Source organism: Cibotium barometz, chromosome 29 (assembly GCF_041138505.1).
Source record: "Cibotium barometz isolate CiBa-2024 chromosome 29, ASM4113850v1, whole genome shotgun sequence".
In the NCBI taxonomy this organism is placed as follows: Eukaryota; Viridiplantae; Streptophyta; class Polypodiopsida; order Cyatheales; family Cibotiaceae; genus Cibotium; species Cibotium barometz.
This window is the reverse complement of record NC_141074.1, coordinates 42482706-42554794: the sequence shown is the minus strand read 5'-3', so window position 1 is coordinate 42554794 and position 72089 is coordinate 42482706. Positions and strand designations below refer to the sequence as shown.

Here is a 72089-nt window from a genome sequence, read left to right as displayed (position 1 = left end):
GCCTACCGGAAAAATATGTGGATATTGTCGCTGTAGGATTCTGGATGCATTTTTACAATTTTTTGCATTGTCCATGACGACTTGGACTACATTTTTGGCACCCACTTCCTCTATCACAGAGCTAATAACTTGAGCAATGTAAGCCCCAGTTTTGATTGAACCAGCTGAATCCACGGCACGGATGAAAGTCTCACCTCTAGGTGAAATAACCATTACATTAATTAGTGGTTTTCTTTGCACATTAGACCATCCATCACTTACTATACTACATCCAGAAAGCTCTATATTGCTAAGAATTATTCTTTGTACACGTTCTTTTACCTGCGCATAACATTTCTCTAATAGATCATTTCGCATAGCATGGTACGTAGGCGGTGAAAACCCTGGTCCAAACTCACCAATTTTCTTCCATGCTCTCTTCCAATGCTCACTGTCCACCATCATCATAGCACTCCCAGAAAAGTAAATCGCTTCAGCAAGGACGAGTTGTGCATCATCGAGTCGACCTTGACGTAGGCTTTCTTGCAATGAAGTTTGACGCATGGGTATATTTCCTACGTCAAAGTTTTGCTTGCAAGAAGATGCACTGGGTAGATTACTTTCTGGCTGCATATTGCCGTTCGGGGTACAAGTAGGCGATGTAGCGGGAGTTTGATGATTAGAACAACAGTGTTCTTGCTGCCTTGATACATTAACGGTAGGAGTGTCATGTTTTCTTGAATCTTTCTTTTGAATTTCTTCTCTTATGCGTTTGGCCACTATAGGTGCAGAGGGGTGGGTACATGACTTTTTCTTCGGTCCGCCTAAAAAGTGTTCTCTTAGTCGAGGCGCCCCACCTGATTTTACTGCATGGCATAGCTTACACTCCCAATCTATGAATCGATCACCAACGTTAATTGCATATTGCCACTCTATCCCAGGTGCCTTTTTTTTCCTGCTATTTGAAATTTGGACTCTATTGGAGGTACCACTGGATCCAACATTGTCCTCCATCTCAACAAATAACCTATTCAACCAAGCATATAACAATGAATACACAAATGAAAAAACAACAAATCACTCACGTATAACAAAACATACATCTGCAGACAAAGTACTTCGAAACTATCTTGACAAATACAAAAGATCATCACATAACTCAAAACTATTTCAAACTACTTCGAAACTATCATGCACATTGCACCCCCAATGAAGGATGCCTTTTGTACCCATTTAAGGATACTTTACACAATCAAAGATCTATGCTTGCCCAATACTCTAGTATAGGACAATAGACCTTCTCTAACATTCACAAAAAAAATCAAAGATCTATGCTTGCCCAATACTCTAGTATAGGACAATAGACCCTTGTCTACTCTAAACTATATCAAGTATCAAGAACCAATACAAGCCCCTAAGCAGGACTCTTGGCTCCATCAAACCATTCATAAAGCAGAATGAGGTAGATTACGTACGTGGCTCAAATGCAAAGCTGAATGACTCCAAATTTGTCCCTAAATCTCCGCAAGTATTAGCTACGAACCACACCCTGCCCCCAGTTCAAAGAACTAAGGACGAGTGGCCCAATAGCCTTAGGAGTGCCTACAAGGAAAGACGACAGCCCCTAAAATAAGGACGTTCTTCCCAAGAGGACACTTCTAGCAACTCGAGAGCTCTACAAGTACTTTGAGGAGAGATATCACGCCCCCAAAACAAGGACTATCTTCCCAAAAGTTGTACGACGGGTGTCGGGCAGTGTTTATATACAGAATAATACCCCGCCGGTGTTCTTTCTTTTTCCCGGCGGGCCCGCCGGGCTTTTGCTTTTCCCGGCGGGCCCGCCGGGAAAACCTCATACCCCGGCGGGCCCGCCGGGAATGGTAGAAGCCCGGAGGTGTTACTGGAATAGTGGGTTCCGGCAGGTCATTTCTCAGGTCATGTGAATATACAATGTGATCACAAGTTTTAATATGTTAACAATAGGTTTTGTTAACGTGATCACGAAATTGTGAAGACGTTAATGAAATCCCTGTACAGAACAGATATGAAGAGTTTTGATGTACCTCGTAAAGTCTTGCGACACTTTCCTATAATTCCTCGCATCAAACACATGTTCAAGTCCATTGATTGATGAGTTGGAGGAACTATGGAGAGGTGTTGCGGTGGTGGACATTAGTAGGCCTCCCTCCTCTCGACACTTCGACTTAAAAGCAGTGTTGATGTGGACAATGCATGACTTTCCAGGATACAGCGATTGTTCTGGTAAGAATTCTAATTACCTCCCTACTCTATTACTATTGGCTATATATATTAATTAGACGGTTCGACTTTATTATTCTAACTTTTATTTATATTTTAACAGGTTTGAAAACATCGGGTAAACATGCATGTCCTGTTTGTGGCCCTTCGTTAGTACATGAGTATGCTGATGGTTTGTGTAAGACTATATTCGATAATCATCATCGATTTCTCCCCTCAGATCATCCTAAATATGTTGCTAGTAAGAGTAACATTCCTCCACAAACACTTCGTGCAAAAGATTGGAAGCGTATTTGGGAGTCTACAACTATTCTTCCTCCAGATGGCATGAACAGGTATAGTGATGTTTTTTCAATCTTATTTTGTGTAGTCTCTAATTGGATTAAAGGTCACATAGAGCAATCCCTTGTGCAGGTACTCCATTTTTTTCCGGCTGCCATATTGGACCCATCTTAAGATCAACCATCTTCTTGATCCCATGCACATCTTCAAGAATGTGGGATCTGGTATTTGGGAACATATTACTGGTAAACGAGACAATGTTAGCGTACGTGAGGACTTGCGGGTCGTAGGACGTATGCGTCAAGCTTGGCCACGAGAGGTGGGTGGGCACGTTCGTCTTCCGCCTGCACCATGGATTATATCAAAGAAAGAGGAAAAGCAGGTAAAGCAGGCCATCACCACTTTGCGTACTCCCACTGGATGCATGAGATCATTGAAGGGAGCCTTTACAACCACTAAGAAAAGAGGCGTTGAGCAACTATATGGGTTGAAGTCCCACGATTGGCACAAGATGCTTCAAGTAAGTGTTTTCCAAGTCTTGTACGTACGTTGAAATTAAATTTTGTAATGCCATAAACCATAAATGTGCTCTTATGTGCGCAGTTCATACTACCTACTAGCATCGACCATTGTGCGAATAAGAGTTTGAAAAAATGTATTTATAAGATGGGCGAGCTTGTGAGGTATGTAAAACCAATGCTCAGATCACCCTTCATTATACCTTGCAAAATGAACGTGCATGAGGTATAACGTACTATTTATTTATTTTTCAGATATGTTAGTTCCAAAGCAATTAATCCAGCCACGTTGGATGATGCGCGTGTTATGGCAGTGGAGGTGGTTTGTTTGGTAGAGGAGACTTTTCCGCGAACCATTCTCACAAGGCAACTACATCTCATTGTGCATTTAGTGGACGAAATTGCTTTATGTGGTACTGTGCATGCACGTTGGATGTTCTTCCTAGAGCGCTTCATGAAGACCTTAAAAGACTTTGTGAGGCAAAGTGCAAGGCCTGAAGGAAGCATGGCCGAGGGTTGGTTGATACAAGAGTCTCTTGTATATATTTCAGAATTTCTTGGTCAGGTGGACAGCTCTTTGCCACGACTATGGAGCAATGAAGAGGACTTGAGGATGACCTCTATTGTGCCTCAAGGAAAAGGACAGAGTAAAGTAATTGACAGAACATTGATTGATGATCTCAATTTCACTTGTATCCTTAATAGTGATGTGATGAGCAGATGGGTTACAAGATATGAGGATGCAAAGACAAAAAGGCAAGCAGAAAGAGCTCTCTTTCGGAGGCAACATGGCTCTCGGAAGGCGTACCCTAAGCATCTAGCAACACTTCCGAATGATATCCATGTTGATTGGTTGCATGAGGAAATGGAGAGAGCAGAGAGCGACGAGGGGCTGCATATCACGGCGGAAGAATGGGAGTATGCACGAGGATGCATGTCAAAGGTACATAGAACTAATGTTTTGCATTAGTTGTAAGTGATTTGCTTTTAATATTTATTCACATTGCTTACACAAATATTGCTTCTATTTTGGTCCAGTGCACTATGTTCAATGCTATATGGTGTGAAGGCAAGCATTTTCGAACACAAAGAATTGATGAAAAGAGAAATACACAAGATTGCGGTGTCATTAGTAGCTTTGAGGGAGCTAATGGAAAAATGGATGATTGTTGTGGCATAATCCAAGACATATTTAGGCTTGACTTTCGTCGCTTCTTTGTGTATGTTTTGGATGTCAAATGGCAAATGAACGTGGTGGAAAAAGGGCCTGATGCAACGATAAAACGCCATGCAAGTGGATATGTAACTATTGACTCTACAAAGTTCTGGCAAACAAAGAAAGATAGGCTCGTATTGCCACAACAATGCGAGCAGGTATGCATTTTTTTACTAATGTGTTTCATGTACATATATGTCTAAGCTCGCATACCCCTTCACTTTTGATATGCTAATTAATTACTGTACTGTGTGTATTTGAGTAGGTTATCTATCTACCAATGGTGCATGACATCAAATGGTGGTACGTCATCCCTATTGCACCACGTTCCAAAGTGATGTATAATACATTCACTGATATGGAGCATATGGAGGATGTAACAAGCCGCAATGAAGATGATGACGTCGAACATGCCATTGAAGATGTTGTGATCGATGATCAAGAAATAAGAGATGATCATGATAATGAGGATGAGCATGCCATTTCTCATGATCATGAGAATGACCCTACCATTGAGGATGATGGTGATGTTGATGAGGATGATCAGGACATCGATACCATTATCAATGGAGTACAGAATATCGATAGTGGAATAAATTTAATCGTAGCCTTACCAATTGATCAAATGGATATTGATGTTGATCGTTTGGCAAGGATGGATCTTATTGAAGATGAGATCGAACCCTAACCAATCCGTCACTGTATGTTCTAAATTGATGACATTTCTATCATCTCATATGCATGATTTATTTTTGAATATATTTCATTGTTGTAAATGCATGTAGTGGGATTGTGTAATGATGTATACTGTAATGTACTATGAGATGGTTTAAGGAAAATAGTTTTTAATTTTGTAAAGGAATTCAGTTTTTCTTCAGCATGCGTGTATTAATCCGTGTATAGAAGCGTGTATTTATCCGTGTATAATTGCGAGTATTAATCCGTGAATATTACCGTGTATAGATGCGTGTATTACTGCGTGTATATAAACGCTTTTATACACGCGTTGATAAATGCAAATATACACGCGAACTTAAATGCTAAAATACACGCGCCCGATTCTATTCAAATACAAGCGCGACCATACACGCGTTCGTAATTTATCGCGTGTACGAAACGCGTGTATGGCAGCATTGTCTTGTAGTGGAGGAGATAGTTTGTAATGAAGAGATTTTAGTGAGCACATATATATGGGGATGGGCCAAGGCACATGGGGATTAGGGGCATTTGCACACATGTTATGTAGGGCATATGGGGGCCTTGGGACTTTTAAAGGCACTAGCCCTAGGATATTGTACCTTTTTTGTTATCTTTTCTGACATATGACCATTAGGTTATCTTCTTCCCTAGAGTAAGCTTCCATGGTGAGCACTCCCTCGTGAGAAGCTAGGATGGTGACCTGCACCTTTGTTGTCCACTCCAAGTATTGAGTGGACGCACCAAGTTTGCTAGATGTATAGCCACCATGACAGGCCGCTGATGTTTAATCCAACGAAAATGAACTGCAGTGAAAATACAGAAATGTCCATATGTGCATTGGTGCTTTCGTTGGTATGCTCATCTACATACGCATCTGAAATAACGTCGAAAAGGATGTTTGAAAAAGCATCGAAAAGGACATCTATATAAGCGTTGAGAATGACGTCTATATAAACGTCTATAACAATGTCGAAATAGTCATCTATATTAACGTCCAAATTGTTGATCATGATTTCGACGTTGTTTTAGACGTTTTTTCAAATGGATATTCCTATAGAGAGGGATGCAAGATTATTATTTTTTGCATAATGGTGCATCTCGGTGTAAATGTGTACCTGGATGCACCATTATGCCAAATATATAGAGACCTTGCTTCAGCAACTCAATTGAAGAATTACACACAATTAAAAAACATACATTGATACAAAAATATGAATAGCTGCCAGCCAGATATCAATACTTATATGAAAAATGTTATATACAAAAATGTTGCCGCATCTGCGAACGAATTATACAACGCAAGGTCGAGTTCAACTACACAAGATAAAAAAAGAATTCTACATCAAGTCCAAAGTGGGAGGGATTTCTCATGCCCTCACATTTCCACTATTTTCAGACCGGCCATGCCCTTTGTTTCCTAGGACTCCATTTGTGGGTACTTTTTCCTTAAATGTAATAAAACTAGTACAAGTGAAAAGAAGAATTAAAAATCCCAAATGTAATAGGTTTATAAATACACTAAAGAGGTTATGGGTTTAGGAATATATTTACCTTGCCAAGCAGGGACTCTAGTTAATACAATGCATCCTTTTTCTTACACCCTTCTAACGAGAGCTTCCAAACCCCCCTGTAATACGAAATCATATTCCTCTTGCATATGGGGTCAATCCACTGCTTGCTACACGCATATAATAATTTTACATTGTTATACAAAAAGCTTCATTCCTATAGCATAGAGATAACATACTTACAAAGATCATAGGAATATCTAATCCTCCTTCTTTTGTAACATCTCGTTGAAGGTTGTTGGCCATTTGTCAATGTAACCCTGATAAAACATAATGCAATCTTGAAAAAACATAACGCATAAAACATTATGTACATGCATTTGGATTCTAATTACTAAACATGATGTCCTTCTCATCTTGATCTTCATTATTCCCAATAATTAAGCTTAATGCATAAGCATAAAGATTATGCATAGAACATAAACCCCAAACATTATGCATATAGCATAAAACATAATGCATATGTAAGAAGGTTTATGCCTTATGCATCATGAAAAAGGCAAGAGGACTTGTGCATAAGCCCTCTTGCATTATGCATAATTCATAATTCATAATGCATAAAGCATAAGCATAACCACTATGCATAATGCATAGAGCATAAGCATAAGCACTATGCATATGGAAAGATCGAGAGCTCCATCTCATCTGACCATAGGTACTTTAGGATGCTAACTCCCATGTTACTTGATATGCATCAAGAGTAAGAGGGAAAGTTCGAAAGAATCCATCTTATGCATAAGACTAGGTTTATGCATACATTACTGCATAGAAGACATAAATCCATACACAAAGAAATCCCCCACACCCCATTAGGACATTTTGGAGGTCATTCGTAGGGCTTTTAGTAGAGAGAGAAAAAAGAGTGCATCCAATATCAAGAAGAAGGCAACATTACATTGAAAAATAGGTTTTTTTTTTCTAAATCCAAAAACTCCTTTTTCACCTCAAAATGTACTCTACTTACACGTGATAGTCACTTTTCATACCTGAATGCATAAAACACTACACTTTTGTAGGGAGGGAAACTTCTATTCGAATCCATGTATTAAATACACATCTTTGCAAAGGAGGGAAGATTTTCTCCCTCTCAAACTTTCTCTTGGGCTTAAACAATATCTCACGCTCTTTTCATTTCCTCTACCTTCTGCTGCACTCCATTTTCTGAAGCTTCAGGCTTTTGTGCTCCATTTCTTCTTGAAAAGATGGGTAGCAAATCTCGTTTTATATCGTCCTGATTTTGCCCCACTAATGCCATCATAGATGATTCAATTCCTGGGGCAAGGAGACCAAGATCATCAGTGTTTACTATACTCGTATCTAACTCTCTCAATGCACAAAATCAGTGGACTAAAGTGCTAATCACCAAGGGCACATGGGTCCTTATGCAGTTAAGGAAGAGAAGAAAGACAAGCAACAAGAATACATTTAGGGCGTCATGGAAAGGAAGAGTAAAAGACTTCAAGATAGAGATTGGAAGGACAACCATCAAGGAAGTCCTAGTGCAGCATATATATATATGCATAATGAGCTTGTGCTTGAGATCCAGATGACATAAAATTGTCCTCGTATAAACCAAACTATAAGTTAATCTATCGTTTGCCAATCTTTCATTTTCTCATAATGGTCTAATGAACTGTGTAAACTATCCACGTCTATTGCAGATGTGTACCCCTCACCATATGAGAAGTGGGAGCCAGTTCAGTGCATCATTGGAATTATGAATGTGGTTCACGCACACATTGGTTAGCTACAATATGAGGGAAGGAGCAACAAAAGCCTTGTAGATGCTGGAATCTTTTTCTATGATCATTTCTACCATCATCTGCTAAACAAGAAACACAATCATGGCTACTTGGAAGAGCTACCTTTGCAAGTTGAGTGGAACTACATGGATTGGCCTATCCCAGACCCGTGAGTTATGGAGTCAGCAAAGAGCAAGCTCTTCAAGGATGTGCAACGCTCTCTACGAGGGAGCATTCCAACTCATGTAGTAAAAAATAATGTTTACCTGCCAATTACTGTGTTCATGGAACTTTTTAGCTTATTTCAGGTGAAGATAGCGAGAACCATGCTTGTCTGCAAAGATTTGGACACATTCCTCTTAGCAAGACTTCTTGATGAGGGATGGCCGAGTAAAGTTTTTGAGGATATCCATTGTAACATTGCACTGGAGACAGTAGTTGCAAAGTACATGATTGCAACTCAAACTTTTATCTTGTCCTTCTGGTATAGCATGTCCTGTTACATCAATGGAGAGTTGGTACCAATGGATCAGGAAGCTGCAAGTGCAATGGACGACAAAGTCATAGACATCGAAGTGATTGATGAAGCTTCAACACTGGTGATAATTATTTCTATACGAGGAAAATGTAATTTACAATAGCTAAGGAAGGATATTGTCGAAGAATCCTTGCAAGACACACTAATTTCATTCACAATGGAAGAAAGCTCCTCCTTAGAAGGGAGCGACTAATACAATGTAAAGAATTGGGCAACACAATCGAGATCATTCCTACTTGACTCACTCCAATGTACTCTTCTGATGACAAAATTAATCAAGTCTATCTTGTTAATGCCACTCCTACTTGACATTAAAAATTTGAATGTACTCTTTTAACATAATTAATCAAGAGACTTTTGTTCGATGCAGTACTTTAAAAAAACAAGACAATGTATACTATTTTCCAAGACACATTACTTGAGTGAGAATAGAACAATTGAAGCATTACATTACATAATCTTGTAAAGAGTCTTTTGATTTGTACAATCCATCTAAATATGGAATCAACTGTTCTTCCAAATAAACATCATCTGCATTACCTTCAAAAGAAAGGGGTGATATCCATGTTCCAATGGGATTGTACATAGCCTTCTCACGGGTATCATTAATTAATAATGTATTTGTGGGATTATATGAGTGTTGGATATCCACATAGTGCTTCATAAGTCTCGGCCCCCCAGGTTTGTTGTGGGATGAAAAACACCTGGGTCAATGTAATAGTGCCTTTGGTCATATACAAAATACAATTTTGTTTCCTCAATCTTAGATTCTCTCAAAACTAGCGTGACAAGAGGCCTCAAATTATGCATCATCATTGAGGACCGAATGGCCAATCTAAAGTGCTTAGTTACAAAGTTGATAAATTAATACAGTTTGGGCCTTAGCATGACATGAATTTCCCCGACCTTGTAATTCCCTGTAGCACTTGGCCCAAAGCTCTTGGGCTGTCTTTTGGGAAGCAATCCATTAACATCCAAGATGATAAGCCTCCTCAGCATCTGGAACCATTATTGACATGGTTCTAATCAGTCTAAATATAATTGAAACTTATACTCATTTTTAAGGGACAAAAACATCTAATAGAAACAATTCTTAAAATTGAGTTCGTTACATTAGGCTTGGGATATTCATCAAGCTTGGGATCCTCACTAGCCTTGGCATCCTCATCACTCTTAGGTTCTTCATTGTTTGCCTCCCTACTAGCATCTGCAGTCTGCTTCATGTCTGTCTTCTCTTCAGGCTTTGGCTCTGCATCATAGATGCCATGGACATTCTCAGGGCTAGATCTAGAAAAGGCAACCAGATAAAGAGTATGAACCAGTAGAAGATAGGTAGAACCAGAGTGTAGGAGCTTCAGGTGTAACATCTGAGGTGGACATGGAGCAGGACTTGGAGCAAGAAGCAGTCGGCTGGTTCCAGAAAGGACTGTCGGTTGACATTAGCAGGACAAGAGATGAGTAGGCTAGTTGCAGAAGGTGTCGGCTGCCCATAGCCATGGTCGGCTGAACCAGTACATAGAGGCAGCAGCAGGTGCTAGGGTGTGTGTGGACTGGAAAGCAGTCGGGCAGCAGCATGCGCAGGAGTGATCCAGTCGACTGTGTTTAAAAGAGCATTAATAAATTTATGAACTGGCCGACCAGCAGTCGGCCAGTTCCCCATGCATTTAAAGGGGCTATAAATAGCCCAAGTGCTCCTTGTTTTTAATCATTCAGCCCACTAGGGGTTTGAGTCAGTAGGAGTCCTAGTTTGGGACTGAATTTTGGGGTGTTATCACCTTTTCAAGAAGGCAACCAAGGGCTGCAGACATGTACCTTTTTGTACCATAGATTATACTGAATTTCCAGCACTTCTCTCGCTCTCTACTTTCTCTCTATATCTGCGTTTTTGCATTAGATGGTGCGTTTTTGCATCAGATGTGGTTTCCAAGAGTGTTTATGGCTGAAAGAAGACTACCTAGAGCTTCCGCGTGTTACATTGGTATCAGAGCATCAGGCTCAGCAAAGCTAAAAACTGAATCAGTCCCAGATGATGGTGTACAGGTCCAAGGTACAGGAAAGTACACGGATTCGAAGCCCAAGGCAAGAACACAGATCGGGAAGAACTCCCAGGAGGTTTGTTGGTGGTGTTCCACAGTGCCAGATGGGGATGGCAGTTCCGTGAACCATATAGGTTCTCAGGTAACGGTCCCAAGGGAGGTTGATCCTCCAAGGGTGATGTGAGAGTGCCAGACTCAGTTCCAGGAATGAAGACCAAGCCTGTGTTCAGAGTCAGGGCAGGAATGGATTGTGGACTAGAGGAAGACCAGATGCATAGATCTTCATCAGAGACAGAGTGGTTTGGAGAACAGGCCGGGTTTTTAAAGAAAAAGGTTTGCGAGGAATGGATGATGACAGATGGACTTCGGGACAGGATTGGGATGATGACAGTCATCCAAGAGCAGGTTGGATTCCCGTCATCAAGTTTAGCAGAGGGGTATGTCATGTGCATCATAGATGCCATGGACATTCTCAAGGTTAGATCCAGAAAAGGCAACCAGATAAAGAGTATGAACCAGGAGAAGATAGGTAGAACCAGAGTGTAGGAGCTTCAGGTGTAACATCTGAGGTGGACATGGAGCAGGACTTGGAGCAAGAAGCAGTCGGTTGGTTCCAGAAAGGACTGTCGGCTGACATCAGCAGGACAAGAGCTGAGTAGGCTGGTTGTAGAAGGTGTCGGCTGCCCATAGCCATGGTCGGCTGAACCAGTACATAGAGGCAGCAGGCAGGCGCTAGGGTGTGTGTGGACTGGAAAGCAGTCGGGCAGCAGCATGCGCAGGAGTGATCCAGTCGACTGTGTTTAAAAGAGCATTAAAAAATTTATGAACGGGCCGACCAGCAGTCGGCCAGTTCCCCATGCATTTAAAGGGGCTATAAATAGCCCAAGTGCTCCTTGTTTTTAATCATTCAGCCCACTAGGGGTTTGAGTCAATAGGAGTCCTAGTTTGGGACTGAATTTTGGGGTGTTATCACCTTTTCAAGAAGGCAGCCAAGGGCTGCAGACATGTACCTTTTTGTACCATAGATTGTGGAGGTAGCAGACAGCATTCAAGTCAGCCGACCAGCCTTTAAAGCACGGCACCGCGGTGGCCGGAGAGGGTGTTCGGGCACGGCACCGCGGGGGCCGGAGGCATGAGGGCATGGCTCCGGCGAGGGCCGGGGAGGGTGTTCGGGCACGGCACCGCGGGGGCCGGGGGCGTGAGGGCACGACTCCGGGGGGTGTTCGGGCAGGCACGGCACCGCGGGGGCCAGGGAGGGTGTTCGGGCTCACCGGGGTAATGGCACGGCACGGCTCCGTGGGGGCCGGGGGAGGGTGTTCAGGGCACGGCACCGCGGGGGCCGAGGGAGGGTGTTCAGTCACGGCACCGCGGGGGCCGGGGGGCGTGAGGGCACGGCTCCGCGGGGGGCCGGCCGGGGGGTGTTCGGGCACGGGGAACGGCCGGGGAGGGTGTTTGGGCACGGCTCCGGGGGGCTGCCGCGGGGGGTGTTCGGGCACGGCTCCCCGGGGGGCCGGCCGGGGGGGCGTGAGGGCACGGCTCTGGGGCCGGCCGGGGGGGTGTCTAAAGGTGATTCTCAGCTTGGCTGGCCTCCTTCCTTTTGCGCTGAGCAAAAGGAGCCTTTCTCCTCACTTTTAGAGCTGCGATTCACTTTTGGCATATGCCTTTCTGCTGATATAAATGACCTTGGCCAGTTTTGGTGTGTGATTTCCTTTGTAGGCTAGATCTAGCTCTAACACGCACCCCCAGCCCTTATGCTCTCTCTCTCTCTCTCTCTCTCTATCATATGCCTTAGGGACATGGGCTGCCCTAGTGGCCTTTAGGTTTCCATACTTAGGAAATTGTAGAAGAGTTAATCCACAGCAAGCTGCGAGGAGTTAATCCACAGCAATCCACAGCTGGCTGGTATTAAACTTATCTATCCTTCACTAGCTACTTGTAGCCATACCATCTCGCTGTACTTGTGCTCATATCAGAGCCTTATAATATCTTTAGGACTACCTCTCACTAAATAGCTTAGGTGTCACGTGCACACCATTCAGGTGTACAGTGACATGGCATCATTTTAGCATCATAAGTATCATCAGGATTTATCAGATATCAGATATCTTAGCAGTCCATCTTGCATTTGCAAGTCATACATGTTGCCCATGAACTCTCTGGGAAAGAATGACATCCATCATCAAAGGAGGACATAAGTTTTGGGCTTCAACTTGATGCAGGGGGTTTCTCTTCCACAGAAGACGGAAGTTTGCTCCAACATTGCCTTAGGAGGTTCAGAGCTTCAGGAACGACAGAGATGGTAGATGAAAGGTTTCCAGAGACAGGTCAGCGGTGACTCAGGTATTTCCAGGCAGTTTAGTAGCATTTGCCATTCAGTTCCCGCAGTACATAGAGTCTTGGCTCGAAGGATTTCACTCTTGCAGACGACCTCAGTCCGAGTAGCATAAGACAAAAGGGGGCAGTGGTTCGGAGGAGAAGGATCACAGAGGAGTCGAAGGTTGCCAGGTATATCACCCAGCAACATTTTAGCAGCGGGGAATGTCACGTGCACACCATTCAGGTGTACAGTGACATGGCATCATTTTAGCATCATAAGTATCATCAGGATTTATCAGGCATTATTCAGGCATTTAAATGAATGTTTTCAGCATGTACCACATGGTATGAGTTGGATTCAGCATGGTAGCATCACATTAGCCATATAGACCAGCATTTAGGGCTTGTGGAGGCAGCCGACAGCTTGTTTACATCAGCCGACAGGATGCTACTTCAGCCGACCAGCATTTATGCTATTTTTGGCATAATATATTCAGTCATGGGCTTTTGCATCTGGCCGATTGCAGCCAGGCTGGCCGACCAGCCCCCCTCACCCATATATATAGAGACCTCAGCATTCAGTTCAGCACATCATCATCATCTGTCATCAGCGCATCTCAACGCATCTCAGATAGCAGCATTCAGCAGGGTGTTCTCCAACGCATCTCCTCCAGGAAGCTTTGGGAGCAGCATATCCAACCAATGCATCAGCACATTCAGCAACGCATCATCATCATTTCAATACTTCATCTTCAGCAAACGCATCTATTCTCCTCAGCGTTTCCTTCCCAGGTAACAGGAGCACATCTGCGTTTCATCATCAGGTCAGCATAGCATCTGTTCCAAAGCATCCCTTCAGCATTTCCTTCCCAGGAGACAAGGGAAAGATAGTGGACAACAGTTCATTCATCATATCAGAATATTCAGCATATAGGCAGCATATTCAGCAGTATAGATCCATTTGGATCTCATTGTAACCGCATTCATCATATAATATAGCTGCATTGTATTGACACATATTTGTCTATCTCTTAAACATCATTAAGTACAGTTTAGTTAGACTAAGGTTGTGATTACTACGGTCGAAGACCTTTACATGTCACATTAGGAGCTTCTGGTGTCCATCCATGGTTCTTCTGGTAATTGTCCTTAATGTATGTATTAAATTTGATTAATACAGGTTGGTGACATCTTTTATACAGGATGAAGGGCCAGCACACATGGAACTGAGAGAGAGCATGTACACATGGTGCATCTTGCACAATTGGAACCTAGAGCAGCTATAGTGCTGGAGCGCGAGGAAGAAGACCATGTACTTCTTGGACATGGTAAACATGAAGTCTATGTACATCATGTACATGATGAGCATCAGGCTCAACCATGGCAGCTGGGGATCTAAAGAGTTGCGTTTTTTTTAGAATACATGCTTGTTATTTTTAGAGCATATTGTAAACAAAAGCGAGAGTAGCAGGGGAACATAAAAGGGGCAGTCCACGCATCACTTGAGCATAACCTGGGGGTAGAGTAGCTTTTGGCTGGCCTATGTACACCTTGGTTTCACGACTTTTCCTCCGAGAAAAATGTGTGGTGTACTTGCTTGCTTTTTTAGCACTTCCTTAGTTCTTGCCCAAGCACATAACTGTGTTGTCCTTTACGCATGATCTCTATTGGCTCTCTCTTTCTCATGAGTTGACTACAATTTTTTTTCCTTGAAATAGCTATGGCTGAGCAAGAAAAGGCTCCCCTCTTGATGGTCATCAAGAGGATCTTGAGACAAATGGCGGTAGACAGAGAGTCCATCCAGGAGGATATGATTGAGTATGCTGCCATGACTGTACCCCAGCTTGAGTTAATCATCACTCACCTCTCGACACTAGTACGGCTAGTAGCCTTTGGGGAGGGCTCTTCGAGGGATCCTATTCCCGGAGGTAGCGGCACACCCCAACCCGTGCATATGCTTTTGGTGCAGACGCAAGTGCAGCAGACGCCGGGCCCCAGTGTTTTGACACAGGCCGAGGGCACTCCCTTCGCACAGAGGCCCCACCGTTCGAGGTATGCATTAATCTACTCCATGTCTAGGTGTAATTTTCATGAAACCATCCAAAATGAATCTTAAAAATTATGTGTTTTTTGTGCAGTAGTAGTAGTGAGCCATCACCATCACCAGTCTCTTCACCATGTGTGCCTCCTTCTGCACCTCCACTTGCCACCTCGGAGCTTCGCATGCTATCAGGCACACGATGCCCATTAGCATTCAGGTGGATCAGAGTGGGCGAGTGCAGTATGTAGACAGTGGGGCACTTTTCCGTCGCCGCTTGAGAGAGCTCGTGCACACATACATGCCCAAGATACACATCCACTGGCCAATTCTTTCATGTATTTTTTAAAATCTCTGTATACATTGATATCAAATGATAAATCTAACTAAAGTGACTTTTTTTTTCAAATTGTAGGGATCAAGATGATAATGACAAGAAATATGTGTTGGCAATCCTCGCGCAGGAGTTCGGCGTTGGTTGGGACGAGACCGTTGTATTGCATGAGATGCAAACGCTTCTAAAGCATCGACGGAACAATGCACGGTACAAATATTTGCTTTGCTATGTTATTCAAGTCTACTTCTTTCTTTGAGTAATATGGTTAAATTATTGTTAAATTAAATAAAGAAAGTTTGGAACGTCAAACACCTGAAACGTTCTCTAGAAAGTTCACATACTCCCGCACTTACACACACACACGCATAGTACATGGACTCATGACTATAGAACACGAGCCTAAGGGGAATTGAACCCCTAAGTAGCAGCATAAGGCCACTCTAAGACCAAGAGGCTCCCCCTACCACCCCACCCTATAGTTAGTATCATGTACAATCAAAACAAGCGATGAAAAAAAAGGATATCGAGGTAGAAACACATTACCATTTTCTTTTGAATTGATGAGCCAAGCTGTTTATGAACAATTGGAAACTATGCCTTGCCAAAGATATCAATCTCTAAGAACACCTCGTCGTTGTTAGCCATAGCCTCTTGAAGTTCCATCTCTGTTAGGCATATGCCGAGTCTATCAGGGAGTGGAGCATTGTTCGAGGTGGATTCTGAGATTTGCTCAATGTCAGCCTCTAGTAGATCTTCTCCTAGATCATCCGATAAATCTTTACCCAGATCATCCCCTTCATCATCCGTTGAGGGTGGTGTGACATTTGTTTGTGAAATCAAATTTGCTTCTCTAATGCGAAGAATTGTATCTCCTTGCCCATGTGATATAGAGGTCATTGTTGTGTCTGGTGTATTGTCGGGCTCTGTAGAGGTCATTGTTGTGTGTGGTGTATTTTCACGCTCAGTAGAAAAGGTGGTATCAAACAATCTTCGGCTTCTAGGGTTCACATGAACAATTTGCCACCATGGATTGCCATTTGGATTTTTGTAAAAGAAAGCTTGTTGCACATGCATCGGGAAGAGATAGGGCTCTTTGGTTGCTCGTAGGAGCTTCGATGAGTCAACGGACCAGAAGCCGCTTTGTTCGTGCCTCAAGGTGGCCCTTTTTCCTTTGTACTCCGCTCGAAACCAACGCACCTTCAAAATTACCTGCAATATTATAATGTATATAAACTTGTTACTCAAAGATGCTGAATATTTCAATCATTTGGTTTGCATAATATTTTGAAACGAAACATGCGTACCTGTTTCATAACACGATAGTTAATTTCGTATATGCCCTCCAGATCCCCTACGTAGCCGAGCTCATCCTCAATCAAATTTGTGTCACAAGCACTTGCACGAGAGAGTTGATGAAAGGACGCAACGATGCAAGAGTCCTGAGTAACACGAAGATCATCAATCCTCTTGATGCGGAGATGCTGACCACACACCCACATGTTACTGTGAGCTCGGACCTAAAACCACATGGGAACCACATGAACATGTATGGTTAGAATCCAAAAAAACATGTAGTATTATTCAAATTATAATATAACATTGGAGTAACTTACCATGGTGTCGCATCCTAGGCTAAGCTCAAACTCTTCTCGTGAGATTTCAAACCCCTGCCCTCGCATCTCTCTGATATGTGTATTCAACCATTCTAGGCTCATTGTTGGAGGTGCACTCCGACCCTTTTTGGATGCCCTACTTCTCCTGTTTCTCTCTTTGCATTCTTTGTCATGCTTGTCAATCCATTTTTGCATGCAATCTGAGTTATACACCACAAAAGTACTAAGCGCTTCCCTCTCCTCAGCACTTATCTTTAGTGGGACCCCTTGCCCACATAACATCTCTGTGGTTTCGTTGTCTGATTGTTCTTCTCTCCAACCAGGAGGAGATTCGTTATCCACATGTTGCAAGTACTCAGATAGATAATACATGCACTCGTGAAGCAACCATCCCTCTGCCATGGATCCCTCGGGTCTTGCTCGCTGGCGCACAAATCCTTTCAATACCCCCATGTACCTTTCAACCCAGAACATCCATCGTGTACTCACGGTCCCAGCAATCTCTATCTCTTCAACGAGATGGATCATAACATGGACTTGAATGTCAAAAAAGGAGGTAGGTAACTCCTTCTCCATCAGACAAAGGAGCTCAATACACTCTAGCTTTCGTTGCGGGATATCACGTGAGTCGATATCTTTGGATGTAATCCATCTATAAAGAGAAACAATGTGATTAGCATAAGATTTTTGTGACAAAGAAGTAAGAACAGTATGATGTTCCACTGTCAATACCTTGTCAATGATCCCAATCGATATATAACATCCCTAATACCCTCAGTCAAACAACCGTCGATAACAAGTGGCAAGACGTGCTGCACACAGATTAGCTCTAGTGTTAACAAATGATAATGTAATGGCACCTTCATTAGAAATTGACGATACATGTTAGAGAGGCACCATATCTTAATGAAGTTATGCCAGTCGTGTGTCTTTAGACCCGAAAGAGAGTTATCATCCATGGTAAACATGTTTTGCAATGAAGCACCATAGCCCGTAGGAGTACGTATGCATCGTATCCGCTCATTGATGACGCTTATCTCTTGCTTTGTGAGTACCCATGGTGCCTGTGAATAAGTAATATTTCCTGTCTCCTCATTGATTATAGGCCATAGTGATCGTTTGCAGTTGCAAATCTTTAGGTCTGCCCTTGCAGCCTCTGTATCCTTGAAGCCCATAAGATGATTCCAAAGCGAGTGTGCAACATTTTTAAATATGTGCATGGGATCAAGCAAATGAGTTATTTTTAGATCTTTCCAATACTCCAACGTATACCATATGGATGAATTTTGTGTCATTGATTTCTTGCCTCTCGACGACTGCCGCAAATCATATTCGTCATCATTATCGCTTGCAAGTTCTGCCTCCGGATCTATTAGAGGTCCGTTTGTCCACTTGACGTACCAATCTCTTGGAGTCATTCGCGTTGGACAACGTCCATTCTCCACTTTGCCATTAAAATGTCTCGCATTTGCTTTGGAACGTAGCACATGATCTGGAGGCAGAAATCGTCGATGTCGAAGGTATATATTTTTACTCAAACTTCGACTATATTTGGAGCGTAGCCAATCACCGCATGGTGGACATGCTTTGTAACCCTTTGTTGATAGGCCTGAGAGAAACAAAAACTGTTTTTATGTTTTCAACATCCAAATTTTTTGATTGTATAAACAAACAAACAACTAAAGAGCCCTGCTATACCTGATGCAAAGCCATAGGCAGGATAGTCATGTATTGTCCATGCTAAAATGCCACAAACCTTGAAACTTCTATTACCCACAGGTTTTGACATATCAATAACATTTACTCCTTTCCATATTTGTTGCAAGTCATCAATGAGCGGTGCAAGATATACGTTGATGTCTTTAACTTGCCGCTTCCCTACATTGATGCATCATTTAAATTTGACATTTTTCAAATAGAAATGAGTGTGCTATTTAGAAATGAGAATATTTGTCACATACCAGGAATCAACAAAGACAATATTAAATGCTCTTTCTTAATTGACATGAATGGTGGGATGTTGTAGTTGATAAGAACTACGGGCCAAGTTGACCACTTGCTCGATCGCATGGAAAAGGGATTGATTCCATCCAAGCCAACTCCAAATTTTATATGGCGAGGCTCCCAATGAAACTCTGGCCATGTAGCATCGATATGCTTAAATGCTTTGCTATCGCTTGGAATCCTCATGACTCCGTCTATACTTGCATTTCTCGAACTCCAATCCATAAGCTTGGCTATTTCGGGGCTGCGAAAGATGTGTTCAACTCGTGGTGCCAAGGGAAAGTGTCGCAGAACTTTCATAGGGACATTCAAGGTTCCTGCCTTGAAACGAGCAATACCGCATTTGGGACAAGTGGTTGCATTTTCATACTCTCCACGATACAAAATGCAATCATTGACACATGCATGAATTGTGTTGTATTCGAGTCCAAGGGATGCGATCATTTTCTTTGCCTCGTCCCTCGACTTTGGGATCACATTGTTTGATGGTAGAATCTTGTTCGAAAGAAGCCTCTCACTCAATTGTAAATATTTAATGAGCACAAAAGTGATTGAGAGCCATTATTTTTATGCAAACAAAATACAAATATAACTTACGATAGTAATGCAGAAACTGATGCATTACTCCATTGGTAGCGTGTTTGGAGATTCAAGATGAGTAAGGTCACACTCAATCTTGATATGGATGCACCATCGTAGATGGGCCTTGAAGCTTCTTCTCGTAGAAATTTTTCATGCGGACAAGTTTCTTCTTCACTACTTGCTTGGAACCAATCGTCGATAAACTCATTGATGTCATCATCAACATGTCCCTCATTGGTTGCTTTTTCTGTGCATTTTGCATTGTACTCATCTCTAAGTCGTTGATATCTTGTGTACGTAAAAGCCTCATGTACTCCTCTGGCAAGATATGGTGACTTCGGTGAGAGCTAGATACACCCTCAACATCTGGACACTGCATGTATAAACATAGTCTACATGAAGAAATGATTTAAAGTAACAACAATCGTAACATTAAAACCCTTTTTACAACACAATTCAAGCATATTAGCAGCAAAAATCTATACTCAAGATAACCTTAGACAAGACACTAAAATACCCTTAGTTGTATTACTGACGAGACAATGAAATATATCATCAAATATTTGTCAAAATTAAATGCTGATTGGGCTACAAAGCTGGATACATTATTTGAAACATACATAATTTAAGAGGCCGACACTTTATCTCAAATTTCATTCTCAAAGAGGGGTTGGTGATGGCCGACGCCATCCATAATTTACAAATAATTCCTCGCCAGCTTGTAATGATCTTGTAGCACACACTACTATATATATGGGTACATCTCTAATCATATAACATGGCTCGTGACTATTCTCACACTCCATAAAGTTACAATTTGTTCTCTCATTTCTCCCTCTACTACTATTGATTAGCCCTGCTATATTTCCTTGAGCATAGGGTCTTCCATCAATATAAAGCCGCTATCCACAATTATATCTAATGTTTCTTTCGGTGAGTGAGGCCGCATTAGCACAAAGCCCATATGTTGTCATACTTCTGATAAAGCGAACAAGTGCATGCCATGCGCCCCAACCATAAATGGGCCCACAAAATGACATAAGAGTCACCTCTGAGTTTGCGGGCACGCGTAAATCCTGTGCAATAAAGAGACCTCGTCCACCATTGGGAATGGTAGATGGTGCAATCACATATCGAGCACCCCAAAAGCTGAAAACCTCTCCGTCTGCTGGAAGGGCTCCTCCCAACCATCCTCCATAGCGTCTACGATCGTATGTTTGAATGAGAGATAGAAGACGATCAGGCAATGGATGATCACCCAACCAATGTCTCTGATTGGGCCAAGGGGCAAAGAAGTTGATGATGCCTCCATTTGTAACTGAAAAACGGCTTGACCATATCGTGTGCGTGGAAGGAATGAAGGATCAATTCCATGGTCTTCACAATCCTCATGAAATCGAGGATGTAGAACTGGTACGTGCTGAATAATGCATCATTGTTGATTATATGAAGGGTGAGACACACATGGAACACGATTAATAGTGCGGAGTAAACTTGGATATGAATTTATACATAGTTCTAAAATGACATCACTTACCATGGGATGCTCCCGTTTCTCTTGTGGTGGCATATCAGGACATGGACCATACTGCTCCATATGGGCAAAACATATGCGTCGCATTCGTCGATGAGTGCCATGGCATGCTGCACACACCAACATGGGATTCTTTCAACGTAATATGTTTGTGAGTCGCCTAGTGTCGTAGATGATGTGGAAGAAGAGGAACCATCTCCTCTCGCAACTACAGATGGACGCACAGGAAGAGTGGGAGGAGGCGGTGTCCCAGAGGATGATCCGGAATCTGCATTCATAAAATATTAATGTCATATTAATATCATTAAAAATCAAAGAAAACTTGAACAAAAATAATACACATACAAAATCATCCTAGAAGTGTTTGTAAATGCTATGGTAGCGCACAATGCACATTTGCTTATCCCCAGGTTAGGAATAATGTTCTTCCCTCAGCAGAAACTAGTTAATTTGTAATCATACCTTCTTATTGTACTTATGTCCATATTAGAGGCTTACAGTAACCTTGCACAAAATAGTTCTTCAAGGTGTAATTGACATGCACCCAAATGCGTTAGCATAGCATATACGGACCGTCAGCCGGTCCGTATGCACTATGGATGTGCAATTGGTCCATTCGGAGAGCTAGTACGCTCTCCAAATGCACCCAATTGAGCATCCATAGCGCATACTGACCGCTACATTTATCTATTTATCTATCCACCTACCTATGTATATGTGTTTATATATCCATCTATATGTTTATTGATCGTAAATTGTGAAACCTTGTAATAACACACTGTTGTTAAATGCTTAGGAAATTTGCGGTCGTCCCTGAGCATACACGCCCACCTGCGATGTGCAAAGATTCTTGGCGGCACTTCAGGAAAGAGATTCGCTTGAGAGTGACATGGCCTCAACAGAAGGTACACAAAGTTAATTCACTCAATGCATATGATAGGTACTTCTCGAATAGCATTAATTATATATTCATATAAAAGCACATTTAATTTGCAGGAGGCAGCACAGGCTCGTGTCCAGTCAGGGCACACCTCTCGGCTTGGCCAGATGGGCTCTAATGGCTTTCGAGCACTCTTTGTAAGTGCACAAATTTTTTGTTCGACTATCTATAGGTATTTGTATATACGTACATATATATATATATGTATCCATGTATCTATGATCTCATATGCATTCAATTCACTTCTTACTTATATATATGCAATGTTTAAATGACAGAGAAAGGATTATGGTCGAGCACCATCTGCAGACGAGATACGGAGAGCCACAATTTACGGCTACAGAGCGCTACAGAAGGAGATGCCGACACCCCCCGATGCTTTTGTAAGTAATTCTATCAAATATTATTTTATGCCAATCAAGATCTGCATGTGTTATATGTTATATGGTTTTTTTTATACTCAAATAGCCAATAGACATTTTTAATTGCAGGAGCAACATGGTGAGAACGACATGGACGAGGTTGCTCGACAGGTAGCACCAGGGTTATCATCGCAACCACCCAAGAATGTACAAGAGGAGGACTCTTCCTTCGATGACTCCGATTAATGATAGAGCCATTTAGTGCTGAGTTTGTAGACATAATTTTTTGATACATATAGTCGCTCATTCAGAATGATGGCGCTCTTTCATTAACATTTTCTTTATGTATGTGTGTTTTTGGCCATGATGCACATGTGTTATATCTATCAAGAGTTTCTTGAAGTGTCTACCTCCCAAATCTACAGATTTAAATCTTAATTGATTGCAAAAATTAATTTATACTTACCGTAATCGATGTCGGCCATTGCTTTTTCAAAAGTCGATGTATGTCGATTCTTGGGTCTTTTGTCGTACATGAATGCGCGTGCGTATGTGTGTGTGTGTGAGAGAGAGAGAGAGAGAGAGAAAGAGAGATTTTTTATGATGTTTGTATACGTACGATGTGTGTGTGATAAAGAGGCAAGTGTGTATGAGAGAGAGAGAGAGAGAGAGAGAGAGAGAGAGAGAGAGAGAGAGAGAGAGAGAGAGAGACCAATGTTTATGTGAAGTGTGTGTGTGTGTGAGAGAGAGAGAGAGGGAGAAAGAGAGAGAGAGAGAGAGACTAATGTTTATGTGAAGTGTGTGTGTGTGAGAGAGAGAGAGAGAGAGGGAGAAAGAGAGAGAGAATGTGTGTGCAAGAGACACAAGTGGAGATAATGTGTATGAGAGAGAGAGCGAGAGAGAATGCGCATCGGCTAAAAAAAAACGTTCAGAACAAAGGTCTTTTAAGCGACCCCAACGGCTAAAAAAAATAATACAAATAGGGTCGCTTATGCCACCTTCGTAACGTCGTTTATGCCACCCAAACAAGGTCGTTTATGCCACCCAAAATAGGGTCGTTTATGCCACCTTCGTAGGGTCGTTTATGCCACCCAAAATAGGGTCGTTTATGCCACCTTCAAAGGGTCGTTTATGCCACTCAAAAAAGGTCGCTTATGCCACCCAAACTTAGGTGTTTATGCCACTCAAAAAAGGGTCGTTTATGCCACCAAATAACGTGGTTTATGCCACCCTCAAAACGTCGTTTATGCCACCCAAATGCGATGCATATGCCACCCTAAAAACGTGGTTTATGCCACCCAAATAGCATCGTTTATGCATCACAAAAACGTCGCTATAGAGGTCGTTTAAACGATGTTCAAAAGCGACCTTTGGAACGACTTCTGTAGCGACCCCCGTAAGGGTCGCTACTACAGGCTTCTACTCTTGTAGTGTCATGCTCAAAAGTCTCGTCTTCGACAACCGCTCCATAAGAGACTCAAGCCTCATCTCAACAACAATGTCCATGAGTCATCTCAAACCCATAATCTCAGCACCAACCAATGTGATGGAGGGCCACAAACCTTCCACTTAATGGTATCAAAATGTGGGTGGAGAAGAATCTACTTGTAGCTCAAGGCTACTATGAAGACGCAAGTCCAATTTAGGTGCCTTGATAATCAAAGCCTCTTCCTCACTGTAAAACTCAAAGGCCAAGGAAGAATAAAAGTACTCCACAACATCGTCCACAAAAGCCTATACAAGAACTCCAACAACTCACCAAGTGTTAGTACCAAAAAGGTTACCCAAGCTCAAGGGTACAACAAAGGTAATACCAAAGTTTGGATTCCCAAGCGCATCAAAATGACTACTAAGTCTCCATAAAAAAAGAAACCTCAGCACCAAAAGCATAAGCCACCAATTCATAATGTTCATCAAAGATGAGTTCATGTGCACGTGTTTCCGGAACAAGGGTATTATGATGGTAATCCCATCGTATGGTTACCAAGATCAAACAAAGTGAAGAAAGCTTCACTTCACACCAACACCTTCAACCCTCACAGCTTCACCTAAAGTTTGGCAAGAATGGAGTCCCACACAAAACCAAGCAAGCCACTCAACCCCTCTCGTACATATAACACGTACACAAGAGCTTTCTTGTTCATTTAATTCCCACATTTGTTGGAGACTTATGAGCACATCAAAGACATTTTCACTTCTCTGGATGAGAAGCATGAGTGCAGAAGCTACGGGAAAAATATAAGAACTTATTCTCTAAAAAATGAGAGTAGCAAAAAAAAAAACATAAATTAACACTTCACGGGTTAAGCCTTTCTGAGGACTTAAGCCCTTCATGCCTTAAGACTTTCATGGCTTAAGTTGCCCTTCATGAATTAACACTCCATAGGTTAAACCTTTCACAGCTTAAGTCCTTCACACCTTAAGTCTTAAGCCTTTCATGGCTTAAGCCCTTCACGACTTAACACTTCACAGGTTAAGCTCTTCATGCCTTATTCCTTAAGCCCTCCTTCACAAATTAAGGGTTCATGGATTAAGCTCTTCACGGCTTAAGCCCTTCATGCCTTAAGTATTTTACCACTAGAGCTTTTCACAAATTAAGACTTTTACAGCTTAATCCCTTCATGAATTAACACTTCACGCGTTAATCCTTTCACAGCTTAGGCCTTTCACACCTTAACACTTCACGCTTTATGCTTTCATGTGTTAAGCTTCATGGCACAAACAACTTTGCTAATCTCCCACATCACTCTATTGTTATTGTTACTCACTTTATTATTTCTAGATTTGACATACCTCTCATCACGAGAGTATCTTGCTATGGGAAGACATCGAGCTAGAAAAGATATCCACTAGCCCATTTTTTTTTAGCATGTATTGCTAGATTAATAAGAAGAAACTTTACCCCATCCCTAAACCCCCTCCCTCTAATCACACAATTCATGCTACCCTAAATAGAAAGTATAGGAGGATAGCAAGTGAAGGCTACTCCTTGATCCCTCCCAGCTGAACATCAATTAAAAGGATCTGGCTGATAAAAAGTATCCCTAAAAAACATAGATGTCTTATGTGGTTGATTCTTCATAAAGCAATATGGACTAGTTCAAAAGAGTTAAAAAACATAGATGTGTATGTGATTGATTCTTCAGAAAGCAATGTGGACAAGTTCAAGAAGAGACATAAAGTAGGGCTATCTCATGTGGTGCAATATGGACTAGTTAAAAAGACCTAAAAAGAAGAGATGCCTATGTGGTTAATCCTTCACAAAGCAGTGTGGATTAGATCAAGAAGAGGCCTAAAAAAACTAGATGTCTATGTGGTTGATTCTTCATAAAGCAGTGTGGACTAGTTCAAGAAGAGGAGACCTAAAAACCAAGGCTATCTTATGTGGTTGATTCTTCACACAGAAACGTGGATTGGTCCAAAAGACCTCAAACTTGCCATTTTCCCATGGGGTAATGTGTTAGAGTCCATAAAGAGGTGGTAGACATCCCATATCATATTTATCAATTACCTTGCCCCACCAACAAAGGTATATGGAAGCTTTTGTAATGTCTTATCAAGCTTACTCATAATTATCCATATCCTAGAAGGAAGTATTCCTCTTGGGTGAAATCATCGTAGGGTCTTAGCCCCACTGTTGTTGGACGATGAATGTGGCCATGGATGTAGCACTGCACATAGTAGAGCAAGGGGGGAGAGAGAGAAGACATGTTTAAGACTAGAGAGAAGTGAAGTACGTGAATCAAATTGATGCGACACTTTCTTGATTATTTTAGTGAAAGTACAAGGATCTTTATAGTTTAGAAAGGTTACCTCTTAACATTATTGCTTATGTCACTCACACACAAATATCTAGAAACTATTTGATACCCCTCTAAGAGGTGGTTCACACACACATACTTTCTCAGTCTAGGAGTGGGTTAACACAAATATCTAGAAACTATTTGATACCCCTCGAAGAGGTGGTTCACACACACATACTTTCTCAGTCTAGGAGTGGGTTAACACACAGGTAAAACCTTGATTCCTAAAAACCCCCCTCAAGGGATTACCTCATATTGTGCCAAAGGTAAATCATAGGCTCATGGCCTAGTTTCTCATGCTGGCTATGGGGTCCCGAGGGTAGAGTACACATGACGAGATAAAGTCACTCACAAAACATAATTGAACAATAAATAATTGATCAAATCACAATACAACACCTAACTTTGAACTAGAAAAGGCCAAATCATCATGGTAGTAATTTGCTTCTTCAGTAGAAAGATGTTTCTCTGCAATGATATTGGCATTTTCTTTATTACAATAGTAGTACTTTTTCTGTATGATAATGCCTACCACAAAGGGAACATTTCATAGCTTTGAAGTTCTTTGGGAAGAAGGAGTTGTCCCTTCCCATTTCCTTATTCTTAAACGTCTTCTCTTCTTCTTTGAAGGAGTTGATGTGACTGCTTCCAAGGTGAGGTTTGGGAGATTTTCAAGTGTGGTGATGAGGTTTATTCAAGGATCTTCATGCACTGATATTGGCTTGATAAGAATAGCTTTGGCCACATCTTCATCTACCTTGGCTTTAAGTACATCATTAGGGATATCATCTTCTTCACATGAGTGTCAAAGTTTTCATGTAGCTGCATCATTCGGCAATAGAACTGTATGTGCAAAGAGACCTTAGAGTTCTTTCCCTATGCTCCAAAGAGATTTTCCATCATGTGATAGGCTTCTTTGGAAGTCGGGAGATCATTAACATGGTGTATGGTGTTGTCAGAGAGGCCTAGGCTATGTGGCTAAAGGCTTTCTAATCCCAAAGCTTTTAAGCTCTCTGGGCTTCATCGTCTACTTCTTGCATCTTTTCCTCCCCCTCAATGAAAGGCCATAAATCCTCTCTCATGAGACCAAATTTTAGTTTAGTCTACTAGGTATGAAAATTATTCCCAACAATTTTTTCAATGAATAGATGAGAGTTTATGATATGAGAAGGGGGTGATAGCTCTTATAATATTTTAGCCATTGTCTACCTTTTTACAAATAAATCAAGGTTTTCTAAAATTAGGGTTTTTAAATTTAGGGGTTTTGAAAATGATGCTATAAGAGGCTGCAGTAACATGTTAATGTCATGTATATACCCTAAATTTTAAGAAATGATCAAAGATTTCTTTGGGATTAATACTTTTGTTAAGATAGGTTTTTTAAAAATGATGAAAGTCCCAAAACTATACCTTCCTAGTGTTGTTTGTAGAAGCAATTTGACCCTTTGTGATGTGTTTATTATTGTAGAGACAGTCGTGAAGCTATTTTCCCTTTTTTTAAATCTATGCCCTTGATGTTGTAGCTATGGGAGAGCTAAGCTTAGCTTAGCTTAAGCTAAGTTGTGGAGCTCATTAGAACGATATTTGTAGTACAATACGTGCACATTTGTCAAAGTTGTTTGTATCTGGGTCACTATTATATGTGTAGTCCGGATACTATGTTAATGTAGTCGGGCTATTACTAAGTCAATGTACATAGCAAATGGGTAGCAGTGATGGGCACACTAATGGTGGTGGTAGCAAAGTTGGGTTCACCCAATGAAGCCGGGTATATGTAGCCAAGTGGACAACAACAAGCAGGGAGAGCCTGAGGTATATGCACAGAGATGTGGACAACCAAGTACATGATGACTTCAAGGCTCTCATAGTAAATGTAGGGTTTCAGCACTGGAAGAGGAACATGGATATGGCTGTTGCATTACACACAATAGAGAAAGGGAGAGAGAGAATAAAATTTCAATACTAGAGAGAGGTGAAGTACAGACCCAAATTGATGTGACACTTACTTGATTATTTTAATGAAGGTACAAGTACTTTTATAAAATAGAAAGGCTGTCTCCTAGCATCACTACTTAAGTCACACACAAATATCTAGATATTACTTGATACCCCTCTAAGAGGTGGTTCACACACACACATACTTTGTCACTCTAGGAGTGGGTTAACACACAGGTAAAACCTTGATTCCCAAAAACCCCCCTCAATGGATTACCTCATATTGTGCCAAAGATAAATCATAGGCTCATGGCCTAGTTTCTCATGCTGGCTATGGGGTCCCGAGGGCAGAGTACACATGACGAGATAAAGTCACTCACAAAACATAATTGAACAATAAATAAATGATCACATCACAATACAACACATAACTTTGGACTAGAAAAGGCCAAATCATCATGGTAGTAATTTGCTTCTTCATCAGTAGAAAGATGTTTCTCCATAATGATATTGGCATTTTCTTTATTACAATAGTAGTACTTTTTCTGTATGATAATTCCTACCACAAAGGGAACATTTCATAGCTTTGAAGTTCTTTGGGAAGAAGGAGGTGTCCCTTCCCATTTCCTTATTCTTAAACATCTTCTCTTCTTCTTTGAAGGAGTTGATGACTACTTCCAAGGTGAGGTTTGGAAGATTTTCGAGTGTGGTGATGAGGTTTATTCAAGGATCTTCATGCACTGATATTCGCTTGATAAGAATAGCCACATCTTCATCTATCTTGGCTTTAAGTACATCATTAGGGATATCATCTTCTTCACATGAGTGTCAAAGTTTTCATGTAGCTACATCATTTGGCGATAGAACTGTATGTGCAAAGAGACCTTAGAGTTCTTTCCCTATGCTCCAAAGAGCTTATCCATCATCTGATAGGCTTCTTTGGAAGTCAGGAGATCATTAACATGGTGTATGGTGTTGTCAGACAGGCCTAGGCTATGTGGCTAAAGGCTTTCTAATCCCAAAGCTTTTAAGCTCTCTGGGCTTCATCTTCTACGTCATGCATCTTTTCCTCCCCCCCCAATGAAAGGCCATAAATCCTCTCTCATGAGACCAAATTTTAGTTTAGTTTGCCAGGTATGAAAATTATTCCCATCAAATTTTTCAATGAATAGATGAGAGTTTATGATATGAGAAGGGGGTGTTAGCTCTTATAATATTTGAGCCATTGTCTACCTTTTTACAAATAAATCAAGGTTTCCAAAATTAGGGTTTTTAAATTTAGGGGTTTTTGAAAAGGATGCTATAAGAGGCTGTAGTAACATGTTAATGTCATGTATATACCCTAAATTTTAAGAAATGATCAAAGATTTATTTGGGATTAATACTTTTATTAAGATAGGTTTTAAAAAATGATGAAAGTCCCAAAACTATACCTTCCTAGTGTTGTTTGTAGAAGCACTTTGACCCTTGTGATGTGTTTGTTATTGTAGAGACAATCGTGACGCTAATTTCCCTTTTTTTAAATCTATGCCCTTGATGTTGTGCTTCTTTGTTGTAGCTATGGGAGAGCTAAGCTTAGCTTAGCTTAAGCTAAGTTGTGGAGCTCATTAGAACAATATTTGTAGTACAATACGTGCACATTTGTCAAAGTTGTTTGTATTTGGGCCACTATTATATGTGTAGTCCGGATACTATGTTAATGTAGTCGGGCTATTACTAGGCAATGTACATAGCAAATGGGTAGTAGTGATGGGCACACTAATGGTGGTGTTAGCAAAGTTGGGTTCACCCAATGAAGCCGGGTATATGTAGCCAAGTGGACAACAACAAGCAGGGAGAGCCTGCTGAGGTATATGCACAGAGATGTGGACAACCAAGTACATGATGACTTCAAGGCTCTCATAGTAAATGTAGGGTTTGAGCACTGGAAGAGGAACATGGATATGGCTGTTGCATTACACACAATAGAGAAAGGGAGAGAGAGAAGAAAAGTTCAATACTAGAGAGAGGTGAAGTACAGACCCAAATTGATGTGACACTTACTTGATTATTTTAATGAAGGTACAAGTACTTTTATAGGTTAGAAAGGTTCCTAGCATCACTACTTAAGTCACACACAAATATCTAGATATTACTTGATACCCCTCTAAGAGATGGTTTACACACACACATACTTTCTCACTCAAGGAGTGGGTTCACATATAGGTAAGACCTTGATTCCCAACAATCATTCGTTCTTCTTCTTCTAGTTGGAATAGCTTTAGAGCCTCATCACTATGGTCAATTTCGATGAGTAGAAATAAAAAGGTTTTGAATGGCAATTCATCTAACCTTGTATACTGCTCTGTGTTTCCCTATGGCGAGAATAGATGAGAGAGTTCAAGTCCTCAAGGTATATTACTGTAAAAAGGAGGCTATCAAAACAGTCTCATAGCCAATTTTCTTCATCTATATAATATACATGGCCAAACAAGCCTAAAGGAGACCATATTTCTCATGTCACTGGATATGTCAACAGGCAGACTTCTAGAGTTAAAGAGGCTACGTTGGCCAAACTCCTTACCTACTTGCAATAGCAAAGTTTCAAGTGCATAGATGATATTTGTCCTTTACTTACAATATTTTCTCCTTCAAAACAAAAGTTTCGAGGAAAAGCTAAAAAAATTTAAGTCATGAGTTTTATGAGTTTTTCTGCTTACCTACCTGCCTGCAACCCGCAATTGTTGCAGTCTTGGTTGGTCCCCAAACATTTGAATGTATAACATCCAATGGCCTTGGAGTGACATGCTTTTCATATGGGAAATCATGTTTGGCCTTCTTACCAAGTTGGCATGCTTCATATACCTTATGCATACCGTCAACCTTAAACTTTGGCAAACCTACAACAATATTTTGGGCCTGCACATAGACCTCAGTCACCGTCACTGTACATTCACATGACCGATGTGCTTGTGTCATATGTCAGTATCTGCAATGACACCTGTTCCATACGCAAACATGGCTGCCTTTATCTCAAGCATGTTCACATCCAAAGTAAACATCCTGCCATTTCCATTACCCTTTGCAACAGAAACTAAGTTCTTTGTAATATTTGGCTTAAGCCCTCCTTCACAAATTAAGGGTACACGGATTAAGCTCTTCATGCCTTAAGTCTTTTACCGCTAAAGCTTTTCACAGGTTAAGCCTTTTACGGCTTAATCCCTTCATGAATTAACACTTCACGGGTTAATCTTTTCACAGCTTAGGCCCTTCACGCCTTAACACTTCACGCTTTATGCTTTCATGTGTTAAGCTTCACGGCACAAACTACTTTGCTAATTCCCCACATCACTCCATTGTTGTTGTTATACTCACTTTACTAACACTCTTCCCATCATAAGGGATTCACAGTATGGCCTACCTACAAAAAAGGTAATCAATTAAGTGTGATCAGAATAGTCTAGATCAATCATAGTAGTGTAGATCAATCACAATAGTGGTTAGGTCCCCTAATGTAGAATTATCTCCCCAGAGGACAAAGACCCGTAATTCTTTCACCAACTTGTTCACCAACTATGCAACACATTTCTAAGGTTTTTCAAACCTTTGTTGATATGAATCTTGCATTTCTAACATATGGAATGCTCGGTGCTATGTTAAACATTGTACTAAATGGAACTCAAGGGTAGTAACCCTTCCATTATACTAAGGACTCAATTTGGTTTACTTCCCTATGGAAGAAGAATGTAGCCTTGACTCAACTAAAAACTAGGCATATATCATGGATAGAAAAGGCATTTCAACCTAGTATACTCTTTGGAATTTATAAGAACACACAAATATGGAATGGGATGAAATTCAATATCTACATATAGATTGCCTAGATTTGACATACCTCTCATCATCACGAGAGCATCTTACTATGGGAAGACATTGAGCTAGAAAAGATATCCACTAGCCCATTTTTTTTGAGCACGTATTGCTAGATTAATTATTAGATTAATAAGAAGAAACTTTACCCCCTCCCTCTAATCACACAATTCATGCTACCCTAAATAGAAAAAGTATAGGAGGATAGCATGTGAAGGCTACTCCTTGATCCCTCCTAGCTGAACATCAATTAAAAGGATCTAGCTGATAAAAAGTATCCCTAAAAAACATAGATATCTTATGTGGTTGATTCTTCATAAAGCAATATGGACTAGTTCAAAAGACCTAAAAAACATAGATGTGTATGTGGTTGATTCTTCAGAAAGCAATGTGGACAAGTTCAAGAAGAGACCTATAAAATAGAGCTATCTTATGTGGTGCAATATGGAGATGTTATTTGTCCTTTACTTACAATATTTTCTCCTTCAAAACAAAAGCTTCAAGGAAAACCTCAAAATTTTTAAGTCATGAGTTTTATGGTCTCTTAAGATAGATGTTTTTTTTGTCAAGAGATTGGTGTACATTTTACCTTATTTGTTGATGACCACCCAAAATAAGTGGTTGTATTTAATGGCCAAAGTACTCAGCGATTGACAAGATGCCCATCAAAAGCAACCCTAATTAAGTAAGTAAGAGAAAATACCTAACAAAAAGACAATCTAGTTCTAGTCCTGAAATTTGAAGCCTTGAGAGGGCATCAAATCCCTTCAAACCTTCTACAAAAGGTCTTTTAGTTCGAAAAAAAAAAAGAAGCATTGTTTTGTTCCGAAATTTCTCAAAATTTTAAAGAAAAACGTATATATATTTTTTTGAAGCCAACCTAATTTATGGCCTTGGCCTAGCAAACTGATCGACAGAATGTTAGCTAAGCTTTACATAAGGATATATACTCTAGCTAATCACGTGGTCATTGTCGGGCTCACAATCTTCTATGAAGTACATGCGCCCGTACTCGTTGACGACTTCGATGGGGTAGGTTGGGCCGGCATCACGGTAGGAGCGCATGAGGTCGAGGTGGTCGTTTTGGAAGCAGACGGTCTTCTTGGGGTCGTTGGGCACCCAGCGCGGAAAGAAGATAACAGTGTTGATCTCCTGCTTCTCCATGTCCACCACCTTGCTCACGCAGGTGCCCGTTGGCTCCGTCCAGTTCACCATGTAACGCTTCTCTCCCTTCGCCAGTTGCCTCATATGAACCTTCTGCCCTTTCACCCATCGCCCCCCCACCAGCCCGGACAGAACACGATAGTCTATGGTGTCCTCGTTCTTGTAAAAGACCTCGTATTGCCACCCATTGTTGTATGTGTAGATCACGTGCTTGCCTATCAGTCCTGATAAATCCGACGCTGGCGTAGAATAACCTACCAGAAGCAGAATTGTATTAATAATTAAGCTTCAGAAGAATAGCCATGCTATGTTTTCTATCAAAGCAAGAGTACCTTCAGCTGCACGTTCATCTTCTTTCGCCATTCCTAACACGAAAGGCGCAGTAACTCGAGATTCAAATTCTGCTACCAAGAGAGAAAACCAACTTGGACTGCCATAACGACCTGCCCATGCTTTTATAGCGGTACATGAAAAAAGTAACGCTTTTTATTCCTCTGCGTTTTATATATATCCATGCTTTTATAGCGGGCTTTTTATTCTTCTGCGTTATATATATATATATATATATATATATCCATGCTTTTATAGCACTTCATGAAATTAAAAGCATAACAGCAACGCTTTTTGTTCTTGTGGGTATATATATATATATATATATATATACAAAGTTTGCTACCACCCATGCTTTTATACACTAGAACAAAACCCCCCTATTCAAACACATCGCTTAAACGATGAAAAGTGTTTGAAAAAAATAATGTTCCGTCGTAAATATATGTCATTTTGAATGTCGTTTGCACAACCGTTGATTTAGCATCGTTTACATGATGGCAGTAGTGATGGCTACATACGGCAACGTGTCATTTACATGATGTCACTTATACAGACGTCGTGTAAGCAACGCTCTCGAAAATTAAAAAAAAAAAACCAAATCAGATGGCTCTCATGAATTCAGGGGCCATCTGCATTTTCAGCTCAACTCAAGCAAAGGATCGATCAGCGCCCGCCACCCGCTGCCCACAATCTCTCCTCTTGTCCGCACGTTCCCTCCATCCTGGTAATGCTTCATTTAGTTTGCTTTGTTCTATTTTTTCCAGATTTACAAGATCCTTGCAACCTCATATGTGCTTGAAGATCAAGCTCTTTGCTTTGCCGCCTAGCTGGGCAAGTCTCTGGCTGCTCATTCACATGCATGCATGACCATGTATGACCAGATTTACAAGATCCTTGCAACCTCATATGTGCTTGAAGGGCAAGCTCTGTGCTTTGCCGCCTAGCTGGGCAAGTCTCTAGCTGCTCATTCACATGCATGCATGACCATGTAAAAATCATATCAGATCAGCACCAAACTTTGCACACACATGCCCTCGAATTTTGCACTCCTCTACTTGCTGCCAACCTTCTCTTTTGTGCCCTGTGTCCCCTATGCCACTTGCGTGTGTGATGGGCCAATTTTTGTGCCACACACAACATTATGAGTAGATGAACACTCACGATCCTCGGTGTGCTACCATAGTGAATTTATTTTTCTTGATGTTTAACACTGCATTATTAACTAAGTGCTTGAAATCATGAGTCATGTTTGACACAAATCCTGAGACTTTTCTATCGATTGAGACAACTTCTAACTTAGCCCTCTGAGCCACTTATTAAAAAATGACATCCTTGGTACAACCACAATCCAAAAGAAGCATGACCAGGTAATCATTTAGATGCCCTCCCAACCTTAAACAACTCAGAATTACTAGCCACCTCAACTAGAATTCAAGAACTACTAGTCACATAGTATTCTCCACTCATAGGACTAGTTGGTGAACTTTGAAGCACACCAATATGGATAGCAGGTGAGACCCCCTCGTGCTTAGCTTTTTGACCTTGCCCAAGGTTGAGACCCTAGTCTATTGAGCTTCAAACCTAGTGACTATGGAAAGTAGAGCTGGTGTGCTACTAGTAGCTAGACTGTGCCCTATGTTAGACTCACGCATAGTAGCACACACACAACCCTAGGGCACTGAGCAACGTCAGTGGGCTGGGATCCCATGTCCTACCCGCCGTTGCTCCCCCGAAGAACCCGGCCAAAGGAGATATCTATATCAAGGTGCCACCACACCCTATATATAGCTCTTTGACTTCCCATGCTCTTGCATATGGAATACTAGGTGTGAGCTAGGAATACTATATCCAAGGCCCCATGGTGCCTTGGGTAGTATTCCCACCTCACACTGGGTGGTCCTAACCTATGTTTGACTATGGAAAGTAGAGCTGGTGTGCTACTAGTAGCTAGACTGTGCCCTATGTTAGACTCACGCACAGTAGCACACACACAACCCTAGGGCACTGAGCAACGTCAGTGGGTGGGATCCCATGTCCTACCCGTTGCTCCCCTGAAGAACCCGGCCAAAGGAGATATCTATATCAAGGTGCCACCACACCCTATATATAGCTCTTTGACTTCCCATGCTCTTGCATATGGAATAATCCACCACAACTTCTAGTCATGCAATAACCCAAGAGCAGCTACGAGAATTACCACCTCCAATACCCTCCTTAAATTTGAGCACCGCGATCAAACATAGGTTAGGACCGCCCAGTGTGAGGTGGGAATACTACCCAAGGCACCATGGGGCCTTGGATATAGTATTCCTAGCTCACACCTAGGATCACACAGGCCGAGCTCAGATACCATGTCAAAGTCACACAGGAGCAGCATGCACACCACCCTAGGGAAGTCAGCAACATCGGTGGTTGGGCTTCCATCTCCTAGTCATTGCTCCCCCCCAAAAACCCGATCGAAGGAGATATCTATGATAAGGTGCCACCAAACCCTATATATGGCACATCAACTTCCTATGTTCTTGAATCCACCACAACTCCTAGTCATGCAAAAACCCGAGAGCAGCTATGCGAATTTCCACCTCCAACATTATGGTTCACTAACTACTGACATTCTTGGGACACTTCGAATTAGAATGGCCTACTACATGACAATAAAAGCATCATTTCTCCTATGCTAGGTGGGCATCGATATCTCCCTGGAGTAGTAGTTAGCCCCTCTTCTTTTGAGAAATCGGAAGAAGCTTTGGAGTTCAACGAGGCTTTCCTTAGCCACCTAGGTAGTGGTGGCAAACCAAGTTCTTCTTGCCACCATGTGGTATATCCATATTAGGGGAAATTGGGACTTATTTTGGGGCCCTGTAAACCCTATTTTTTGTGGCCCAAAATTTTAAAAAAGAAAGGATTTTTGACCCATTTGTGTATTTTGTAGAGAGAGGTAGATAATCACCACGTGGTCTAGAAATAGTTTAAGTCATTTCAACTCCAGCTCTACCATGTGGTAGAGCTAGAATGCATTTCTCCAGCTCTAGCATGTGGTAGAGCATTCAAATTATCCCGCCAAATTTTAAATTCAAATTATCCCGCCCTTTAAGAATTTAAAATGGTCTAGGTCTTTTTCAAATTTTCCTTGACGTCCATGTCGCTTATGTAATACAAACCTACTTTCCCATCTTGTCATTGACAACTAGCACTTGGATATCATCGCATCCATTATCAAATTCAATGATACAACAAGGTACAAATATTTTTGTCTCATATTAAATCATTATCTATGATTAGATTTAAAGTTTTGAACATGTCAATTAAAATTCAGATCATACACATTGACATAGAGAAAAAAATAAAAGCATGCAAGAATTCAAAAAATCAGGAAAGGTTGAAGAGAAAAAACCTGATACAGATTTGGGTTGCACTTCTTAGCAAATTGAATGGTGATGTTGAAACTGATACGGGGGAGAAGATTGGGTAGTGAAAAGCTGGAACGGGGTGCAAAGAAAAAGAAAAAAAACACTCGAAATTAGGATTTCTAGAAGCTGAAAATTAGGTTTTTAAGGAGCAGCTGAAAAAAATTAGGGTAAGCTCCAGAAAGGCTGAACAAAACAACGATAAGGTGAGAGATTGATACCCAAGTTTATGGTTGTAGAAACGATGCTCTGTCTGCGGTGCTGTAGAAATAGTGGCCGGCAACTATACCCAAGTTTATGTGGGTTGTAGAAACAATGCTCTGTCTGCACTGCTGTAGAAATAGTGGCCGGCAACTATGCAATGAGTATATGTTGCATAGGAAGAAAATCAAGAGAGTGGGCCTGCGTAGACAAGTTTATGCTGGCTGCTCTGTCTGCGGTGCTGTAGAAGATGTGGCTGGCAACTATGTAATGTCTTGTATATGCTGCGTAGGAGAGTGGGCCTGCTCAGCAATAAGAGGACGCCTAAAGAAAACCAAGCCTGAGAGAGGGTTCTCTTTGCCTACAAGAAGAGAGCAGCTGAAGCCAGTAGGCCCACGAACTTGCACCCCTTCGCCCCACAGAACCTGCAGAGAGAGAGAGCGGGATAAGGTTGCAGCGTGGAAGTTTAAAATTGAAACTTCATACTGGGGCAGAAACGTACCCTTTGATTATGCATCGGAATCTCTTACTTTATTACATCCTTGAGCACTTCTCATTTTTCTTTTTTGAGTCAAAAAAGAGGAACATAATTCCATTGATCTAGAAAGAATAGATACTCGTTTAGTAATGGAATCTAATTAGATTCCGCTTCTTGGTTATACCTTGCTCACCTATCAGATATCAGCAGAATTATACATGAATGTACCAATTGAGGCAGTACAATATCCAATCTAGTCAATTTTTATTTCTGATCAATTTCATTATATGAATGGGTATGCTACCGGGTCTTCGTTCGATACAAATCATGGTCCACTATTGAGTGTTTGTTTACCAACCCCCTCCCCCCCCTCTTCTTCTTTTTAAGAGTTATCAAACAACTCTTCTTCTAAAAGTTATCAAACAACTCTAAATGTTGAAATGTGTTTCTTGTTCCATCAAATTTGTTCATGAATGTGGCAATATGTGTTAGTTTTGCATGTGGTATTGTGTGGACTACCTACATGCCCAACCCCTTCCTACGGGTTTAATATTTGAAGCATACCTTCAGTGTAATCCCCGAGAGGTGTTATACATGGGTGGAAAATTACCATGTCTCATGTGGTTGCATTAAGGGTGCTCGATTGTTTGTCATGGGTGACCTAGCAAACACAATTATGCTTGCACTACAAGTGTATCTTGGGGCATATATGATTTCTATAATTGATTTATGAACCTGGAGCTCCGATTGAAACTAGATAAGTTTAAGAAGGTGAGGGTTAAGTTTTTTTTGGGATTTATGCTCGTAGGCACTTATTCCAACTCACCGTGCCTATAGGCACTTATTCCAACTCACGGGTTGCAAAAAAGGGTTGTGATAACCCTTGTAAAGCATAGGAATAATTATAACAATAAGGTGAGTCTTGTGTCGAATATGATGTTTTTGAGGTCATGTGTTGGGCATGGGTCAAGTTGATACGTGGCCAAATCTCACCTTCTAAATCTAGAACCACCAACAAATTTATGCTTATGTGTGTATTAATTGATGATCAAGAGCCTCAGGTTAACAGGTATTGAGACTGAACATTGCCCCAATTTTGATCATTATTTGGTATAGATATTTATGACTTCTTCAACTTACCTTTTTCAAGCCTCGTTAGGTCTTTTTTTAATTGTAATGTGAAAAGACCCTAGTGTTTGTGGAAGTGGCACGTGGGAATGGCCCCTTGACTGGAGGGAGGGAAATTCAAATTTGAAATTTGAATGGAGCCTAGCTATGGTGGTGGAAGATGGAGCAGAGAGAGAAAGAGATTGCCATGTGTGCGCACGGGGGTAGAATCGCGAGGGAGAGAGAGGCGAGCGGTGGGCATGGCTGGCCGCAGCAGCCCGGATGGGAGAGAGAGGTGAGCGATGGGCTATGAAGCAATAGGCCGTGCGATTATTTAAATAGGATTAAAGCTATATTTAAATATGTAGGTTAACTACAGTAACTTAAAGCATGTTTATAGTTTACAATTATACTTTACTTATTTATAGACTTTATATAGCTATATAAATCAAACCTATTTATATATAAACCCATATAATTTAAGTTTTTAAATCCTAACCTATAGTTTATAAATAAACCTTTATAAATAGGTAATATAAAGTTATAATCGATAGGCTTAAAGGTTTGATTATAAAAATATAGCTTTTATAGTTATATATATAGGCTTAAAGTTTATAATTAATAGCTTATATAAATAGGCTTAAAGATATATATAAATAGGCTTATATGTTTAATAGGTTAACTATAGTAACTTAAAGATATAGTAAATAGGCTTATATGTTTAATAGGTTAACTATAGTAACTTAAAGATATATGTTTAATAGGTTAACTATAGTAACTTAAAGATATATATAAATAGGCTTATAGGTTTAATAGATTAACTATATTAACTATAGGTTTGATTATATAAATAGACTTAAAGATATATATATATATTGGCTTATAGGTTTAATAAGTTCACTATAGTAACTTAAAGTCTATTTATAGTTTATAATTATACTTTATATATCTTATTTATAAACTTTCTATAGCTATATAAATCAAACCTATTATAATATAATTTAAAGTTTATAAATAACCTAGTATAGTGACTTAAATTATATACATTAACCTATATATTAACCTACAACTATAACTATATAACTTATAGTAACTTAAATTATATTAATATTTATAACCATATAGCTTATTATAGTAACTTATAGTTAATAAAACCTTATTTTAATGCTACTATATTATAGCTTATTTAATAAATATAGCTGTAAGCTTATAAGTTTGATTATAGCTTTTATTATAGGTTAAAGTATATGTATAAATTCAAGGGGATTTTGGTACAAAGATAGGGCAAGAAAATGTATCCATACTAGTGGAGGAATGTTTGAAAGATGTGGTCAGACTCCTACCTTATCTTACAATGGATACTTCATCTCTCCAAGACTTATTATGGAGTGCCGTTCGATGGCCAAAGATTATTTTGCAATCTACTATCATGAATGGCAACTTAATTTAATCAAACGAAAGCTATAGCAGTGATGAAGAAGGGGATCATTCTTATCCTCCAATTACAGATGCAATTCCTATAACAAGCCCTGAATTTGAAACATTGATTCCTACCATAGATTGTTAGGTATCAAGGACTAGGGAAGATCAATTCACACACAAACCATGATTACATAAACACTTCTGTTGCAGTGAATGAGAGACTACAAGTTTATATAGATTTTTAGGACTAATGGAGTCTGACCTTTTTTCTAGATCCTTGGTTCTCATCATGTGAATTAGGTCTCTTCTTGGAGTAATTAGTTTTATTGATCTGCATTAGCTCCACCACATGGTAGAGCTAGACCTCAAATAATTCCAGCTCTACGATGTGGTCTAGGTAGAATACAGCTCTACCACGTGGTAGAGCAAGATCAAATGCAATTCTAGCTCCTTGGTTCTTGTCATGTGATTCAGTAGGTCTCTTCTTGGAGTAATTGGTTTTGTTGATCTGCATGGTACACAGTTAGATCGATGCATTCTAGCTCCACCACATGGTAGAGCTAGACCTTAAATGCAATTCTAGCTCCACCATATGGTAGAGCTAGACCTCAAACTATTTGATCTAGCTCTACCACGTGGTAGAGCTGTATTCTACCTAGACCACATCGTAGAACTTTAAGGTCTAGCTCTACCATATGGTGGAGTTAGAATGCATCAATCTAGCTGTACCATAAACCATGTTGTAGACCTAGAATTCCTAGAGGTCTAGCTCTACCATGTGGTGGAGCTAGAATACATTGAACTAGCTCTACTATCTGGTAACTATATCATGTGGTGGAGCTAGAATGCATCAATGTAACTATATCATGTAACGGAGCTAGAGTTCATTGATCTAGCTCTACCATGTGGTAGAGCTATTTCAAAATAATCTATCTAGACACCATGGTATCGCTAGAATGCTTTGAAGTCTAACTCCACCACATAGTAGAGATAGTCTTCAATGGGTTCTATCTCTACCATATGATAGAGCTAGTTCTAGCTCTAGTTCTAGCTCGGCCACATGGTAGAGCCATACTTCATGGTAGAGTCTAATGTAGGTTCCAATCTAAAAAAAGTTGCTTGCTAGATTTGATTACTAGTTTAACAAGTCCAACATGATTATGTGCAGGATGGATTTCCAATCTGGAGGGAGGATCTACATGATGTTGAACAATGATTCTGTTGGTATTGGCTGCGTGTGTAGAATTGATCCAAATTCCACTTGTAGTGGAACAAAGATTGGTCAAGGAAATGTGTCATTACTTGTGGAGGAATGCTTGAAGGATGTGGAACTACCATTCCCTACAGTGGATACCATTTATCTAAAAAATGTATTATGGAGTAATGCTCGTTGGCCAAAAATGCTTTTAAGGCCTTTCACAAGGGAGCTGGAATTTGGAGAGTGGAGTGAAAGATGCAGTGATGCAGATCAAGAAGAGCCTGTGGAACCTCCAATTATAGATGCAATACTGATAACATCTCCAGAACTTGACATGCAAATCCGACAAATCTTGGAAGAATGAGATGGTTCTTCTAAAGGATGAGAGCATGATGCAAACTATCAATCAAGGGACTATCTTATATGTATTTCCGTTTGAATGTGTCAACTTCCAACAACTTGGTGATGATTGTGTGGGTGTGGCTATTGAAAGTGCAAATGAATTTCAAACTATGCCACAAGTGGATAGTATCACCCTAGTTAAATGACCTATTAAATAGCTGACAATGCTGGATGGGAGCCCATTGTAATGCTATGTTCCGCTTAATGGCATGCATGTTGAACATGCTGATGTATGTAATGAGGATAATGATAGAGATGTAACTAATGAGGTTATTGTTGCCCAAACCGCTGCAAAAAGATGCTACACTTTCATAAACAGGATTCCAAAGCAGAGACCACAACCAGCTTCTGCCTTATATATGTCATGTGAATCAGTTCAAAGGATTTCATCCATTGATTGTTGTGCAAAAAAATGTTGTCAGCTAATCGATCGTGATGTACTAATGAGGATACGAGGACAAGACTTTTGGGGACAATCTCAGGAGCCTCGTACAAATTATGTATATGATGTGCTTTCTATAGCTTGGCATCGTGATTCAGCTCAAAAAATCAAATATGAATTTAGGTTAAATGGGGTGATTGTTTGTTGCAGAGCATGGTATGAGATGCATGGTATACCAAAGACATCCTTTTACCGTTACAGGGAAAAGTTTGAGTCCGATGTGTGTCAATATCTGCATGGAAACACAGGGGTATTGAGGAGAGGCCTACAACATGCTAGTGAGGTAAGAGCACTACTTGATGAATTTGTGAACATGAACTCCGAGCCTGCACCACACAAAAGTAGAACAATGCTAGATGGCTCAAGGGAAACCAAGTTGTCGATTCCATCAATAGCAAGTTGACATTTTAAATGAAATCAACACAACACTTGAGCAATTGGGACATGAGAAGAGGCTATCAAAGTCATCGTTTAGTAGAATTTGGAATAAAGAGTACCCACAAGTGTCCCTAACAAAGGCAAGTGAGTTCTCCAAGTGCACCTTGTGTAGTGGTCTCAAGGCAAAACTAGAAGCCAAACCTAGTCTAGAAGAAAGAGCAAGGCTCCTCAGTGAAAGAGATATTCACATGCAACAACAACAAAGTTGCAGGAGCTTATACTATGCATGGCGCATATTTTAGGAAACCCAACCACAAAAGTATGTATGCATCATCCATGACAAGATGGATCAAAAGAAAACAGCAATTCCCAGACTACGGGTCCTTCCCAAGGGTGTGGATTTGGGATATAATTTACCAATTGCATTGATTGGTATGATCACTCATGGACATGCAGGTCATTATGGACACTTTATTTTGAATGGTTTATGGCCATCTGATCCCAATCTAACAATTGGCTCAATTGCAAGTTGTTTACATAACTTAGAGAGGATGGATATGCATCCTCTTGGTGATCTAGTTAACAAATGGGCTTCCAAGGAGCAATGTTTCACTTCTACATGCTTTAAATTCAAGGACAGCTTTAGACAACCACAATATGAGTGTGATAGTAAAGATCCCATTGTTGAACCATGTATAAATCAGGGAGACACAATGAATTGGGTTTCCTTGTTTTGCAAGTTGCTAGAAAACTTGTTGCTACAACTAGATAATTGTGCTGGAGAAAATAAAAATCGGTACTTATTTGCCTATTTGTCATTGCTTGTTGCACGGGGTGCTTTCAAAACTGTACAGTTAGGATTTCTAATGGTCGGACATACAAATGAGGATATAGATGCCATGTTTAGCAAGTTTTCAGAGAAATTAAGAGTGGGGCAAACCTTTACTTTACCACATTTGATGGATACTTTAAGAACCAGGTCAACTTCTTCTCCAGCTCCCTTCTTGCTTACAGAGGTCCCTGACTTCAAGGCATATTGTGATGGCTACATTTGTGATGGGCAAGAAGCACTTATAGGTCACTCCAAACCACTTCTATTCAGATTCTTCATGGAAGGAGACACACCGGTAATGCAATTTAAGGCACATGTAGCTATTCATAATTGGAGTGGAAGTATCCGTCTTTGGAAGACAGACAGTGAAGGTAAACCAAGGTTACCAAAAGGAGATCCACCTCTACTACCAATGGCCGAGCATATAAAGATGCATGCAGAAGTAATATCAGGATTGAAGGGTTACATAAAATTTTGGCAGAATCTAAGTAATGGTTCATTTGTGCCAAGATATTATAGGCCCGTGATAGATTATTGGAGTAATGTAATCGAAGAGCTTGGAAAACCAATACAATCAGAGGCAAGAAAGTACACAGATTTTTGGCCAAAATCTGAAGGGTCCCATCAATTAGATGATATGAATGTTGAACAATTGCAGGCACAAAGATTCTTAGGTATTGAAGAACATAATGATCATTATTGTGGGCCTGCACGGGATAAACCAAGGGAGACATTTAACCCTATGCTACATGTTCAGCAAGGACACTTTGTCATGCTGCACCACCCAGATGACACAAACATCTATCCAGTTTGGCTTGCTATAGCTGAATCAGATATTGATGATGAGCCTACATCACCAAATTACAAGAAACTCTTGATTCAATATTGGGGACCTTGTGCAAGGAAGAAAGGTTTGACAGATACTCAAGCTTATGCTGATTGTTGGAAGGGATATTGGCAAATTAATGAGGCAGAACAACAAGTATGGGAAAATGCTGATGTAATTCTTTGGTCGTGGAGACCAAGGAATCCACCACCATACAAAAGAATCAAGATACCAGAAAAGGAAGCCCGTAAAGCAAAAGCATGCTTAGGCTTGGCTTGTGAGGATGAAGCTCATATTGATGGTTCCTTCAATGAGGAGTAGCATTTGTAGATGCAATATTTACAATGTGGATTTTTAGGTTATAACTCTAATATCCAAAAGAGATGTACTTTGGTATCTTCTTTATTTTTTATTTTCACTTATTGAATGAAATTTTTCTTTGTGCCTCCTACATTTTTTTGATATAATAATGTTTCTATCTTATTTGTTCAATTGTTTCATAAATTTTGTGCAGTGTACAACTCAATTGGTGCAGGTCCTTGCAAAGAAACAAATACCACTTTCTTATTAATGGTGTTTATCAACACCACCTTCCTACATGATTATCAAACTTCTTTCAAATATGTTTATGCACAAATACTAATACCACTTTTTTGGTTCGAACGGTGATTATCAACACTTAGACCTTCCTCCGTTCTATATTAAGAAATTCTACAATAACTTTTCCCACATTAAGTGGGAAATTCCCATAATACATGAAACCTCTCAATTTCAAAATTCCCATCATGCGGGATTTTTCCCATAATACCTAATACGGTCTTAGTTTTTATCTTCTTGGAGTGCAACTATTAAACATGGAATTCTTGTATACAAAGATAAGGAAGGAAGAACACACTATCATGCTCTTTAGTATGTATCTCTTCTTACAAGTGGGACAGGACGTGTGAAAATGACACAATATCATTAGCTAAACCCTTTTTTGAAAGGCTTAAACACAACTTAGAGATACGCTTTTATGACTTTACCTTGTTCAATGCTGCAAAAATTTTTTCTCATCAGAAAACTATAATAGAGATGAAGACATTCACGTCAACAACCAGCTATAGGAAATTACTCAAGAGATTGTTTGACAAATTTGGAGTGGGGTTACTCCCTATCATTGATCAAAAGCAATGTGAGTTGGAACTATTTAGATTTGTTTCAACATTATATGAGTCATCCTTATTTGGGACTCATTGATGCATGGCAACAATGTGGGTCTGAAGTAGAATGTCAACAAATGTTTCCTGCCCTATACAAGTTGTGGCAAATTGTTGTGACATTACTAGCTAGTCCAGCAATATGTGAGAGAGTTTTTTCTAAGAAAAACAGGATCAAAAGAACAGGAAGATGTTGTTTGGCCTTGAAAACTCTTGACATGCTAATGTTTCTATCTTTCACCTCCACACAACATGGGAGATGTAGATTGGGATGGAATATTTGAGGTATGGAAAAGTATGAAAGAAAGAATACCTCAAAAGTTACATGAGTTGTAATGCTAATTTTCTTCAAATGATTAAACCCATTCTCTCTCTACACCTTTTAAATGTGTATTTTCCACTTGAATAGTGTTGAATATTTTTTTTTACTTTTAATTATTTTTGTCAATTATTAAAAAAATAAAATTTAATATAAGACATGCATATTGATAGAATAAGAATTATGAAATGTTGGAAGGGTATGTAAAAAATGACCTTTAAAAAAAAAGATAAGGTTTATTTCAGTCCTTCTTTCAAAAAGGGCTAAGTATATTTTAGCCCTTCAAAAGAAAAAACAAGGCTACCCTTCAAAATCAAGGATTTCTCCTGAGTGCAAGATTGGTCATTGCACGTGTCATGTGTGGAACATTTTCAGGCCTAGGAAAGCTAGTAACTAACTGTCCTTATTAGGAGTAGCTTTACTTGAAAGCTATTAAATAACCGTCCTTAGGAGTAATTTTAAAATTTCCCAACCTTGCACATGGGGCACATGTTGACAACCTATTGGCTCCTCAAAGATTTGTCAATCTAGACCCTAGGAGTTGGACTAATGCATCTTTGAAGCATGTTCTATCGTAGGTTATCTTTAAACAAACTATTTATGGTGTCTCTACCCAACCGATTGAGTTACTTGTGCAAGTGTCCTTCAAATTGCCTAAAAATTGGGAAATATTTAAAAGGGTGGTAACCCCCTTGTGGTATTCACGTGTCATGTCTTCACCTACCATAACAAGAGATGTGAGTGTAAAAAAGAATGAAAATTTAATGTGATGTGAAATGAGTAGGATGGTTCTGTTTTCTCTTTCTTGAAACTTAAATTTTTTCTCAAATTTTTAAATTTTCATATTAGAAGATTTTTGAACAAATTGTTTTGCGATTTAAGGTTTTTGAACTTTTTGTTATTTGGAAAGAATTTTTAATTTTGTGTTTTATGTCAAAAACGTGAAATCTTCAATATAGAAGGTTTTTGTATTTGTTATAAAAATTATATAGTATATAAGGTTTTTGTATTTGTTATAAAAAATGTTTTCCATATTGGCATAGCCATGAAAGTTGCTAACTACAATAACCTTGAGAGGTGATGCTTTTTTAAAATTCAAGAGAGGCTACTCAAATTTAGATTACTAAGGGTAGATTTCAAACAAATGCCTTTTGTTAACGAGACACAAGCACTACCGTTGGGCTATAGCCTAGGAGGCAAGCGAGTTGATACCTTTTTTTTCCACAAGACCACACGATTTTTACCTCACCGCTATTTTGAGGAGTGAGAACTTGGGTTGGGTGGGGGAGCGGATCAAGAATCGAATTTGTGTCAGCGAGGGGGAGGCAAGAATCGAACTCACCTCCCGTAGGAGGAGGATGCGATCTTTAAAGCCTAGTCTACATCACATGGTTGTGTAGGGTGTCTCTACCCAACTGACCGAGTTACTCATGCACATGGGGCACGTGTTGACAACCCGGTTGGCTCCTCAAAGATTTGTCAATCTAGACCCTAGGACTTGGACTAATGCATCTTTGAAGCATGTTCTATCGTAGGTTATCTTTAAACAAACTATTTATGGTGTCTCTACCCAACCGATTGAGTTACTTGTGCAAGTGGAGCATGTCCTTCAAATTGCCTAAAGATTGGGAAATATTAAAAAGGGTGGTAACCCCCTTGTGGTATTCACGTGTCATGTCTTCACCTACCATAAAAAGAGATGTGAGTGTAAAAAAAGAATGAAAATTTAATGTGATGTGAAATGAGTAGGATGGTTTTGTTTTCTCTTTCTTGAAACTCTTAATTTTTTTCTCAAATTTTTAAATTTTCATATTAGAAGATTTTTGAACAAATTGTTTTGCGATTTAAGGTTTTTGAACTTTTTGTCATTTGGAAAGAATTTTTAATTTTGTGTTTTATGTCAAAAATGTGAAATCTTCAATATAGAAGGTTTTTGTATTTGTTATAAAAATTATATAGTATATAAGGTTTTTGTATTTGTTATAAAAAATGTTTTCCATATGGGCATAGCAATGAAAGTTGCTAACTACAATAACCTTGAGAGGTGATACTTTTTTTAAAATTCAAGAGAGGCTACTCAAATTTAGATTACTAAGGGTAGATTTAAAACAAATGCCTTTTGTTAACGAGACACAAGCACTACCGTTGGGCTATAGCCTAGGAGGCAAGCGAGTTGATACTTTTTTTTTCCACAAGACCACACAATTTTTACCTCACCGCTGTTTTGAGGAGTGAGAACTTGGGTTGGGTGGGGGAGCGGATCAAGAATCGAATTTGTGTCAGTGAGGGGTAGGCAAGAATCGAACTCACCTCCCATAGGAGGAGGATATCATCTCCACAATTGGCTATTGTCATCATGCCTAGAGAGAGTTGAATGTTGATACTTGGAGAGTTGCAATCTATGTAAAAAAACTCTCCTTTAGTGTGTAAAATTTTTGAACGACGTAAATCGAGAAAAATGGGCTACAATAGTCTTGAATTTAAAGATTTAAAATTTTGAAATTTTAATTATAAAACCGATGAATCTATGCATTCTTTCGATAAAAATCTGCTCAGATTAAAGATTATCCTTTTTCTCACTGCTTAAAAAGAAAAGTTTATAATGACATTGGTTGCAACCAGAGTTAGGAAAACCCGTCTTTTAGTGTAATGTTTGTAGCTCAAATTGAGAAAAACACGTTATAATTTTGCTTAACCTTGAATTTAAAGATTCAAGTTTTTGGAATTGTAGTTATAAAACTAGATAACCAGCACTGGTTGATTTTGAAGGTCATCCTTTTTTTTCCTAAGAACGAGTCCACTCGACTCTAACCCTTAGCTTGAAAAACAAAAACAAAAACCTTTTTTTTTCGTCAAAAACGAGTCCGCTCAACTCTAACCCTAGCTCGAAAAACAAAAACAAAAACCTTTTTTTTTCAATTGGTTAGAAAAAATGTTTATTTCTGACGGTACTCGCTAGAGAAGCTAGAGTGTAGTCACTCTAGATAACGTGCTTCCTAAACGTGGCATGTCAAAGAAATGTGCGGTAATGTGGTCGGAAATCTGCCACTTGAAAGTTGCATTTGCAGGTAGACGTGTCACGTGATTGTAAACTCGTTTCACGTGTGTAAGGGGACACAAGATCAGTGCATGGCATTGAAACTGGCAGCACGTGACTTGCGAGTCCCAAACAAGAACCTCGCCATCGAAACGTGGCCCGTTGCGCGAGCTTTTGGCCAGCCTCGCCACTTCACACGAGTACCCCACTTCTAACACTAACACCTACATAGCTGCCCGTCTCTGCTCTTCGTTAGCCACCAAGGAGGAGCTTGCCAGTGTGAACTTGAGCTCCGCACTGTACACTCTCTTCTAGTTGCTCTCCTGCGCAGAGCTAGCTAGGTCGTGCGAAGCCTGAGAAAGTCCCCCTCTTCTCATCTTTCCCTACAGGCAGTATGACTAGCTCCTTCAAGCCCTGCCCTCGCAAGATGGAGCGTGCTGAGGGCCCTGCCACCGTGCTTGCCATTGGCACTGCCAACCCCCCCAACGTGTTCCAACAGGGGGAATACCCCGAATTCTACTTTAACATCACCAACAGCAACCACATGACCGAGCTCAAGGAGAAATTCCAGCGCATGTGTAAGCCGCCTCTCGTGGTCACCTTGTTTTGGTCGATGTTTGCAACGTTCTTTTACGAATATGGGCATTATGATTGCCCATATTGTGAAGGGTTTGTGCTGCGAATGTTTTGTGTTCATCTTTCAAAGACTCGCCCTTCGTTGCAGGTGACAAATCAGGGATTAAGAAGCGCTACATGTATCTTAACGAGGAGATTCTCAAGGCTAACCCCAGTATGTGTGCTTACTGGGAGAAGTCGTTGGACGTCAGGCAGGACATGGTGGTGGTGGAGGTGCCAAAGCTAGGTAAAGAGGCGGCTAGCAAGGCGATTAAAGAGTGGGGGCAGCCCAAGTCCAAGATAACACACCTGGTGTTCTGCACAACGAGCGGTGTGGACATGCCAGGGGCCGACTGGGCGCTAACCAAGCTTCTGGGCCTGCGCCCATCTGTGAAGAGGCTGATGATGTACCAGCAGGGGTGCTTTGCAGGGGGCACGGTGATGAGGGTGGCGAAGGATTTGGCCGAGAATAACAAAGGCGCTAGAGTGCTTGTTGTGTGCAGCGAGCTCACTGCTGTGACCTTCAGGGGCCCTAGTGAGACCCACCTTGACAGTCTTGTGGGTCAGGCACTCTTCGGCGATGGCGCATCTGCTATTATCGTCGGATCCGACCCTATCCCGGAGGTAGAGAGGCCCTGGTTTGAGGTCCACTACGTTGGATCTAGCATTCTGCCAGACAGCGATGGAGCCATAGATGGTCACCTGCGAGAAGTTGGATTAACCTTCCACTTAATGAAAGACGTGCCCGGGATTATCTCCAAAAACATCGGGTCTGTGCTTAAAGATGCCTTCGAGAGAACCTTCGGTGAAGATGCCCCTGGCTTCAATGATGTCTTCTGGATTGCTCACCCTGGAGGGCCTGCCATCTTGGACCAAGTAGAGCAGAAGCTCCAACTCAAGCCTGAGAAGATGGCCCCAAGCCGGCAAGTTCTGTCGGACTATGGCAACATGTCTAGCGCCTGTGTTTTGTTCATCATGGACCACCTGCGCAAGAAGTCGGTCGAACAGAAGATGGCTACCTCTGGTGAAGGCTTTGAATGGGGTTTGCTTCTGGGCTTCGGCCCAGGTCTCACTTGTGAGACTGTGGTTCTCAGAAGTGTGCCTCTTGCTAATTGATGAAATTCCACAAGCTCCATCACCTTACCCTTCTCGTTTCGACTGCTAATCCGCCATCTTTGCGAAGCTCTGTTTAAATTTGCCTATCCACTTAGCACTCCATTCAACAAATCCACAATAAAATCCCTTTCGTACTTGTCTGTAACAAGACGAAGCCTTTTTATGAAGGTTTTGCACATCTTTCGCTTGAAACATCAGCTGATCATGGTGTATTCCCCTAATATTATAAAATCTGTAATTGAATTTTGTTATTTCTAGGTACTGCGCGCATTGTTTTTTTCTGAAGATTTGTACTGCTTTAATCTCTCTGGTCGTAGACTGGGTAGATCACAACCTCCTCCATTTGTCGTTTTGACAGCATGGCATCCAGCGTGGACCTCCTTCCCGTAGCTACTGCAGTCAATTAAAGTAAATTAAAATATTACTCGCCCCAAGTGGCTCCAACCTCACAACTTTAATATTCCAGCCATATTAGAGTTACAGCTGGGAAAGACCTCAAAACTTTAATATTCTCTGTACTTTAATATTCCAGCCATATTAGAGTTACAGCTGGGAAAGACCCGCCGCTGCTGAGATTGACCTAATCGTAAATTCATTCCAACTAACAGACAGAAATCGTTTTCCTGTTTCCTTCTCTGCATTCGTTTTCCTCCTTCCTTCTCTGCATGTATTCTCCACTTACTGGAAAGCTACAATCCTCCATCGACGCGCCAACCCATGCCAAGCCCAATGCGTGCCGCAGCTGCTCCATTTGTTGTGTTGTGTGTTTTCTTGAAGCCCCCACACGTTTGCATGCGCGTGGAACTTTGAATTTTTGTTTCAAACCTCATCTAAGATTCTATTCTAAATTTCCAATCTTTAAAACTGTCAAATTGCAAGCTTTGAATCAACCAGCATTATGCCTACGTATGAGATGCTACGAACATTAGTAGCCATGGCCGCCCATCCCTTGAACTTAACAGGGACATAACTGAGTTGCTCCTTCGCCACATTTCACTTTCACTCTTAGAAATTTTGGACATAATTTCGACGCCGCGGCTCTTGTGGTCCTTCCACCGGTCGGCAATCTCAGGTCCTAACCTTGGCCATTGATTGAGCATGCATCTGATGCTGGCTGTTGGATGAGTGAAATGCTGATCTTTTATTTTTTTTTGTATAAAAAAAAATCACCTTTCAGTTTTGTTTTTGGGGGTAGGAGTCACTTCTTATGTCATTCACGTAAACAAACGTCACGAAACCCCTTAATATTTGATGACTAACAAAGTGGGAGAGAGAAAGAGAGAGAGCGCGCGCACGCGCGCTATCATCATCCTCTATGAAATATTAGAAGTTATGAGACCCAAATCAATCCAAAGATAAAGTGCAAGGATGAATGCATTAAAAATAAAAAAAATCAATTCAATGATTGACAAAAGTTTCGCAATTTGCAATTGGAAAGTGTCACGCTCATGGGTATCCATCCCCCACTCATCCATGGAATGATCATTGGCATCTTTTGCCAGATCTCAAAAACTCAGAGAATGTCTATCAAAAACTCATAATGTCCATCTCTAGATTTATCCTTATACGTAGGCCCATAGATATAGGAGAACCCATCACTCATCATACAACTTGTCCTCAAGATCATTTTCCTGGTTTCCTACTTCCAATGCAAATTATTGGTCGTCATCAAGAACTTATACAGTTTTGTATTGATTTTGAATATTGACTTGATCCATGTTCAAGTTCTCGCTACCCCATAGCCACCAATTGGCCATTGGTTATGCCCTCGAGGTACTCCTCATCTTCTAATTTCTGAAATATTTGTTTACTCCTTAGAGCACTTGTATGGTATCCCACTATCTTCGATTATTGATGTGGATGGAAAACAACCAACATACGATGAAATTACCATATGCCCTCGAGGTACTCCTCATCTTCTAATTTCTGAAATATTTGTTTACTCCTTAGAGCACTTGTATGATATCCCACTATCTTCGATTATTGATGTGGATGGAAAACAACCAACATACGATGAAATTACCATATGGCAGTGTATTATTACATGTTTCAAGTTCAAGTGATATGGTTTTACATTGATTTAAGTGATCTATTTTTGCATTGACATAGTATAAGGAGCATCTTATGTACCTACTCACATTGTTCAAAGAGGAGATATGTGTCACTTTAGTTTGCTCGAATCCTTGTGAAGTTGATTGCAAAAACTCACTTGTAGACTTTTTAATAAGGACTATGGAACCTCTACATTATATCTTGAACTACTTAACATCAGATTAAAAATATACTAAACTCTTTGCAACTCGCCTTAATGATATCTTATATTGTTTCACAAAGTAGTCTATTAGAGCTATGATCACAAGATTGGGATCTCTCATGCTAGCTATTGAATCTTATATAGAACCATAATAAACGTATCTTGTTCACTTATTCATACATTCTACACACAACAACTGTTGCCACTATAGCCACATTGAGGCATACTTCTTATATTGTAGTTTGTGAAAATATTTAAAGCAAGTAAAATAATTTCTATTATGTACATTCTCAATATGTGATTTTGAGATGTACATAAAAGCTAATCATGGAAGAGGATTTGGACACTTACATGGAAATGACACCCACTTGCACCCACTTGCATCCACTTGCAAGTGAGATGTACATAAAAGCTAATCATGGAAGAGGATTTGGACACTTACATGGAAATGACGCCCACCAGTGAGATGTACATAAAAGCTAATCATGGAAGAGGATTTGGACACTTACATGGAAATGACACCCACTTGCATCCACTTGCAAGTGAGATGTACATAAAAGCTAATCATGGAAGAGGATTTGGCCACTTACATGGAAATGACACCCACTTGCATGGAAATGACACCCACTTGCATCCTCCCATTCCCTATTGGTTATACATCCTCTCTAGATGTAATGCATGGTTTCTATGGCTTCTCTTAAAAAATTTTCAAGTTGCACCTCTTCTATGTACATATGAATGCAAATTATATAGCTTTGAACCTTCTTGTTGGTAAAGATGTGAGGGATTTTCTCGATGTGGACAATTCGCGAGCATCCACGAGGCCAAATGCACACCAATATCTAAAGAAACGGTGCTTGAACACTTTAACTAGCATACACTTGAAGCATAGAGATGAAAAAGAAGGATAATTTAACCATACATATGCTGCCATTACAAGTAGCTATTCTCATTTGGAGAGGATAGAGAGTTAGGTTGTCCATTGCACGCGAAAATTCATTGGTGCATCCTTTCGATTGTTCTCTCCGTTGATGAAGTCGTCTACGCGTTCCCACAGAATGTAGGCAAATTGGCGTGGAATACAATGGTCACGAGAGTCCGATTGAGTTTGCCATTGTAGTTTTGTTGCATCAAAGGGGCCAGGTTCGGGATGTTGTGGAACAATCATTGGTTTTCTACATTGATGACTTTTTGCTAACATATTTGAGGCCAAAACAATTGATTGCATTATTGTGTAAACAAGGCCAATGGAATAACAGGTATTCCTAAGAAAGAGAGATGATTCTAACCCTATTTTCAAGCCTATTGGCAACCACACAACGACACAAGTGGTAGAACAAAAGGAGTAGCTGCGGCACGCATTGGGCTTAGCATGGGTTGGCGTGCCAATGGGGGATTGTGGCTTGTTGTAAGTGGAGAATATGTGCAGAGAATGCAAAAAAGGAAGGAGGAAAACGAGTAGGCTGGAATGAATTTACGATTAGGTCCATCTCAGCAGCATCGGCGCCTCCCCTAGCTGTAACTTCGACACGGCTGGAATATTAAAGTAGAGAGAATACTAAAGTTGTCAGGTGCGAGCCACTTGGGGCGGGCAATATTTTAATTTACTGCAGTAGCTACGGGAAGGATGTCCGCGGTGGATGCCATGCTGTCAAAACGACAAATGGAGGAGCTTGAGATCTATCAGCGCCCGTATCCATTTCTGTTTATATGTAGCGTTGAGGTGAATGTTTGTGTAACTGGCTTTTTCTCAGAGGTTGTGAACCATTGTTAAATGGTAAATGGTTGGTATTCTGTGATGGACCCCTCTTGTGGGATTTCTATCCAAGCCCCTTGGTGCTTTGGAAGGATGCTAGGCAGCCTCGAATATATTGCCTCTTTGTGGGGACCAAACATTCAAACTTCCAACCAACCACCAAGTCTCCCTCAAGCAAGCAAGCGCTCACCTTCTCCCTCGAGTCGCGGTTGGGGCAACCCCACCCCTGTGATGACCGCTGCTCACGTCCCTTCTCAAAAGTGCTACATGCTCTCTTGTAATCACTTTCTTGTTAATAGAATCTCGACTCTGACATGGGTCTTTCTCGCAAGCAAACATCCCTCTCTCTCTCTCTCTCTTGGCAAGTAATCGTGCGTCCCTCATTGCCGTTGCCTCTCCACGAGCCGTGGGGAATATTGGCTGGTCCCGTTTGTCATGTTGCCGCTTGGTATGTTGGCCAGGTGAAAAAAGCCCCGTTGGGGTCCCCTTGCCACTCTGTTAGTCCATCTATCTTCTGCAGGTGGTAGGCGGATGAGAATCGGAGCTAAGTGTCTAATAACTTGAAGAGCTCTTTCCACATTGAGCTCATGAATCATCCATCCCAATCGGGCACTATGGCCATTGGTAGCCCATGATAATTGAAAACATGTTTGAAGAATTGTTCAGCCGTTTGATATACAATGAGAGGTGGCTTCGCCGAATGAAGTGGGCCTGTTTTAAAAAATAGTCGACAATGACAAAGATACTGGTATACCCACGTGACTCGAATACTTCCATGATGAAATCCATGCTAACCATGTCCCATGGTCGAGACAGTATTGGCCTCGTTTGTAACAAACCCGCCGGTTTCACTCGTTGCGCCTTTACCAGTTGGCACATGGGACATGATCTCACATAGTCGACCACATCATCCTGCACTTTCGGCCAATAGAAGAATCTACTCAATTTTTCAAAGGACCGTTTCTCGCCCCCATGGCTTGCCAATTTGCAATCATGAGCTTCCCACAACAACTTGGCTTTCAAGCTAGGCACATCATCGGGGAGAGATTTTTCTATGGGCATAGAACAATCCATCCTTCAAATCATATAATCCTTGTGCTGACTACCCTGTGTGCAAATCATTGAACATTCTTTGAACTGTTGCATCTTGCTTCATGGCTAGCCTAATCCAGTTTATTTGGCAAGACATCTTTATATTCATCAGGAGCCTTTTAATCTCTGGATCCCCAATCACCACTTGACTTCTACCCTCATTTATATCCACTCGCATGATGCATATATGTGCTTGGGTGCCTTGCTTGACGTCCTGTTCTAATTGTTTAGCACTATACCGATACCAGTCTCAGGTGCCAAGTCATCCCAAGTCAACTTTTATTTTCGTACATCTTGACTTTGTCCTGTTGCATCACCAAGCTTCCTGCCAAGCACACCTTGAGCCTGCACATTTGCATTTCTAGACCCTTGACTTTGCATGGTTGCATCTACAAGCTGGAGGCTTTCTAGGATCACCCTTTTTCCATTGTCACTAATTGTTGGGTTCACTGTGTCTTGGGGCAATTGCCTTGTTGGGGTTACTCTGTCTTTGGGTGCTTGCCTTGTTGTTTCACTTGAGTTTTCTAGATATTTCTTAGTTGGATTGGGAGGGGCGGTTCTCAAGCATGGCACCAATACCCCGGTCCCTTGCTTATCCAATAGGAGGTTATTAACTCCTTTGTCCAACAAAGCCAACATATACTTATCCATCCAAGATAGCCCTACAATGGCTTTGAAGGCGTCCATTCGGACCACAAGGAAGACCAACTTGGCCTTCCATTTGCCCGCTTGAACTAGCACAAAGTATGCCATGAGCACATTAGAATCAGTGCCTTGAGCAAAAGACACCTCCATGGTCGTGGGGGTTTGTGTTAGGCGCACCCCCAATTGTTTGTGGCCCCCGTGTCCACCATAATGTTCTACTTTGCACTATTCATCTCAACTGTAAAGTACAAGTGTGGAACAATTTGTAGCTATGTTGCCATCATGCATCGCAGAGTTGCCTACACTGCCCCCACACAGGGGGTTGTTGGTCCACTACCTCGTGGTTTGGATCTTTAATCTCTGTGATCCATACTTGTAATTCCTACCATCATCGGCAACTTGGGCATTCACCGTGTTGACCCTAGATTGGGTTGGCCGTTTTGGACACTCATTGTCATAGTGGTTCCCACTGCACCAATGAAAGCTGTCCAGCTGAGAGATCTTCAGTTGCCACTATTTGCGATGTTAGCGGTGGACTGATTGTTACTCTATGCCAACTATTCCTTGCTTGATTTCCATAGCCACCACTTCGGGCAGGTGCATTTCTGCCACTTCCGTTGCTTACCGATTGCGTTCCTGATGAGGAGTCATTCTTTGTGTCCCAATTTGAATTTTTTGGCTTCCCTTGAGCCTCAGACACATTTGCATTACCTCTTGTAGCTACGTTTTCTCTTACATTCATCCTGCGTCTATTGTCAACATCTACCAATCTTTCGGCGGCCATGACCATGGCCTCTTCATAATCTCGTGGGTTCTTCTTCTTCCCAACTTCTTGTCGGGCCCAATCCTTTAGCCCAAACAAGAATCCATGTAACCTATCCACTGAGGTCATCTTGGCAATCCATGATGTGTCGATACTTGCTTATGTACTCGATCAGTTTGCTATCACCTTGATATAGATTTTGCCATTCGTCCCTTATCTTGAAAACTTCAATTTTGGGTATAAAGTAATCTGTGACATCATTCTTGAATTCATCCCAAGACCTCCAGGTGTCACCCTCACCACGTTTCTCTGTGGCTAGGAGCCAATTGAAAGCATCATCCGTGAGGAAATAGGAGATGATCTTTATCCGGTGCCTCTCTGCCACACTTGATTTATTTCGAGGTAGTCTTCCACCTCGTAGATCCATTTTTGAAGGACCAAGAATTCTTTACCCTGAATACTTCTCGGGGTGGTTGCGGTTTGTATCTACCAAACCCATCATCCTCACGAATTCTATGCCTATCATCCTACTGACGATGGCATTCATGGCTTGACTGAGCATACTCCCTTTCGGAATTGGGAGAAGACCCGCAGTATCTCCCTGAAGGATCCCGCATCCTCTGCATTTAAGGTGGCCAACATGTCCTCCAAACAGCCCAAACGTTGGTCTTGTTAAGACATCTGAGCTTGCACCTCGAAACTATCCCGGTGTGCCTTCTGGAAGTCCCCTTCATCGTCCATGTTCCTCACCAACAAGGGTCTTCTCCGTTCTTCACGTATTTCTTGGCATTTGGCATGACGGCGGACCCACCGTTTGATTTCTGTTGAGAGGATTTCCTCCTCCTCTATCCAGAGGGATGCTACTTCGGATGAGGGGACGTTGCTACTACTGCAATAGCCAGCTTTTACAAAATCTGTTCTTGGACCATGTCGCGCCTCTTATGCATGTGACGCTTGGTCACATGAGTGGATTGTGGCTCTGATACCAAGTGTGACGGTCCAGCCCCAAGGGGACCCCGACCGGACTCGTTTCACCTTACCAATGTGCCAAGCAAGACCGACCAATATCCTCCACGGCTTGGGGAGAGCCAATGGCAATGAGGGACTCAAACGATTGCTTGCCAATATATATACATACATATATATATATATATATATATATATATATATATATATATATATATATATATATATATAGAGAGAGAGAGAGAGAGAGAGAGAGAGAGAGAGAGAGAGAGAGAGACGTTTATTTTACGAGAAAGACCCATGGCAGAGTCGAGATTCTATTAACAAGAAAGTGATTATAAGAGAGTGCGTAGCACTTTTGAGAAGGGATGTGAGCCACGGCCACGGGGGCAGGGGATCCCCAACTGCAACTCAAGGGAGAGGGGAGAAGGTGAGCGCTTGCTTTCTTGAAGGAGAGTTGGTGGTTGCTTGGAAGTTTGAATGCTTGGTCCCCCACAAAGAGGCAATATATTCGAGGTGGCCTAGCATCCCTCCAAAGAACCAAGGAGGCTTGGATAGAAATCCCACAAGAGGGGACCGTCACATATTCTACCCCTTGCATTTGAATGCCGAAGCCAGGCTTGCCAAGAACATGACAAATATGTGGTGCAATTGTTTTTTTCTAACCCACGACCTTTTCACATGAATTGTTTTTGTTAAAAAATCCATTGGTTTTACTAAAATTTGAAGGAATTGCTTGTTCAAATTCAAGGTTGGGAAATTTTAAAATTACTCCTAAGGACGGTTATTTAATAGCTTTCAAGTAAAGCTACTCCTAATAAGGACAGTTAGTTACTAGCTTTCCTAGGCCTGAAAATTTTCCACACATGACACGTGCAATGACCAATCTTGCACTCAGGAGAAATCCTTGATTTTGAAGGGTAGCCTTGTTTTTTCTTTTGAAGGGATAAAATATACTTAGCCCTTTTTGAAAGAAGGGCTGAAATAAACCTTATCTTTTTTTTAAAGGTCATTTTTTACATACCCTTCCAACATTTCATAATTCTTATTCTATCAATATGCATGTCTTATATTAAATTTTATTTTTAATAATTGACAAAAATAATTAAAAGAAAAAAAAATATTCAACACTATTCAAGTGGAAAATACACATTTAAAAGGTGTAGAGAGAGAATGGGTTTAATCATTTGAAGAAAATTAGCATTACAACTCATGTAACTTTTGAGGTATTCTTTCTTTCATACTTTTCCATACCTCAAATATTCCATCCCAATCTACATCTCCCATGCTGTGTGGAGGTGAAAGATAGAAACATTAGCATGTCAAGAGTTTTCAAGGCCAAACAACATCTTCCTGTTCTTTTGATCTTGTTTTTCTTAGAAAAAACTCTCTCACATATTGCTGGACTAGCTAGTAATGTCACAACAATTTGCCACAACTTGTATAGGGCAGGAAACATTTGTTGACATTCTACTTCAGACCCACATTGTTGCCATGCATCAATGAGTCCCAAATAAGGATGACTCATATAATGTTGAAACAAATCTAAATAGTTCCAACTCACATTGCTTTTGATCAATGATAGGGAGTAACCCCACTCCAAATTTGTCAAACAATCTCTTGAGTAATTTCCTATAGCTGGTTGTTGACGAATGTCTTCATCTCTATTATAGTTTTCTGATGAGAAAATTTTTGCAGCATTGAACAAGGTAAAGTCATAAAAGCGTATCTCTAAGTTGTGTTTAAGCCTTTCAAAAAAGGCTTTAGCTAATGATATTGTGTCATTTTCACACGTTCTGTCCCACTTGTAAGAAGAGATACATACTAAAGAGCATGATAGTGTGTTCTTCCTTCCTTATCTTTGTATACAAGAATTCCATGTTTAATAGTTGCACTCCAAGAAGATAAAAACTAAGACCGTATTAGGTATTATGGGAAAAATCCCGCATGATGGGAATTTTGAAATTGAGAGGTTTCATGTATTATGGGAATTTCCCACTTAATGTGGGAAAAGTTATTGTAGAATTTCTTAATATAGAACGGAGGAAGGTCTAAGTGTTGATAATCACCGTTCGAACCAAAAAAGTGGTATTAGTATTTGTGCATAAACATATTTGAAAGAAGTTTGATAATCATGTAGGAAGGTGGTGTTGATAAACACCATTAATAAGAAAGTGGTATTTGTTTCTTTGCAAGGACCTGCACCAATTGAGTTGTACACTGCACAAAATTTATGAAACAATTGAACAAATAAGATAGAAACATTATTATATCAAAAAAATGTAGGAGGCACAAAGAAAAATTTCATTCAATAAGTGAAAATAAAAAATAAAGAAGATACCAAAGTACATCTCTTTTGGATATTAGAGTTATAACCTAAAAATCCACATTGTCAATATTGCATCTACAAATGCTACTCCTCATTGAAGGAACCATCAATATGAGCTTCATCCTCACAAGCCAAGCCTAAGCATGCTTTAGGCTTTACGGGCTTCCTTTTCTGGTATCTTGATTCTTTTGTATGGTGGTGGATTCCTTGGTCTCCACGACCAAAGAATTGCATCAGCATTTTTCCATACTTGTTGTTCTGCCTCATTAATTTGCCAATATCCCTTCCAACAATCAGCATAAGCTTGAGTATCTGTCAAACCTTTCTTCCTTGCACAAGGTCCCCAATATTGAATCAAGAGTTTCTTGTAATTTGGTGATGTAGGCTCATCATCAATATCCGATTCAGCCATAGCAAGCCAAACTGGATAGATGTTTGTGTCATCTGGGTGCAGCATGACAAAGTGTCCTTGCTGAACATGTAGCATAGGGTTAAATGTCTCCCTTGGTTTATCCCGTGCAGGCCCACAATAATGATCATTATGTTCTTCAATACCTAAGAATCTTTGTGTCTGCAATTGTTCAACATTCATATCATCTAATTGATGGGACCGTTCAGATTCTGGCCAAAAATCTGTGTACTTTCTTGCCTCTGATTATATTGGTTTTCCAAGCTCTTCGATTACATTACTCCAATAATCTATCACGGGCCTATAATATCTTGGCACAAATGAACCATTACTTAGATTCTGCCAAAATTTTATGTAACCCTTCAATCCTGATATTACTTCTGCATGCATCTTTATATGCTCGGCCATTGGTAGTAGAGGTGGATCTCCTTTTGGTAACCTTGGTTTACCTTCACTGTCTGTCTCTTCCAAAGACGGATACTTCCACTCCAATTACGAATAGCTACATGTGCCTTAAATTGCATTACCGGTGTGTCTCCTTCCATGAAGAATCTGAATAGAAGTGGTTTGGAGTGACCTATAAGTGCTTCTTGCCCATCACAAATGTAGCCATCACAATATGCCTTGAAGTCAGGGACCTCTATAAGCAAGAAGGGAGCTGGAGAAGAAGTTGACCTGGTTCTTAAAGTATCCATCAAATGTGGTAAAGTAAAGGTTTGCCCCACTCTTAATTTCTCTGAAAACCTGCTAAACATGGCATCTATATCCTCATTTGTATGTCCGACCATTAGAAATCCTAAATGTACAGTTTTGAAAGCACCCCGTGCAACTGTACAGTTTTGAAAGCACCTCGTGCAACAAGCAATGACAAATAGGCAAATAAGTACCAATTTTTATTTTCTCCAGCACAATTATCTAGTTGTAGCAACAAGTTTTCTAGCAACTTGCAAAACAAGGAAACCCAATTCATTGTGTCTCCCTGATTTATACATGGTTCAACAATGGGATCTTTACCATCACACTCATATTGTGGTTGTCTAAAGCTGTCCTTGAATTTAAAGCATGTAGAAGTGAAACATTTCTCCTTGGAAGCCCATTTGTTAACTAGATCACCAAGAGGATGCGTATCCATCCTCTTTAAGTTATGTAAACAACTTGCAATTGAGCCAATTGTTAGATTGGGATCAGATGGCCATAAACCATTCAAAATAAAGTGTCCATAATGACCTGCATGTCTATGAGTGATCATACCAATCAATGCAATTGGTAAATTATATCCCAAATCCACACCCTTGGGAAGGGCCCGTAGTCTGGGAATTGTTGTTTTCTTTTGATCCATCTTGTCATGGATGATGCATACATACTTTTGTGGTTGGGTTTCCGAAAATATGCGCCATGCATAGTATAAGCTCCTGCAACTTTGTTGTTGTTGCATGTGAATATCTCTTTCACTGAGAAGCCTTGCTCTTTCTTCTAGACTAGGTTTGGCTTCTAGTTTTGCCTTGAGACCACTACACAAGGTGCACTTGGAGAACTCACTTGCCTTTGTTAGGGACACTTGTGGGTACTCTTTATTCCAAATTCTACTAAACGATGACTTTGATAGCCTCTTCTCATGTCCAAACTGCTCAAGTGTTGTGTTGATTTCATTTAAAATGTCAACTTGCTATTGATGGAATCGACAACTTGGTTTCCCTTGAGCCATCTAGCATTGTTCTACTTTTGTGTGGTGTAGGCTCGGAGTTCATGTTCACAAATTCATCAAGTAGTGCTCTTGCCTCACTAGCATGTTGTAGGCCTCTCCTCAATACCCCTGTGTTTCCATGCAGATATTGACACACACCGGACTCAAACTTTTCCCTGTAAAACGGTAAAAGGATGTCTTTGGTATACCATGCATCTCATACCATGCTTTGCAACAAACAATCACCCCATTTAACCTAAATTCATATTTAATTTTTTGAGCTGAATCACGATGCCAAGCTATAGAAAGCACATCATATACATAATTTGTACGAGACTCCTGAGATTGTCCCCAAAAGTCTTGTCCTCGTATCCTCATTAGTACATAACAATCGATTATCTGACAACATTTTTTTGCACAACAATCAATGGATGAAATCCTTTGAACTGATTCACGTGACATATATAAGGCAGAAGCTGGTTGTGGTCTCTGCTTTGGAATCCTGTTTATGAAAGTGTAGCATCTTTTTGCAGAGGTTTGGGCAACAATAACCTCATTAGTTACATCTCTATCATTATCCTCATTACATACATCAGCATGTTCAACATGCATGCCATTAAGCGGAACATAGCATTGCAATGGGCTCCCATCCAGCATTGTCAGCTATTTAATAGGTCATTTAACTAGGGTGATACTATCCACTTGCGGCATAGTTTGCAATTCATTTGCACTTTCAATAGCCACACCCACACAATCATCACCAAGTTGTTGAAAGTTGACACATTTAAACGAAAACACATATAAGATAGTCCCTTGATTGATAGTTTGCATCATGCTCTCATCCTTTAGAAGAACCATCTCATTCTTCCAAGATTGTCGGATTTGCATGTCAAGTTCTGGAGATGTTATCAGTATTGCATCTATAATTGGAGATTCCACAGGCTCTTCTTGATCTGCATCACTGCATCTTTCACTCCACTCTCCGAATTCCAGCTCCCTTGTGAAAGGCCTTAAAAGCATTTTTGGCCAACGAACATTACTCCATAATACATTTTTTAGATAAATGGTATCCATTGTAGGGAATGGTAGTTCCACATCCTTCAAGCATTCCTCCACAAGTAATGACACATTTCCTTGACCAATCTTTGTTCCACTACAAGTGGAATTTGGATCAATTCTACACACGCAGCCAATACAACCAGAATCATTGTTCAACATCATGTAGATCCTCCCTCCAGATTGGAAATCCATCCTGCACATAATCATGTTGGACTTGTTAAACTAGTAATCAAATCTAGCAAGCAATTTTTTTAAGATTGGAACCTACATCAGACTCTACCATGAAGTATGGCTCTACCATGTGGCCGAGCTAGAACTAGCTCTATCATATGGTAGAGATAGAACCCATTGAAGACTATCTCTACTATGTGGTGGAGTTAGACTTCAAAGCATTCTAGAGATACCATGGTGTCTAGATAGATTATTTTGAAATAGCTCTACCACATGGTAGAGCTAGATCAATGAACTCTAGCTCCGTTACATGATATAGTTACATTGATGCATTCTAGCTCCACCACATGATATAGTTACCAGATAGTAGAGCTAGTTCAATGTATTCTAGCTCCACCACATGGTAGAGCTAGACCTCTAGGCATTCTAGGTCTATAACATGGTTTATGGTACAGCTAGATTGATGCATTCTAACTCCACCACATGGTAGAGCTAGACCTTACAGTTCTACGATGTGGTCTAGGTGGAATACAGCTCTACCACATGGTAGAGCTAGATCAAATAGTTTGAGGTCTAGCTCTACCATGTGGTGGAGCTAGAATTGCATTTAAGGTCTAGCTCTACCATGTGGTGGAGCTAGAATGCATCGATCTAACTGTGTACCATGCAGATCAACAAAACCAATTACTCCAAGAAGAGACCTACTGAATCACATGACAAGAACCAAGGAGCTAGAATTGCATTTGATCTTGCTCTACCACGTGGTAGAGCTGTATTCTACCTAGACCACATCGTAGAGCTGGAATTATTTGAGGTCTAGCTCTACCATGTGGTGGAGCTAATGCAGATCAATAAAACTAATTACTCCAAGAAGAGACCTAATTCACATGATGAGAACCAAGGATCTAGAAAAAAGGTCAGACTCCATTAGTCCTAAAAATCTATATAAACTTGTAGTCTCTCATTCAATGCAACAGAAGTGTTTATGTAATCATGGTTTGTGTGTGAATTGATCTTCCCTAGTCCTTGATACCTAACAATCTATGGTAGGAATCAATGTTTCAAATTCTATAAGCCAATATATATATATCTTTAAGTCTATTTATAAAATAAAACCTATAGTTAATATAGTTAATCTATTAAACCTATAAGCCTATTTATATATCTTTAAGTTACTATAGTTAACCTATTAAACATATAAGCCTATTTATATATATCTTTAAGCCTATTTATATAAACAAACCTATAAGCTATTAATTATAAACTTTAAGCCTATATATATAACTATAAAAGCTATATTTTTATAATCAAACCTTTAAGCCTATCGATTATAACTTTATATTACCTATTTATAAAGGTTTATTTATAAACTATAAGTTATTTAAAAACTTAAATTATATGGGTTTATATATAAATAGGTTTGATTTATATAGCTATATAAAGTCTATAAATAAGTAAAGTATAATTGTAAACTATAAACATGCTTTAAGTTACTATAGTTAACCTACATATTTAAATATAGCTTTAATCCTATTTAAATAATCGCACGGCCCATCGCTTCATAGCCCATCGCTCACCTCTCTCTCCAATCCAGGCTGCTGCGGGCTGGGCCAGCCATGCCCACCGCTCGCCTCTCTCTCCCTTGCGATTCTACCCCCGTGCACACACATGGCAATCTCTTTCTCTCTGCTCCATCTTCCACCACCATAGCTAGGCTCCTTCATTCAAATTTCAAATTTGAATTCCCCTCCCTCCAGTCAAGGGGCCATTCCCACGTGCCACTTCCACAAACACTAGGGTCTTTTCACATTACAATTAAAAAAAGACCTAACGAGGCTTGAAAAAGGTAAGTTGAAGAAGTTATAAATATCTATACCAAATAATGATCAAAACTGGGGCAATATTCAGTCTCAATACCTGTTAACCTGAGGCTCTTGATCATCAATTAATACACACATAAGCATAAATTTGTTGGTGGTTCTAGATTTAGAAGGTGAGATGGGGCCACGTATCAACTTGACCCATGCCCAACACATGACCTCAAAAACATCATATTCGACACAAGCCTCACCTTATTGTTATAATTATTCCGATGCTTTTACAAGGGTTATCACAACCCTTTTTTGCAACCCGAGTTGGAATAAGTGCCTATAGGCATGGTGAGTTGGAATAAGTGCCTACGAGCATAAATCCCAAAAAAAAACTTAACCCTCGCCTTCTTAAACTTATCTAGTTTCAATCGGAGCTCCAGGTTCATAAATCAATTATAGAAATCATATATGCCCCCAGATACACTTGTAGTGCAATCATAATTGTGTTTGCTAGGTCACCCATGACAAACAATCGAGCACCCTTAATGCAACCACATGAGACATGGTAATTTTCCACCCATATAGAACACCTCTCGGGGATTACACTAAAGGTATGCTTCAAATATTAAACCCGTAGGAAGGGGTTGGGCATGTAGGTAGTCCACACAATACCACATGCAAAACTAACACATATTGCCACATTTATGAACAAATTTGATGGAACAAGAAACAAATTTCAACATTTAGAGTTGTTTGATAACTTTTAGAAGAAGAGTTGTTTGATAACTCTTAAAAAGAAGAAGAGGGGGGGGAGGGGGTTGGTAAACAAACACTCAAGTGGACCATGATTTGTATCGAACGAAGGCCCTGTAGCATACCCATTCATATAATGAAATTGATCAGAAATAAAAATTGACTAGATTGGATATTGTATTGCCTCAATTGGTACATTCATGTATAATTCTGCTGATGTCTAATAGGTGAGCAAGGTGTAACCGAGAAGCAGAATCTAATTAGATTCCATTACTAAACGAGTATCTATTCTTTCTAGATCAATGGAATTATGTTCTTTATTTTTGACTCAAAAAAGAAAAATAAGAAATGCTCGAGGATGTAATAAAGTAAGAGATTCCGACGCATAATCAAAGGATACGTTTCTGCCCCAGTATGAAGTTTCAATTTTAAACTTCCACGTTGCAACCTTATCCGGTGCAACCTTATCCCGCTCTCTCTCTCTGTAGGTTCTGTGGGGCACAGGTTCATGGGGCGCAGGTTCGTGGGCGGCTGTGGGGTGCAAGTTCGTGGGCCGCTGCTGGCTTCAGCTGCTCTCTTCTTGCAGGCAAAGAGAACCCTCTCTCAGGCTTGGTTTTCTTTAAACACCATATTAGTGAATTTGGGAATCTCCCAATTCCCATTTTTTAACACTAAAAAAGGAGGACATGGATAACATATTTGTAAGTTTCTCAAAACCCTATCATGTGACCTATCATTGGAAAGCGCTTGAAAAATGGGATCTAATAAGCCATAAAGCGCTCATTTTGGATTCATGGTGTTCAAGTTATGGGAAATCCAAAGTTTTGACCATGTGTCCCAAAGTCTTGGGAAATTCCCATATTCCCCAATATGGTGTTTTTAGGCGTCCTCTTATTGCTGAGCAGGCCCACTCTCCTATGCAGCATATACAAGACATTGCATAGTTGCCAGCCACATCTTCTACAGCACCGCAGACAGAGCAGCCAGCATAAACTTGTCTACGCAGGCCCACTCTCTTGATTTTCTTCCTATGCAGCATATACTCATTGCATAGTTGCCGGCCACTATTTCTACAGTAGTGCAGACAGAGCATTGTTTCTACAACCCACATAAACTTGGGTATAGTTGCCGGCCACTATTTCTATAGCACTGCAGACAGAGCATTGTTTCTACAACCCACATAAACTTGGGTATAGTTGCCGGCCACTATTTCTACAGCATCGCAGACAGAGCATCGTTTCTACAACCATAAACTTGGGTATCAATCTCTCACCTTATCGTTGTTTTGTTCAGCCTTTCCGGAGCTTACCCTAATTTTTTTCAGCTGCTCCTTAAAAACCTAATTTTCAGCTTCTGGAAATCCTAATTTCGAGTGTTTTTTCTTTATCTTTGCACCCCGTACCAGCTTTTCACTACCCAATCTTCTCCCCCGTATCAGTTTCAACATCACCATTCAATTTGCTAAGAAGTGCAACCCAAATCTGTATCAGGTTTTTTCTCTTCAACCTTTCCTGATTTTTTGAATTCTTGCATGCTTTAATATGAGACAAAAATATGTGTACCTTGTTGTATCATTGAATTTGATAATGGATGCGATGATATCCAAGTGCTAGTTATCAATGACAAGATGGGAAAGTAGGTTTGTATTACATAAGCGATATGGACGTCAAGGAAAATTTGAAAAAGACCAAGACCATTTTAAATTCTTAAAGGGCGGGATAATTTGAATTTAAAATTGGGCGGGATAATTTGAATGCTCTACCACATGCTAGAGCTGGAGAAATGCATTCTAGCTCTACCACATGGTAGAGCTGGAGTTGAAATGACTTAAACTAGTGCAAGATTACTTAAAATGAAAAACCATCCATCTGGTATCGTACCTCTATTCATAGCATAGCTTCTCCCCTCTCTCCTTGCTTGAAATTGTACTTTCCTGCTCTTATACTCTAAGCATGAGATCTATGCAAGAGAGCTCTCATAATAATGCAAGATGTAGCTCCTAATGCAAGACCTAGCTCTATGCATGAGAACTCTTTCACTTTTTACATGAGATCTATCCATGGGAGCTCTTATAATAATACAAGATATAGCTCTATGTATGAGAGCTCTTATAATAATTAATGCAAGATCTAACTCTATGCATGCAATCTCTATGTATGAGAGCTCTTAATGCAAGACTTAGCTCTATGCATGAGAGCTCTTTCACTCTATACATGAGATCTATCCATGGGAGCTCTTATAATAATGCAAGATATAGCTCTATGCATGAGATGTATGTAAGAGAGCTCTCTTAATAATGCAAGATCTAACTCTATGCATGTGAGATCTATGTATGAGTGCTTTGAATGCAAGACCTAGCTCTATGCATGAGAGCTCTTTCACTCTATACATGAGATCTATCCATGGGAACTCGTATAATAATGCAAGACATAGCTCTATGCATGCGAGCTCTATGTATGAGAGATCTTAATGTAAGACCTAGCTCTATGAATGAGCGCTCTAATGCAAGACCAAGCTCTATGCATGGGAGCTCTATGTATGAGAGCTCTTAATGTAAGACCTAGCTCTTTGCATGAGAGCTCTAGTGCAAGACCAAAATCTCTATAGCTCTCATGCATGATATGAGAGATCTATGCATATGAGAGCTATTAATGCATGAGAGCTCTTACAATGCAAGAGGGATCTCATGCATGAGACCTCTTAGAATACAAGAGAGCTCCACAAATAAGATCTCATGTATGATAACTCTATATGCATGAGAGCGCATCGATATGCATAAGAGCTCTCATGCATGAGATATATATGCATGACAGCCCTCTATGCATAGGAGCTCTCACAATGACTCGCACTTGATAATAGCTGATCTATATGCATGGGAGCTCTCTATGCATGAGATTTGCGATCTATATGCATGGGAGCTCTCACAATGAATCACACACAATGATAGCTCTATATTTATGAGATCTATATGCATGGATCTCTCATGGAAGAGATCTATATGCATGGATCTCTCATGGAAGAGATCCACGATTGAGAGCTTTATGTAAGATCTCTCACAATGCATGAAAACTCTCTATGCATGAGAGCTCTTACACCTTGCCTAGATATATCCTAGATCTATATGCATGAGAGCCCTCTATACATAATCGATCTAACACCTCCATCATAGTAAATAAAAGTATGTAAATAATTCTCTATTGTGTTATTCTCTTGACCTCACGTTCTGACCATGCTTTGGTGTTAGGTCCTCACCACCTACCGAGTTGTGGTAAGCTCTAAACCCAATGCTCTCTTTTTTATGTTGCAACCCACAAGGGTGCTATGGGAGTTTTTTATAAGAGCATTAGAGATCTCATGGTTGCAAGAGATCTCTATGCATAAGATCTCTTATTTTCATTTATTTGCATTGAGTGTACGAGCTCTCGTGCGCTGCATGATATCTCTATATGCATATGAGTTCTCTATCCATGAGAGCTCGCATCATATTAAGAGCTCTTTTTTCATGAGAGCTCTCATTTACATCTTTTTTGAGAACCCGAATTCGGACAGTTAGAAGTTGAGGATCCGGGACCCCATCAGAGAACGGACCACACGGACTTGTGCTAGGGAAGTTGCTCTATGTCCACATCACTCCGTGCACGGATTTGGGCATCGCAATCACTTCTCCCAGCGCATCAAAGTTGGGTCCCTCGGCGAAGATAGTGCAAAATCGCCATAACAGAGTTTCGGATCCGAAATGAGTCCGAATCGCATCTGAACACAACAACAAAGATCCAGGTTGCTTGCCACACATTTGTCCATGCATGATTCGATTTTCATGCCTCTTCGGCGCCGTTTGGGCCACGGTTGGAAATTTTTGCCATTTGGCATGCTCGTGCATCTTTTTCGAGAACCCGGATTCGGACAGTTAGAAGTTGAGGATCTGGGATCCCATCAGAGAACGGACCACACGAACTTGTACTAGGGAAGTAGCTCTATGTCCACATCACTCCGTGCATGCATTTGGGCATCACAATCAGTTCTCCCAGCGCGTCAAAGTTGGGTCCCGGCCAAGATAGTGCAAAATCGCCATAACAGAGTTTCGGATCCGAAATGAGTCCGAGAGCTAGATCGGATGCAATTGTAGCATCTTGGTTCTCGTCATGTGAAGTAGGTCTCTTCTTAGAGTAATTGGTTTTTTTGATCTGCATGGTACACAGCTAGATCCGGGTTTCTTGCCACACATTTTTCCATGCATGATTCGAATTTCATGCCTCTTCGGCGCCGTTTGGGCCACGGTTGGAAATTTCTGCCATTTGGCACGCTCGTTCATCTTTTTCGAGAACCCGGATTCGAACAGTTAGAAGTTGAGGATCTGGGACCCCATCAGAGAACACTTGTGCTAGGGAAGTTGCTCTATGTCCACATCACTCCGTGCATGGATTTGTGCATCGCAATCACTTCTCCCAGCGTGTCAAAGTTGGGTCCCAACAATGATAGCGCAAAATCGCCATAACAGAGTTTCGGATCGAAAATGGCATCTGAACACAACAAGAAAGATCCGGGTTGGTTGCCACACATTTTTCCATGCATAATTCGAAATTCATGCCTCTTCGGTGTCGTTTGAGCCACGGTTGGAAATTTCCGCCATTTGGCAGACTCATGCATCTTTTTCGAGAAACCGGATTCGAACAGTTAGAAGTTATGGATCCGAGACCCCATCAGAGATCGGACCACACGGACTTGTGCTAGGGAAGTGTCTCTATGTCCACATCACTCCGTGCATGCATTTGGAGATCGCAATCACTTCTCCCAGTGCGTCAAAGTTGGGTCGCGGCAAAGATACTGCAAAATCGCCATAACAGAGTTTCGGATCCGAAATGAGTCCGAATCGCATCTCAACATAACAAGAAAGATCCGGGTTGCTTGCCACACATTTGTCCATGCATGATTCAAATTTTATGCCTCTTCACCGCCGTTTGGGCCACTATTGGAAATTTCTGCCATTTACCATGCTCGTGCATATTTTTCGAGAACCCGGATTCGGACAGTTAGAAGTTGAGGATCCGGGACCCCATGAGAGAACGAACCAAACGAACTTGTGTTAGGGAAGTTGCTTTATGTCCACATCACTCCGTGCATTGATTTGGGCATCGCAATCAGTTCTCCCAGTGCGTCAAAGTTGGGTCCCGGCCAAGATAGTGCAAAATCGCCATAACAGAGTTTCGGATCCGAAATGAGTCCGAATCGCATCTGAACACAACAAGAAAGATCCGGGTTGCTTGCCACACATTTGTCCATGAATGATTTGAATTTCATGCCTTTTTAGAGCCGTTTAGACCACGGTTGGAAGTTTCCACCATTTGGCACGCTAGTGCATCTTTTTCGAGAACCCGGATTTGGACAGTTAGAAGTTGAGGATCCGGGACCCCATCATCAAAGAATGGACCGGACTTGTGCTAGGGAAGTTGCTCTATCTCCACATCACTCTGTGCATGGATTTGGGCATCACAATCAGTTCTCCCAGCGCGTCAAAGTTGGGTCCCGAGCAAGATAGTGCAAAATTGCCATAACAGAGTTTCGGATCCGAAATGAGTCCGAATCGCATCTGAACACAACAAGAAAGATCCGGGTTGCTTGCCACACATTTTTCCATGCATGATTCGAATTTCATGCCTCTTCGGCACCGTTTGAGCCCCTATTGGAAATTTCCGCCATTTGGCAAGCTCGTGCATCTTCTTCGAGAACCCGGATTCGGACAGTTAGAAGTTCAGGATCCAGTACCCCATCAG

The 72089-nt window shown here is 40.6% G+C and overlaps 1 protein-coding gene across 1 annotated transcript; it reads left to right on the top strand.

Annotated features, from left to right (window-relative positions):
* Positions 1 to 49025: 49025 nt before the first annotated feature.
* LOC147622210 (chalcone synthase-like) lies at positions 49026 to 50883 on the top strand. Its single transcript, XM_086823302.1, has 2 exons — positions 49026 to 49473; positions 49620 to 50883. Exons 1-2 carry the CDS (start codon positions 49290 to 49292, stop codon positions 50624 to 50626), a joined length of 1191 nt encoding a protein of 396 aa, XP_086679428.1. The 5' UTR covers positions 49026 to 49289; the 3' UTR covers positions 50627 to 50883.
* Positions 50884 to 72089: the final 21206 nt, after the last annotated feature.

What these genes read in the sequence shown, in the direction of transcription:
- LOC147622210 (XM_086823302.1), top strand. Translation starts at nt 49,290, where the DNA reads ATGACTAGCTCCTTCAAGCCCTGCCCTCGCAAGATGGAGCGTGCTGAG. An exon ending in GGAGAAATTCCAGCGCATGT is followed by an intron (nt 49,474 to 49,619) that starts GTAAGCCGCCTC and finishes CCTTCGTTGCAG; the next exon opens with GTGACAAATCAGGGATTAAG.